The sequence below is a fragment of the Leguminivora glycinivorella genome, chromosome 23 (genome assembly GCF_023078275.1).
Source record: "Leguminivora glycinivorella isolate SPB_JAAS2020 chromosome 23, LegGlyc_1.1, whole genome shotgun sequence".
Classification (NCBI taxonomy): Eukaryota; Metazoa; Arthropoda; class Insecta; order Lepidoptera; family Tortricidae; genus Leguminivora; species Leguminivora glycinivorella.
Window position 1 is genome coordinate 13,468,397 of NC_062993.1, and position 72,089 is coordinate 13,540,485.

Below are 72,089 nucleotides of genomic sequence, written 5' to 3' on the forward strand. Positions count from 1 at the left end.
AGCGTCTTAACTCTTACGGTTATTAAATTATTAAAAAAATAAGTTTAAATACTGAACATGTGTGTGGCATCCCTTACCACTTCCTAATGTTATTTGTTTTGACATGTGCCGTCAAACACTTGACAATGACTTTAATGTTATGATTAAGGTCATCTCACACTAATTCATCCATTTATTATGTATGAAAACGAAAAAAAAATCTTAGAAAAAGATACAAAATCGCGCAATTCTTCTGTATTTAAAAAGTTTGTTCTCCCTGCGCTCTTGGCCCGTTTCCAAAATACTCTGTATGCCAAATGAGGGTCAGATTTGACCTTCACCGGCGGATCGATGAGGAATTTTCAGCACCAGCCGGCTGCCGATTGAAGTTTCTGAAACCTGGACTTTTATGGAACATCACTTACTTTTTATGATTGTTCAAGTTTAAACTTCATGAATATACCTATAGTATTTTATACAATCGTGATATAATACAAAGCTTTTCAGTCGAGTACCATGTTTAGGCCACGAAGCTTGCTGAGTGGCCTAATTATATCACTATGAAAAGCTTAATTATATCACTATTTAATTGTATACAATACTTTTTCTACGAGTCATCATCTTCATCATCAATGGACGGAAATATCATCATTCATGCAAGACAAGTTAAAATTAATGTTAATAGAGTCGTTCACCGTTGTATCAACATCGAATTACCTAGCAACCAATTGTTTGTAATAACCGTCTCTGATTGGCCGATAACGCGACAGATAAAAAAAATGTGTTTCAGATGCAGGAAAATTTGCCAGGTATCGCAAATTAGTACCTATAGAAATTGTATGAAGTTCTATTTTTGAAATTATTACAGTTAACTAAAGTCAACTATAATGAGCTTATTATAATTGAGTTGGAACTGCCATAGAGTATCCAACACTGAAAAGTTAGCACTTATAGTTTAGTCTGTGGTGCCCTAATTGACAGATTACAGTCGACAAGAAGAAAAAATATTTTTCTGGCATGAACGAAGTGACACGAGTGACTTCCTTCCGATATTTAGTTCATCGATAACTTACATTATAATTGGACAGTGTTATGGAATAAGCGATCAAGCGACAGTTAGTTGAAATCGAGAAAATGAGCTAGAAAGATTTGAAATTTGAATCAGTTGTTGTAAGTTCATTTATAAAGCAAAAAAGTTAATTTTGACATTGAACCTATAAAAGTGTTCATAATTTAAATAGAAAAAAAAAATAACACCATACCTATTCTAGTTTCGAAGTTATTAACGTTTTTCCGCTTGATTCTTTATTGAACTAATACTGTGATGAGGTTAATTTATTTCGCCGTAGCGTACTATGAGACATATTTTGTCGCTTGATTCTTTAATGCAAATTGTTAGAGGTAAAGTGAATACTGGAATAAAATAAAATTCCATATATTTGAGTAAATAGTGCTATTATAAATAAATCAACAACAATGTTTTCCTCCACAATGATTAGGACTAATCCGTCTAAGAATTTAGTTTTGTTGTGCAATCAACTTTTTTTAATAAATGTCAAAAAAATCAGCATATATGGCAAAATTGCCATTGTAACTAATAATAATTCATTAGTACTAGCCAGGATTACACACATAAGCTATTATGATATAACAAAACCGCTTGATACTTAGTTCTCATTAAGCGAAATATCCTGCAATTTCAAATATGTAACAACGAATTAAACGACACCATTAGGGCGGTTAAATCGATATTGCGTTTATAAATCATCAAAACTTTAAACCAAAACGAATTAATAACATCCTTATGGCGTTTAACTCGATTTTGCTATTTAGAATATACGCTTATTATAATAAAATTATGTCATTAATTATGTACCTATCAATAAGCTGAAAAAGTGGATACATCTCTTTGTAGTCGACTGTACATATATGTCGGAGAATGACCAAAATGTGGTTTAAGATACGTTTTATGACGCTATATTTGACAAATAGAGCAAACAAGGCTGTCAATCGATCTGCAGGGGAAATAGTTGAGAAGTGCTGGCGTTGTTGGGGATTCATCGGTCTAATCCGGTGGTTTGCTCGAAATAATAGGCGGAATGTATTACTATGACGTGATTTAATGTATAATCGGTTTTGTCCAGTAAATTCTATGATATGGACATGGTATTTCATTGAAAGCTCTCATAAACAACTACGGAAGGTCCTGACAACGATTCTGGTATGATACGCCCACGATCTGACACGGCCTGGGTGGCTAGCCGAATGGCACAATCGCTCACGAAACGCTCACGAAACGAAGCGCTAGTAGATATCTATCTCTATCGCGCTTGCGTATTGGCGCGACAGAGCCAGCGGCGTATCGCTTTCGTTTGGCGTCGGAGAAATGCCATTCGGCTACGGGGCCTGGTATTCGATTCTGTTTTTTAGACAGTAGCGTATCTGACGTTTTGGCAGAACTCAGTCGAATACCAGCCAGGTTGTACAAAGTTGTAAAACCCTTGTTTGCTCTTGTATCTTAAACCACATTTTGGTCATTCTCCGACATATATATATCGTTTTGTATTTAGATAATTTGAAATTAAGTATTTATGATTTTACCCAGAGAGACAAATCATGATATTTAGGTACACAATTATTATACTTAAACAGTGCAGACGCGAAGCGTTTCGTGCGCGAACTGGGCCGTCGACTAAGACAAAAAGGAGATGACCCCCGCTCCGAGTCGTTCCTGGTGCAAAAGCTTTCCATTGTAATCCGACGCGGGAATGCATTAAGCGTTATGGGCACTTTTGCATCGGGAACGGCTGGGAGCGGCTATTAGGTTAAAATTGTTTATATACTTATTTTTAATTTTAGTTTGTACGTACGTTTATTTTTAGTGTAATTTTAGTGTAATTTTTGTTTGTATTTTGTAATATTATGTTGTACTTTTGGTTCATAATTTAAGATGAAATACCTAATAAAATAATAAATAATACTTAAAACATTCATGTGTTTATATACAACATGAAACACAACCCCAAAAGTCAGCGCTCTATAATATTTTCCAAGGCCGAATAAATTTGCAGGGTGATGAAATTTACGACTTTTTCGGCACTAGAGCATAAATTAGGGTGATTACAGCCATGGCCGTCAGACTGAAATTTTGGGGAGATTTATTAGTTATTACGAAGGTTTTTTACAAGCGTCTGTTTTTTATCAGTATCCTGGTTTCTTCTATAAACTTTTTTTTTTATGATTTGGTTTCCTTGAATCCTTTAATAGGGATACTTAACGAGTAGGAATAAATTAAATGATTTATACTACACCAACGGTAAAGGCTGTCTTTGTTATTGGAAAACAGATAGCAAAATTGCATTGCCACATGAGTGCAAAGTAATTTCATACAAATTCTTAAGGAGTGGAATGCCCTGCCTGAGTCTGTGTTTCCACATGAGTACAATCCAGGTCTCTTTAAAGCAAGAGTGAATATGTATCTCATAGGTAAGCGTGCTCCACCGTAAACCGCATCATCACTTACCATCAAGTGTGATCATGGTCAAACTAAAAATTCATACTAAGAAAAAATAATCTTTTCTTCTAGTATAATTTACCTATAAATAATGATTTTGAATAATTAGCTCATCGGAGCCTGGGATCTGATTTTAAAACTAATTCCAAGACTTGACGTTAGGACTAGTTTTATTTATGAAAGCGACTGCCATCTGACATTCCAACCCGAAGGGTTACTAGGCTTAAGGATTAGTTTTTTTTTAAATTATAAATGGGCTTACTCTTGGCCACAGACTAGCCAAAGGCAAAGACGTGGCCTACGATGGAGTGAGCTCGCCCAGAAGATGCCTGTTCACTCTTGATTTGAAGGTTGCCGGGTTATATGGGTCCTTTATTCTTCATTATATTCCTGAACGATCTTATTTTCTATATAAGCAACGTTGTTCCCAATACCAAGCTAGTTGTATTTTCCGACGACACAAATGCCGTTATATCGGCCAACAACATGGTGCAACTAAACAGTAATGTTAGCGCAGCCTTACGAGCCTTTAGTAAGTGGTTTGGGGTAAACCAACTAAAGCTAAATACAAGCAAAACCAATGTTATGCTCCTATCGGCGACTGCAAATAAGGCTGATGTATTGGATGTTAGTATTAACGGAATAAAAATAGAACAGACAGATAGTGTCAAATTCTTAGGCATCCAGATAGACTCCCAACTAAACTGGAAGCATGAGATAGAGGCACTGCGAAACTCTATAAGCTCTGCTTGCTATGCCCTCCGCAGTCTACGCGATGAAGTCCAGTCTAAACACCTTAAAATGGTCTATCATAGTTTAGTCGAATCCAAATTGCGTTACAGCATAAAACTCTGGGGAAATAGCTACAAATATAACGTGGATGAAATGTTTAAGATGCAGAAAAGGGCAATTAGAACCATAGTGCGCATTCCTCAATATCAATCATGTAGGGAACACTTTTTGCGATTAAAGGTTTTGACAGTGCCTTGTTTGTATATACTCGTTCTTCTAACGGACTTTATTAAACATATACTACATTATGAAAGCCAGAATGAGCAGAATGCTAGATTGTTAACTAGAAGGAAGGATGTGTCGAATAGGATAGTGCCAAGACTAAACATCGTGAAACATGCAGCATGTTATCAGAGCGTTCTCTTGTTTAATAGACTGCCAGTGGAATATAAAACTATTACCAATAATCACGTTTTCAATGCAAGACTGAAAGAGTTTCTTATAAAAAAGTGTTACTATTCTGTGATAGACTTCATTAATGATAAAGATGAGTAACTAAATTTCCTAATATTCAATAAATCATTGTTTGTTATTTATTTAAATGATCTCAATAATTGTATAAATATAATAATGTTATGACATAGTTAAAACCAAATTTTGATGCATAGTAGCTTGTTTAATGTAATTTAGTAGTAAGTAATATAATTATATTTATTGTAAAATAGTGTATTGTTAATTAAGGATTGTATTATAGACATTCGAATACAATGTATATTGTTACTGAATAAAAATGAAAATGAAAATGAAAAAAATATATGAGCTCGGAAATATAGCCGCCGGAAAGGAATTCCACTCCTTGGCAGTGCGCATAAGAAAAGAAGAAGCAAAGCGCTTCGTGCGAATTCGCGGAATATCTACCAAGTAAGGATGGAAACCGGTAGTTTGGTTTAAGATGTTTCCCGTGCTGGGTGTCGTAGAAGGCGACTGTGGGATATGGGTTAAATTGTGGCGTAGGCGAGAGGCTGGCAACCTGTCACTGCAATGTCACAGTTTCGTTTTCTTTCAACCCCTTATTTGCCAAGAGTGGTACTGAAGCTTTAGTAGTTTCATGTGCTCTGCTTACCCCTTTATGGGATACAGGCGTGATTTTATGTATGTGTAAGTTCAGAACAAGTCATTGGTACGAGCCGAACCCGCGACCTCCACATTAAAAGTCGCTCGCTCTTACCGCTACTACCTAGACCATCAGCACTTTTTTGACAGATTAATAGGAATAAATATAGAGGATTAAGAAATAGTAAATCTGATAATAACAATAAATTGAGATGTACATAAGGTACAAGGTACTGTTAAGTAAATAAAAATTAAAATTTTGAAAACACCCCCAACCGCGACATAGGTATGTAGTAGACTGATTTTCATGAAACATGGCTAAGAACACTCCCGACTAACTCAGCTTTCAGACAAGACAATTAAATCTAAATCGGTTCATCCGTTCGGGAGCTACGATGCCATAGGCAGATATACACACAGACATACAGACAAACAGACAGACAGACAGATACGTCAAACTTATAACACCCCGTCGTTTTTGCGTCGGGGGTTAAAAATACAAAATAGAAAAATTCCTTCTTTTCACTGTTTTTTTGGAAAAAGTACCAATCTGTTTACTACGTTTAAAGCTTAAACATTTTTTACCTACTTTTATAAACCTGACAAGGTGCTTCTTACCCCGATTACCTTAGGGAACATCACGTAATATCGCTGTCATAACATTTTGCGTTGCGAATTTTCACCAAAATAAGTATAATCTTATCAGAGAGCATATAAAAACTGGCTATTTTCTTATCTTCTTCTTTTTTTATTTTTTTACGTGGCATCTCTGTCCCGGAGGTCAGAGTCTACATGTATTTAATACAAGGGGGCCCTGTAATAAAAGCAAATAATTAAACTGTAGGCTTACTACATAAATTAACCGACTTTTGTTCAGAGACTTTTAAAAGATATGAAGTCATCAGCGACGAATTGATGTGATTTTTTAAGTGGAGATAGTTGAAGGTATGGAGAGTGACATAAGCTACCCTTTGTCTCTTTCTAACGTGAGCGAAGCCGCGGGCAAAAGCTAGTACAAAATAAATATTGCTTTCAATGTTCACCATTATTGTCAGTTGTCATTGACGTTGTCCATCATGCTTTAGACTTAACAAAATTTGCAAAAAATACCCCGTAGTACGAGTATAAACTTTCAAGGGTGATAAAAATCAAAATACAAATTCTTTTCAAAAATCGCTTCAGAACAAAATGTTGGAGTACGTAGGTCTGTCGTAGGGAAATGGCCAGATCAAATATCTGAGGGATATATTATGATCAAATCACGCACGATGTCAAAATGGCGAATCCATTTTCTTAAAATTAAATAAAATAAAAATAAAAAATAAAAATAAAATCATTTCTCTAGAAAATTTCAGTGATTTGACTAAATCCCTGACCTTTTTAGTGAAATCATAAATTTTTTTTATTTATTTTAATATTGTTTAGGGGTTTCATAAAATTCATAAACCACGACAGTAAGTTGACGAAACGAACTTACAAAGTCAACTAGTTTTATGCTCTTCACTTTATTCTGTCTTTTCTTGTCTAAAATACCATTATTCTCAGGAAAATTACTAATTTTCTTATCACAAGCAATTGACGCTTTATTAGGTAATTTTTCACTTTATCGCTTTAAGTTTCTTTGAGAGTAATGCCGTCTACTTTAGGGGAGAATAAGTTATTATTTCAATAAGTTATCTTACACTTTATAAAATTAAGTCCGTCGTTGCGTCTGTCTGAATTTCTGTATGTTTGTTTATATGGAAATCAAAGGACTCTATTCGGATTTCCTTGCAGTTTTCACCTATGAATTTGCTTGAGGGTGCTTTTATTAATTTGGCAAGAGTATTTATTTAATCGTATGGCTATAAACTGGTCGCTTACTAACAAACTATTATCAACTTAAGGACTACAATTTTATATCTAGCTTCTTCACCCAACGGGCTGCGTTCACATCAGGGCTGAGCAAGTCCAGGGAGTGGCCAGTGTATTTCCTCTTTGGGCAGTCATGAATTATGTGATGTATTGTCTGGGCAGAGGCTCCGCAGTCACATGTCGGAGAGTTTCTCCAGCCACACTTAAACATGTAGTCTCCGCAAAGCCCATGTTCCGTTCTAAGCCTGTTCAACTGGCACCATTCCTGCCTGGGGGCCGAGAACCCAACTGGCTTCTGCGTGGGATCATAGGTTGCAACGTCTGCTCTAGGTGGATTTGCCTTCCATTCGTCCTTCCATCTTGCTTTAACATCGAAATCATTTTCCATAAGTAGTCGTGCTGTCTGGTAGGGCGGATGTCGGGATTTCAGACGGTGGCGTGGCGGGAACAGGAACTCATTGTAAATTGGCAGGTTTGGGTTTCTAGTTATTTTACATGCTTCATTAAGTAATGCTTGTTGCCTTCTAAGATGCGGAGGAGGTATATGGCTTAAAGTGGGCAGCCACTGCAAAGGGGTCGACTGTATCGTGCCGGATATGCAGCGCATAGTTTTATGCAATTGGACATCGATTTTATGTATATGGGCACTATTTAGCCACACCGGAGCGCAATATTCTCCTGCTGAATATACTAGACTAAGTCCAGTTGTACGTAGTACATCCGCGCCAGCTCCCCAAGACGTGCCAGTAAGTTTGTGTAAGATGTTGTTTCGGGTTACCAGTTTTTTATTCAACTTACTCAGGTGACAACGGTATGTCAGCGAGCGGTCGAGTGTGACACCAAGGTACTTAGGTTGTGGGTTGTATGCTAACACTCTCCCTTCGAAAGCAACCTTAGGGCAATATGTGGCCATTTGGTTATTTAGGTGGAAAGTGGCCACTTCTGTCTTGCTGGCGTTAGGAACTAATCTCCACGTTTTAAGGTAGTTATTAACGATCTCCAAGTCCCGTGTAAGTTGCTCTTCAGAAACCTTAAACATTTTATGCTGATATGTAAGAGCAATATCGTCAGCATACATAAACCTTCTGGAGGCCGTGTTTGGGAAGTCGTGCGTATAAAGGTTGAAAAGCAGCGGTGACATCGTTGAGCCTTGTGGGAGGCCATTTTGTAGCTTTCTGACGCGGCTATGCTTGTCCCCTAGGTGGACGACGAACTCTCGGTTGCTAAGCATATTATTTATTAAGCTCGTAATCCGCTGGCAGGGTACAACCTTCATTAGTTTAAGGAGCAACCCGTGTCGCCAGACGGTGTCGTAGGCTGCGGAGAGGTCAACGAAGACGGCCACTGTTTTCAATTCATTTTGAAACCCAGCTTCAATATGCGATGTCAGCGACAGTACCTGGTCCACACAATTACGTCCGCCTCTGAACCCTGCTTGCTCCACCGGGACAGAGATTATGGATTTAGTAGATATATCCATCCCATACAAAAAAATGCGACCGCCTAAATGCACGGCAAATGTAGATGGCGTTACTACAAATTTCTTGTTGCCTTGAGATCACTGTTAGATGGCGTTAAGTGTCACTTTCGAGACATAAATCTTTAAAATAATATAATTAATTTTAGGACTCGTAACGCCATGCATGTACCATATTGAAAGTTAGTTAATATTTCGCCACCCTTTCTATCGCTTAAATAGCTCAGTTATAGTAGCGTAAGACGATGGACGCGGCCCTGACGTCGTGGGTTCGATCCTCGGCAGTGAAAATCTTTTTTTTCTTTTTTTTTCTTTTATACCCTTTTCAACCCTCTCTTTTTAAATATTGATTTTTTTTAGTATTAGATTCACAACCCATTTCATTGAAATTTTGTTAGACACATGTAATGCAATAAGTTTAAAAATTGTCTTTCAGTATTAGTATTGATTGAAGGTAACCTAAGGTTCAACATCGTACCCATCGTACCTACTAACAGCAATACTCTGTCTTAGCTAACCATCGCTAGACGTTTAAGCCCTTGTAATAAGGATTACAAATGTACAGTGACAGTTGTCCAGTTGCATGTACCACATTGAAAATTAGTCTAGATATATTAATATCGACAATTACAAACCGTCAACACAGATGTTGCTTTATAATATAATTAATAAATACAGATTTTTTTTGAGTGTAGGTGGATGGATATTGTCGAATTTGGTTTCGCTCAAGAACCTTTGCGTTACAGACGTTACAGACTAAGGTGTAAATTATTTACGCATTTTGTTATGAAAAACGATATATTATACGGCTTAAACAAAACGGGGAATATAAATACATAACAAAAATTGCCTTGTGTTGCTTAATTCCGTGATTCAATATATGTATTTACAAAAGCTTTGCCGCCATCGACGTCTTAATCAGCTTTGACATAAGACTGAAAATCACCTAAACATTAGTCTTTTTACAATGAATGAATGACAAGTCTAGCTAGGAGGTTTTCCACGAACACCAGAGTTTGCGCTATGTGGCTATATATGTTTTTTCTATATTCCTGGATAGGAGTAAAAGAGAAAGATGTCCGCAATGTGTTAACCCAGGTGACAGCAATAAGCCCTCAGTACTAGTACTGTCATTGGCTGTCATGGCCAACATACTGCGTTTCGATACTGGTAAAATATCGAAGTATCATTCATTATGTTCTTTTTGTATCTAGGTTATTAATTATATACGAATATCAAAATATCAAAATGATGATAATTGATGAATATCAAGATGATTTTTAGTTTAAAGCAAGAAGATAAAAATATTTTCAGAATTATGTACCAACTCTTTTTATATAACAAAACGCATCCATCAGTCCAGCGCCGTATAGCCATCATCTTCTATTTCTGAATTGATTTTTAATAATAATTTACTAAGGTCTAAATCAGTTTACGACCAAACTAGAGTTATGCGACGTTGCAGTCTGCAGTCTGGCAACGTTGCATTTTTAAGTAACAAAACATTTAATGTTCATTCAATTTGTCGCGAAAAGTCTTCATGACTTACTACTCATATTATACCTATAAGTTACCTAATTTCGTCACTCTGATTAAGTAGAAGTTTGGTGTGGCGGTCAAAAATACTGCTTTTTAGCTGCGATAACTTAAGCATCAGAGGTTCGAATCTCGCCGGAGACCTGGCTTTTTTGTGAATCTTTTTGTATTTTTTTTTAATACTTTGTGTTTGATTTATTTTTATTCATTATATTTGATGGGAAAATAAGTACTAATATTTCATATCTCAGGTTTGACATGTTTTTATACCCCGAACTACCAATATTCAATGTTTTATCAATCTGGACCAACACTTAGTATGGTAATGAAGAAACTTTTCAAAGAATTTGGTGAATAAAATTGGCCTATTAATATATTGTTTTATTTATTTATTAATATACAATATCTAAAAAATCCGTAAATCATTTTGACAACTTGTATCTCATTCTGATCATAGTGCCGTCTGACTCTGTCGTGCTGATATTATGTAGTTGTTTGTGGTAAAACATTGTATACTACTAAAAATGAAATAATCAGAAAGTAATACTTCCGTCTTAGTGCGTTTTCACATTATCCGATCCGATATCAGATGTAGGACCGATATCGATATCCCATATATTTAAGCCGCCATCTTTGATTTTCGCCTTTAAAATTCTTCCTTCATCCGATATCGCGGATAGGATAATGTGAAAACGCACTTAGAGTTGTAATATTTTACGTAGCATATTTTGCTTTGCCTGGAATGTACGTTCAAGATCATTCAGAATTATCGTTAAAACTTATGCAAAAAAAAATCAAAAACCATAAAATAAAAATAAAACCCAAAAAAACTGTTATCTTCACTTGTGTCTCTCCGCCGGGATTCGAACCCGTGATCTCTGGCTTGAAAAGAAAACCAACTTCAACCGAGACCATAACGTGTCTTGACAATTGGCCCGAAATTCGCCATCATCTAGCTTTCACTAATGTGTCAGGCGTTTCGATGTTCCTGCTGAAAAGTAAATACTTAGGTTAGTAAGTTGCACCTGTCAAATGATTGAAGAGAAAAACGTGAGACGGATGTATGGGATGACAAGTCTGTACTGTATTGGCAAGGCTGTCAAATCCATATTGCAGTAAACATTTTCGAGATAAATTTAATATGGGCCTAGTAAAATTTGTTATGGTGAATTGTAATAACACCAAGAAAAATAGCGACTAAATTCTAGCTATTTCCAAGACCGTGGTGGAAACGAAACCACCGTTTAAGTGGATAATTGCCGTAAGAAGAAAAGTCTCATCTAACCTCTGAAGTTTTATTTAAAGTGCATAATTATTTGATACAAGTATTGAGTTGAATTTACGGTGAATTTGTAGTGCAAACTTTATTGGAGGTAGAAAAGCCGATGTGGAAGCCAATCCCAGTTACGAGTATGTTCCAAAATCATTTGAGTTGTTTCCTCATGTCTGCTCCTGTGTACAAATCGAAACGGATTGACAAAAATGCGTAAATATCGAAGTTTCAATGAGATGAAGGAGCACGAAAACAAAAAAGCAGAAACAGGCCATCCACCAAAGGCTTATCACACTTTAAATAAATTTCCTGAGAACTTATTTCATCGCATTGATGATTACATATTTGATGTGATATGGTAAACCTCTAATATTTTCAAGTAAATGAAACAAGTTTTTGTAATGTATATTATAATTAAAAGATATTATAGCTAGTTTTTTTATTTTACAATAAACCCTGTACCCTGTCCCTGAATGACATAATACCTACAGTTAGCCTATGAAAATGACATATCAACAATTTCAAAAGCCAATGATTTATTTATACTTTATTGCACATAAGTACAAATGGTGGAATAATGTCTTCAATCTCTAGAAAATGCCCAGCTAGAACCAATTTCTTGCCTTTATTCATTGTCTCAGGTTGGAAAATGATTTCGTGAGTGATGGCACGAAACCCCGTTTTAGTCACCAGTTTGTTAATTTCTCACTGAAAACAACAATTTTAATGTTATTGGTGATAATGTTATAACCACAATCGTCCAAAATTGTCTAATATAGTAAAATAACACAAGATTCCATTAATTTTTTCACAATGTTTACTTACTTCTCATTGTTCCAATTTTTCGGCTTCGGTTATTATTCATTCAATATTCGACCATATGTGTATGTGCTAAACGTCTATTTTGTCAAATTGTTCAGGTAAATTTGAAACCTTAACCGCTTAGATACCAGTGATTTTTTGTTTTTTTGATAGATGGCGCTAAAAATTTGCTCTATTATTATTATGTTTACAGATAAACATAGGTTTAATTTGTTTCTAATGTTTTTTGAAACAGTTTTTATTACTATATGTCAAGAAAATTAGATCTTAACATGTAAATTTAAAAATTAGCCATGTTTCAAAATTTATTAAATTTAGATCAATGCCAAATGGCACTATGAGTGACATCTATCATTTTCGCTGGAATCAATAGAGTTTCGTTTTGACGGTCGCATTTTGTTGTACGGGGTGAACTAGTCTGTATATATGTGGTTTGTGACCGGGACCACTTTATCAATTAGTGGGCTTATCCTATTTATGAGCAGCTTTTCCAGTAATTTATACACGCAACTGAGTAGGGCAATGGGTCTGTAGCTTTTTTCATCGCTAGCAGGTTTTTCGGGTTTGAGGATAGCAATTACTTTAGCGAAATTAAATGTCGGGGGTAATTTATTCCTGGCTAGGATATCCGAAAAGAAAGCCGCTAACCATTTCACGCATTTAGGGCCGAGGTTCTTCAGGAATTCATTATAGATACCGTCCTGGCCTGCCGCTTTACCAAGAGCAAGCTGTTTGATAGCAGCACCCGTCTCTTCTAGAGAAAAACGCCTAGAAAGACCTTCGTCCACTGGTAGGGATTCTTTGAGCTCCTTGGCTAGCTTCTTGATATTTTTTGTGGCGGCATAGTCTCCCCTGACGCGTGATGTATCTACAATGCGATTCGCTATACAGTCTGTCAGCTTTTGAGAGGCATTGTTTGTTTTGGATCCAGTTTTACCTGTAAGCTTATTTAGGACTCTCCACGCTTTCCTGCTTGATATTTTGAAATCTAATTTATCAACTGTGGCTATCCATTTGTTCTTACGCTCACCATCCAGTGACTGCAATAAGTCGAGCCCCACCTCCTGGTCTCCTGACTCTTTATACTGTTGGTAGAGTTTTTCACTTTCCTTGGTCCAACCGGGTATGTATGTTTTCCTGAAGCCCCTGGGGATGTACTTTTTAGCAGTAGCTACGATCAAGCCAACAAATCTTTGGTAGTTTTCGGCTTTTGGCGCAATCCATCTGATACAGTTGTCCATGTTTGTTGCAAACCTATCCCACTGCGCCTTTTGGAAATTCCACCGTGGCAGAGGCATGGATCGCACTATCGGAATTTGATTGCCGACCTCTATCAGTATTGGGCGGTGTTGGCTATTTGGGAAATTACCAAGTATTTTCCTTGTGGTAGGAAGAGGTGCGCCAGTACTGTCTCGAGAGACGAAGGTTAGGTCGGGGTTGTAATCTTTTCTCCATCTGGCTGATCTAAACGACCCTTTGTCTTTTGCGTCGAAAACTAGCTGGAAGTTATTGTCCTCCGCCCATTGGTTGAGTACGGTGCCATTTGTATCATTTGAGTCGTAGCGCCATGATGTATGGTGGCTGTTTAGATCCCCTGCGTAAACACAAGGGTGCGGGAAGATCGGTAGGCAATCTCCCCATGTGTTTGAGGGGGGCTTGTAGATATTTGCTATGGTCAATTCTTGAGTTTTAATAACAGATATATAGTAATTTGGATTTGGGATTTGAGGTAGAACTACAATGTTTGATATTCCTTGTTTTACATATGTTGCTATACCATGTTTTGTATGGTTATGGGCGTCGACTATATTGTACCCCGGGATTTTTCCTCTTATCCCTAAATTTTGCTCATCTCTAGTGTGCGTCTCTTGGAGTAATAAGATGTCAACATTCTGTTCCGTCAAAATTTTGTGCATGACTTCGCACTTTGCCAGGCTGATTCCTTCAATATTTAGCTGGCATATACGTAGGCTAGGCCCAATGGTAAGCGAAAAGCTATCACACTCATTTGCATCCATAGTAGTATATATTCACTTTCGAATTAGTAGCGACTCGGTTTCGTGCTGTGAGGTTGATCAATGACAACAGGTACAGCAGCCGAAAGGTTTAGTACTCGTTTAGCGCCACCCAGGGGATACGTGCAGGGTAATAGTGGCAATTCCTGCGGACGCGAGTAACATCATCCCCCATTGGCAAGAGTTTTTGTGTAGTACACACTGTGTAGGTACACTCGTAGAAATATCACATCCATTTTTGATTTTACTAATCAATCGGCGATGACCCTACTATTAAGGCAAAATTGCAGACCCTAGAACATCGCCGTCGAGTCGCTTGTCTGTCGATATTCTACCGGATACATTCTGGGGAGTGCGCTCAAGAACTGCACGACCTAATTCCTCCTTCTCCTTTCCATCTTCGGACGTCCAGGCGAGGGGAACGAATGCACCCGTATGTGGTTAGTGTTCCATTTATCCGCACAAAGCGATTTGCCTCATCCTTTGTAATGCGGACTGCAAAGGAGTGGAATGCGCTCCCAGCATCGGTGTTCCCAGAGAAATACGACCTCGGTCTCTTTAAACGTAGAGTGAATAGGCTATTACTGAATCGGTGAGCTCCATCTTAGACTCTGTCTTCACTTCCCATCAGGTGTGACTAGGGTCAATCGCCGATCAGTCCATAATAAAAAAAAAAGTCTTAAAAAATCACGGGAGCTAAAGAGCGTTTTTCAATAACGTTGCCCAGTCCGTTTGAGATATAACAACACATTATTATGATGAAATTAGGTATGTATCTTTTATAATCCTACCAAAAAAATTTGCTATGATCCAACCTCTTTTCTAAAGTCAAATATAATAAAAGTACTGTGGCCTATTTGACTTTAGATATTCGAAAGCGGTTAATAAATATTTATAATTATTTTAAGGATATTAACTTAAATGATTATTATGCTTTACTCCTAGTGCGAATCCAGGGCGGGTCGCTAGTTACTTCAATAAATTTAAAGTCTAATTCTGAAATTCTCGGCACTTAGGTGGCGGAGTAATTTGTCTTCGTTTCATTATCTTGTTCGTCCCTTGTCATATCATTAACTAAATGCTTCATTTGGAAATCTTTGCGAAAGTTTCTTGTAATATTTTATGAGTAATAAGGGTCCTATAGTATAGACCTGAGGTACACCAATTTTATTTTCAATATTTTACGGAAACAAACCATTGTTTAAGAATTATTTGGAAAACCAAGAGGGTTTTGATGTCAAAAGAAAAAGAAATTTTATACTCTTACTTAATAGGTATGTATGTCTATTTGCTGTGCTATGCTATGTTTTCTCGGTTCTTCTGTACGGAGTAGAAGCATGGACACTGACTAAGAAAATGTGCAAGCGTTTGAAGAGTCCTGAGAATATCATGGACGGATAGAGTGACTAACGAACGAGTTTTGCAGTTAGTAGATAAAGAGGTCGAGATTTTAAAATCAGTTAAAAAACGCAAACTACAGTATTTTGGTCATATCATGCGAAACGAGAAGTATGAACTCCTTCAACTTATAATCGAGGGAAAGATCCAAGGGAAACGATCATCCAGACGACGACGTAACTCCTGGCTCAAAAATCTACGAACATGGTTTAATCAAAGCACTCGCTCATTATTCCGCGCGGCTGCATCTAAAGTCCGTATAGCCCTTATGATAGCCAACCTCCGGTAGGAGATGGCACTGGAAGAAGAAGAAGAATGTCTATTTCCTTAACGTTTTTAATATCCATACTAATATTATAAATGGGAAAGTGTGTGTGTGTCTGTTTGTTTGTCCGTCTTTCACGGCAAGACGGAGCGACGAATTGACGTGATTTTTTAGGTAGAGATAGTTGGAGGGATGGAGAGTGACATAGGCTACTCTTTGTCTCTCTAATGCGAGCGAAGCCGCGGGCAAAAGCTAGTATAGTAATACGAGCTAAATGATCGCTTCAATAGTCTGCTATGTAACTATACCTAATATGTAGGTACGGAGACCTAAATGAACTCGGACCCAACCTCAGATTATGAGCTTAGGTCGAATCAGTGGGCGGTGAGTCCAATTCAGTTATCTAGAATGAATTATGAGTATAATCTACTATAAATTAGCCTAGATTATGTCATTTAAACAATATATGTACTATATAGAGGCAATGTACTGGCCACCTTAATAGAGAGTGTTTATTTGGTAACTTGCAAACATTTCTTGGGTATATAAAAAGTCATACTAAACAACTCCATAAAGAATAAAAATAGTCTGTTTCATACATTTTGGCTATCTGACTATAACGTTCCATAGATGATTTTTTATTATTATTTTGAATTTGGTAATAAGTTACTCAATGAGCTTTTTAAACCAAATCCTAATTCACTTCCATATTCTATTATTTAATGGCGTACAACTTCCGTGAATTAACGATTCTTGTCAAATGTAACAATTTCATTGAGATATTTTATTATAATGAAATTGTAAATTTAATTTCAGATTATATTTAATCCGTCTTTGATTGTTATTGCAGTTCGTGAAAGGAGAAATTTCAAATATACCTACATAAAATATGCAAATTCTTGTAAAGGTATTCAAAATGTATCCTTAATACAATTAACAAGAGCTACAGAGAATAATGAGCAATAGAACTCGACGATTTATATTTTATGATAGCCTCTTTTCCATAAGTAAATTTTCCCTTCTTATGTTTTGGTGATAAAGTATTTGTTTTGACCATTTCCAATTAACAAAATTAATGCCTACAGATAATAAAAGGTTATAAGATAAATAAGGTCTTTTCTGACTTCCGGTTTGAATGCCATCTTAGCTGTCTCGTGTCTTGAATAATTTATTTTTCTTTTGCTCATTAATGTTGTTTAAAATGTAATATCGATAGCTTATTATGCAGTAAACTAATGTTGTAGTGAGAAGCTGACGAAGAATTAATCTCGAAACGCGTTTAGCCACTTTTTTGTCGTCAACGGCCGGTAGTCCACGTGCTCAAATCTAGCTATCAATTTACAAATGCTGACTCAACTGGTACACTGTCGTACTTACCGTACCAAAATCACTAATTAATATTGGCTCATATAACCTTAACACTGGCGAAATAATCCCAATAATGGACCATTTAATTTTAAAAAACTAACTAAGGTCTCAGGTTCAGGTAAGGTCAGGTAAGGTCTAAGGTTGTCTGGTAGAGATCGCTTTTTAGCGATAAGACCGCCTGTTGTTGCTTAATTTCTTGTTTGATCTTATTTGTTGTATGTAATTACTTAATGTGCACAATAAAGAATATTATTATTATTATTTGTATGTCTTACCATATCTCGGGACCATGGGGTCCCGGACTTTTGGGAGGCATGTGTGGGGCCGAAGCCAACAGCACAGAGGCCCTTTTAGACACTTTAATCTAAAGGCTAGGGATACACCTGGCGGATACCATCCCCGAGCGCACAATATGATACATCCGGAGATGGTCCCCGCCAGGTGTAAAGACTATTACAGTGCAGCACTTTTGTGTTGCGATGGGAACTAAGGTCATAGGCTATTGTTGTGCAAGTTGGATGGACTGGATAGTGGTCTATGGGGGAGACTATCGGACACCTGCCATGACAACTAGTCTCAAGATTGTAAAAGACAGGCGGTGACTCGCCAACTCATTGAGTGGGCCCTGCAAAACGGCCGCACGCATGGTGCGACAACAGAGCAACACTTGAAGAGTGGCTGAAAGGTTGTCGAGAGGTGAGACTGCGGTAGCCAGATCCCGGTGATCCGTTCAGCAGGCCGCCGGCGTTATGACATTTTACACTTCCAACCTGGAGCATAGGTCCCGCTCTTGCGAATCCACTCTGGCCGGCCGGTTAAGGCAAGCGCAGAGGCGAGGGCTAGATGAAAGTGCCCTCTGGAATAGGGGTCCGCGGTGTCGCCACTCACCGTCAGCTCGCCACAAGCTGCCCCCGCGGGCTTATTATTATTATTATTATTAAGGTCTTTTCTGTATCAAGGCGTTTATGATTGAAGTATAAAAATATTCCGATATATGTGGTGGTGGTGTATCTTCATTCGACACCCCTGCTGGGGTGTGAGTGGTCCCTTCCGCGCTGGGCGCTGTGGGGGCTGTAGTGGGACGCTTCTCTTCTTCGTGAGGCGTTCTCCGTCGTCTTTTGGAGGATGACTGGGCTTCTGGTGATTGCTAGCCCTACCGCTACCGGCCGTTATCCAACCCCGCGACCTCTAGCCACGGTGATACCGTTTGAGCGGGGCCAAGTTTCGGGGCCGCAGTGAAGGCGACCGGCAGCTCGGGCTAGCGTGGGCGATTCAATATGTATCAATCAACTATTCTACGTAAAATTAAAGAAAACTATTTTTGGAGAGTGTATTTTAATAGACCAGGTACATTAACTACTCTGTTGATTTAATGTGAGGTTTTCTTAGAAATAGGTATAGAGGCTGGACCAAAGTTTAAATTTCGTCCTTTTGTCGACAGATGGCGCTCTTCGCAGCGAGGTAGAACTGCGCGGGCGCGGCACCGAGCCAGCGTTCCTCCACGAGCTTCACTCGACGCTGGCTCCGCCCGCCGCGCCCGACCACCACTGGCACCTCACGCTCCTGCTCATCATCAAGGCCCTCATCTTCACCACGATCATCCTCGGCGCCCTCTTCGGCAACGCCCTCGTCATCATATCAGTCCATCGGCATCGAAAACTTCGCGTCCTCACCAACTATTACGTTGTCAGCTTGGCTGTCGCTGATATGCTCGTCGCCTTATGCGCGATGACGTTTAACGCCAGCGCTGAGCTCACCGGTGTTTGGCTGTTCGGACCTTTAGTCTGTGATATGTTCAATTCCTTTGACGTTTACTTCTCAACCGCTTCCATACTACATCTATGCTGCATATCAGTAGATCGCTATTACGCTATAGTCAGACCTTTAGAGTACCCAGTCACAATGACACACAGAACTGTATGTTTTATGCTTGCTAATGTCTGGGTCTGGCCAGCTTTGATAAGCTTCGTCCCAATATTCATGGGCTGGTACACGACGGAGCAAGATCGTCAGTATAGAAGAGCAAATCCTGACGTGTGCATATTTAAAGCTAACATGATTTACGCTATGGTATCCTCAAGTATTTCCTTCTGGATACCAAGTTTAGTAATGATATCGATGTACTGTAGGATCTTCAGAGAAGCGATAAGACAAAGAGAGGCGCTGACGCGGACTTCATCGAATATACTTCTGAATTCAGTCCATTTGCGGCATACGTCACACGCGGCGCATCATTCGCACTACTTACATCCAGACAGACGTCCATCAGACATAAGTCCCAACTACAGTACATTTACTGAATGCCCGGAAGAAACAGAGTTCGGAGAAGCAGTGATGACTGTTGGTGATGTGTGTACGAGTAAAGAAGCTAGTCCGAGGAAGTCTGTGAACGTGAGCTGTGACACTGCCAGCTCGGGGTACTGTTCTGGAGGGTCTAACAAGAGGTCGTCGAGTGGACAACCTCCTACGGGGTGGAGGCCTAGCTGTTCTTCGGCTGTTGCTTCGAAGGAACTTGCGAAAGCTGCGACGGAGCTCAATGCACAAGGTAATTTTACTTTTTTTTTAATTTCATTCACCACTACCTGCTTTAGGGTGATCTGAGTTCTTAAGGTAAAGTTAGAAAATAAGAGAAAAAGAGTACCTAATCGCGGATCAGATATCACAGGATGTTACTGTAAATATATTTAGTAAGTTTAATTTTTTCAAATGTTAGGTGAGTATGCATTTTTTTTTAATTTAAGGGGCATTATAATCCTATGAGGATTCCATATAATATTTAGGTCGAATTTGAAAACAACCAGTGCCAATTTATAAATGTTTAGAAACGTTATCAAATTTATATTAAGTATCTAAAGACTTATATAATCATGTTTGTTATTTCGTAACAAGTAAGATGCAAAAGTGATGCATGAAACAGGAAGGTATTTCAATTATAATTTTAATAACCACAAAATTCAAATTTTGAAAAAAACCTCGACCGTGACATAGTGGACCAATTTTCATGAAACATGGCTAAGAACACTCCCGAATAACTCAAAGAAAACATAAATCTAAATCGATTCATCTGTTCGGGTGCGACAGGTAAGATTAATACATTCCACCAAACTTCAAGAAGTATGTATTTTTTCTGCCACAAACGAGCAAATAAATGCCTGATGGTAAGAAATTACAAACATCTGATACACCAAAAGGGTTTCGTACCGGCCTTAAGAGAAAATTCTTTGTAACTCTGATATAAAAAATAAATCGCAAAACATAAACTAAGTTAAACTCTCTTAAACGGGAAACTTTGCAAATTTACCTCAACCCTTAAGTTGAAGTTGTTAATGTCAATTACGTTGAGATACTGAGACAGTTTCTTTACAGTCTACAGACAACATAATGGAACGCTCATTTTGAAATTAGAACACTATGGTTTGTCTATAAATGCCCTAAACTTTATGTCTTCTTACCTTAGCAATAGAACACAAACAGTAGTTGTTAACAAAACTCGCTCTAGCGGGACTGTTGTCCAATTAGGAGTGCCACAAGGCTCAATTTTAGGTCCATTCCTGTTTTTGGTTTATATAAATGATTTGCCATGTATAGTAAAAAACTTTTGTGAAATAGTACTTTTTGCTGATGATACATCACTGCTTTTTAATGTTGACCGAAAATCTACGGATTACAATGTAATTAATATCACGTTAGCTGATGTACTGCAGTGGTTTACTGTCAACAATTTACTTCTTAATTCTAAGAAAACCAAGTGTATTCGATTCTCTCTGCCGAATGTTAAACCAATCGATACAAAAATACTTTTGAATGATGAATGCTTAGAGATGGTAGATACAACACTGTTCCTTGGCTTAACATTGGACAAAAATCTACAATGGAGTCCTCATATAAGGAAACTAGCAAGCAAATTAAGTTCAGCCGCATACGCCGTTAGGAGAATCAGGCAACTGACTAATGTTGAGACAGCTCGCCTAGTGTATCATAGTTATTTTCACAGTGTAATGTCATACGGTATTCTGGTTTGGGGCAAAGCAGCTGACATACAGACTATCTTTGTATTACAAAAGAGAGCCATTCGTTCTATTTACAACTTAGGAACACGTGAATCAGTAAGAGAACTCTTCAAAGAAATTAATATCTTAACTGTAGCTTCCCAATACATTTATGATAGTATAATTTATGTTGTTAAGAATTTAGACTGTTTCACTAAGAATTCTGATATCCATAATTATAACACTAGAAACAAAAATAAGCTTGCCATAAAGAAGTTTCGTGTCCGTAAAGTCACAGTAAAGTACAGAAGTCATTTGTTGGGCAATGCATTCATTTTTATAATAAGTTACCTGACACTGCTTTGAGATTACCCCTCCCAGCTCTTAAGAAGCTCTACTCCTACTCGACATGACGAAGGCATATGATAGGGTCTCTCACAGCATTTTGCTGAGGAAACTTGAGGAAATAGGCATACGAGGTGATGCCTACGGCTGGCTAAAATCATATCTCTGCGACAGAAAGCAATACGTACAAATACAGCACTTTGATGAACAAAATAACGAACTTACTTCAGCGAGATCTAGCATGAAAGTAACAAACTGCTCTATCCCTCAAGGTAGCGTGATAGGATGTTTACTTTTTATTATATATATTAATAATCTGCCAAAGTTAACAAACGATTTTAATATACTCTATGCTGATGATGTGTCTTTCCTTTTTGATTGCAAAAACTTAAGCGATGCACATAAAATTATAGAATCTTATAACAACACGACTTCATGGCTCGCAAATCATAATCTAGAAATCAATAACCTAAAAACAAAAATTATACAATTTCATCCGTACCAGAAAGAACCCTTAGACTTATCTACAGTAACTAATACATTAAGTGTACAGGAAGTAACGAATTTCAACCTTCTGGGTATCACTATCGATACTTCGTTTAGTTGGCAGGAGCATATTTCAATAATAAAGTCAAAACTATCTCAATTCATATTTGCCCTGAATCTGCTGAAATCGAACACACACTCTGATTGCGCCAAGTCTGCATATTACGCGTATGCGTACTCATGGCTAAAGTATGGAATTGTTCTATGGGGACACAGCTCAAAAGCGCAAAGTCTATTCGTAAGCCAAAAGAAGTGCCTCCGAATAATTGTAAACGCTCGCGGCCGAGCTGAATGTAAAGAACATTTTGTTAAGGAAAACATGCTCACCCTTCCCTGTCTCTACATTCTGGAAACTGCCGTTTTTGTTAGGAAACATATTACTTTGTACGACCATGTTAAAAGTGCCCGAAGACAAGACAAACTATTGTTACCAGCAAAACCAAACTTAGAAATGTTTCGAGATAGCCCCCACTATAGATCTGTGATAATTTACAATCAATTACCAAAAACCATAACAAGTGAACAAAAAATACAACCATTTATAAACAAACTTAGATCATTGTTAATACGAAAGGCATATTATACAATCGAGGAATTTTTATCAGATAGAACACTAGAATAAATAAATAAACAATCAATGTAATTTAACTCTTTATTTTTTATAAATATCTTTTTTTTTTATCATATTTAATTTAACTTAATTTAATTATTTAATAGTTGAGATTTTATGATGACGAAGATAATTATTGACTGACATGTTCTTATTTTTATTATCACATATTTTGCTTCTTTTTATTATTTTATTGTGTATTGAATAATGTAGTTCTGTTTATAACTTGTAAATAGCTACAATTAGTTTTTAAGGTAATTGCAACGCCCTAACAGGGTATCATGTACCGACTTATTGTATCTTTACCACCTGTATATGTAATGAACATGAATGCAATAAATGATATGAATATGAATATGAATATGAAGAACTACTTAAAAAAATCATTGATGTTAAAGGCTTATTACAGAGTCGAGGACTATTTGACAGACAAAGATGCATGGCCCGAACCAGAAACTACAAAAAACGAATAGCAATTAAAATAATTGTATTATGTATAGAGGACACAGTTCAGATAAGAAAGCACATCAAATATTTTATGTTGTGTAGGTAAATTACATATTTAATGATATTGAGATTCATATTATCTTTTTCTTCTGTGACAATTTGATATGTTTTCTCTGAAGAAGAACGACGTATTATTAAGCAATAATATAATTTATTGAAATTAATTTCCATAGAGTACCTAGTCTGTTCATATTCTTTGATGAATACTTTTGCATGTTAAATTGTATCTTGTTATTTAATGCATGTTAGTTATAAGATGTAATGTTTTGAAAAGAAGTTGCCCGCCGAGTTTCTTGCCGGTCCCATAGTGGATACCCCCCCTCCCAACTGAGGGGGGACTGAAATCTTCTCGAGGCTGAGGCGTAGGGTTAGAGCCGGCGTAGCTTTATTTGACGTTCATATGCGCATTGTAATATGCCTACTTGAAAAATAAATATTTCATTTTCATTTTCATTTTCATTTTCATTAGGCTGGTTGCACATTCACTTAACACTTTCGCTACCAAGAACCCGACTGTCGGGCACACCGCTCGTAGAAGCGTAGCCGATTACATGGGGAAACCCGTATGTAGCGAAAATGTCGTAGCGCCGCGTAGAGCCCGGTTTCGAAAGTGTTAATAAATAAATAAATATTTAGTTATTAAAAGATTGACTGAGCGTGAGCACGGTAAGCTCAAGAAGGCTTCTGTTGTGCTGATACAAATACTTATATACATAGAAAACACCCATCATGACTCAGGAACAAATATCTGTGCTCATCGCACAAATAAATGCCCTTACCGGGATTCGAATCCGGGACCGCGTCTTAGCAGGCAGGGTGACTAAGTGCTAGGCCGGACCAGTCGCCAAAATACTATACATTCAAATACAATAGAAAACCCCATCGCAACCTCTTGCATAAATATTGGAATCTTTGGCTATCTCGTGTGTCAATATTGGCACGTGCGGTTAAACAAATATTCCCCCTTGTAAAACAAAAAACTAATAATGAATATTTATTTAATAATCATTTCCTCGTTGTTTTGTTCAATGTGCACCCAGCCTTACTCATATATTTGTACTTAGAGTTGCACACTTGTACATTAACAATTTTCTTTAGTAAAAAGTTATAAACTTTCTTATGATTACTGAGACTAAATGTGCTTCTTAAGTGACCGGCCACACCAGAGCGTCGCGTGTCTCGGGGCGCGCAACGGGCGTCCGCGCCACGCCGCTTCAGTGTAATTCAAAAAACGCCTCCTCAGTACATTTTGTATAGGAAAGACGTAAGACGCGCCCCAGGTGGCGTGGCGGCGGCGGGGCGCGCGCCGCGCCGCTTGGCGGCGCGCCTTACGTCCTTCCTATACAAAATGTACTGAGGAGACGCTTTTTGAATTACACTCAGGTGGCGTGGCGCGGACGCCCTTTGCGCGCCCCGAGACACGCGACGCATAAGTGGGAACGCTGCCTAATGCTCAAAACTTTACATATCTCAAGTAACTCGTCTAAACTCGTTGGGATGAGTTGAGGAAGTCAAATGTATGTCATTTTACTTTACGCGACTTTCTTCAACTTGGGACGTTAAGATTCATGAGATAACTTAATTACGTAGACTCTGAGTTTATACTTTTGATGCGCTGACTTTTTGCTTAATTTATTACCTACATTTTTATAGGTACTATTTATACTTTGTTTTTATAAGAAATATTTTATTTTCTGCGATGGCTCAGCGACCCGAAGTGGATCTTGGCCTCCGACACTAGGTTCCGCCATTTGCTTTTATCCTGTGCGACCTGGGTGGCTAGCCGAATGGCACAATCGCTCACGAAACGCTCACGAAACGAAGCGCTAGTAGATATCTATCTCTATCGCGCTTGCGTATTGGCGCGACAGAGCCAGCGGCGTATCGCTTTCGTTTGGCGTCGGAGAAATGCCATTCGGCTACGGGGCCTGATGCCACTCCGTCACTATAATGCCGTGTCTTGCGTGGGCGACGGTCGCGCGACAGTCGCCGTCGTTTCTCATCGCATCGTCTACTTCCATATCGATAAGGTTTGATTTCGTATGCGTCGCGTCGCCGTCGCGCGACCATCGCGCGACCGTCGCCCACGCAAGCCACGGCGTAAGAAATGATGAATCATAATTATCTATAAGTAATACAGTTGTAGTGCGAAAAGATTTGCCTTCGTATTGTTACGGAAACGTACGAACGTGTCATGCTATTTCAGTCAGTCTCAGTACAAGATGTACTGACATTGACTGAACTAGCATGACAAATACGAACGTTTCCGGAAAAATACGAAGGAAGCCCTTTTCGCACTACATTTCGCACCAGACGACCGGTCTGGCTCAGTCGGTAGTGACCCTGCCTGCTAAGCCGCGGTCCTGGGTTCGAATCCCGGTGAGGGCATTTATTTGTGTGATGAGCACAGATATTTGTTCCTGAGTCATGGATGTTTTCTATGTATATAAGTATGTATTTATCTATTTAAGTATGTATATCGTCGCTTAGCATCCATTAGTACAAGCTTTGCTTAGTTTGGGGCTAAGTTGATCTGTGTAAGGTGTCCCCAATATTTATTTATTTATTTATTTGTATGTACCTTGAAACGAGCAATTCTTGTATATTTATTTATATATACCGGCGATCTCGGAAACCGCTGTAACGATTTCGCTGAAATTTGTTATACGGTGGGGATTTTCGGGGGTGGAAAGGGAAAAATTGATCTAACTTACTCTTAGGCCCCAGGAAACTCAAATTTTCGAGTTTTCGAACTAGGAGCGAAGCTCGGTCGCCCATGTTCTAAGTAATAAACGTAATACATAAAATTTAAATTTCGAAGTAAAATCTGGAGAAGACTGTGGTTTGTAACCAAAAACAATCATAGAGAGCCGTCTAGTAAATATAACATATATTTTCAAAAAACTGTACATTGTGTAACCACAATTTTCATTATATTTAATACATTTTGTGAACAGTAAGAACCTTTAATAACAAAACCACGACACGGGTAAGCAGTTGTAAACATTTTGAGGTATGATAAAAAATAAATAAGTACTTCTTTTTTAAGAACGTTATTCATTCTACACGTTAACACAAGGTATTGTTATATAAATCTTCAGTTATTTTTTTTTATTACATTTGAATTTTGATATAAAATACAAATATTGTGTTTAATATTATTTTATCAATTTAAGGAATGTTTTCCTCTTGGTTTTGTATATTTGTAACATAACTTGTCTTGTTTACCTACAACCAATTTACAAAAAAAAAAAAACGGCGGGAAATTTGGCGGAAAACCCAGTGTGTGAGCACCATTACATAAAAGTAAAAGTGATAAACACGCCAGTGACCAATAGATAATACTTTTTAACCTCCGACGCAAAAACAACGGGGTCTTATAAGTTTGACATATCCTGTCTGTCTGTCTGTCTGTCTGTCTGTCTGTCTGTCTGACTGTTTGTCTGTTTGTCTGTCTGTCTGTGTGTGTCTGTCTGTGGCATCGTAACTCCCGAACGGATGAACCGATTTAGATTTAGTTTTTTTTTTGTCTGAAAGCTGAGTTAGTCGGGAGTGTGTTCTTAGCCATGTTTAATGAAAATCGGTCCACTATGTCGCGGTCGGGGTTTTTTTCAAAATCTTAATTTTGTGGTTATCTGTGGCATGCATTGAAATAAAAACCGGCCATTTTAGACAACTTTTATTTTTACCCTTAAGTAGTTAAAATTGTAAGTAGATAAATAGATTAAAGTTATTGTGCAGAATAACAATGAAAACTAAAACCGCATTGCGTAAACTGCTTAAACAAACAAAAACCCATGCGGTTTTACGGTTTTCGCGACCCGACCGTATTTGTCTTATCCCACAAAAGGTCCCCTATATTTTAAATTTAAATTCGCCCGAAACTTTTAGTTTCGTACATTTAAATGGAATTTTGTTTGGGTCGAATAAATTTTCGTTTATGAACGTCCTTAATTGGGTAAGTAACTGGGGTGTGATTAAAATGCTAAGGGATCCTGTTTTGTAAAACAAATCACGTAACAAAGGGTCCCCAAGGTACTCGTTCAGGGATAAAATTGGATGCCAATATACCTTTGGACCGCTCGTTTGATGAAGTAAGAGTTTTATATAAATGGGCTTACTCTTGGCCACAGACTAGGTAAAGGCAAAGACACCTACGAAAGAAGCGTACGATGGAGTGAGCTCGCCCAGAAGATGCCTGTTCACCCAAGATTTGAAGGTGACGTATGTGGCATACAAGCCTACTTAGCAGCCTTTTTTGATACTCACTTTTTCGTTCGAAGCTACTTAGTATAATATTGCTTAGTTTTACTTCCAGAATTGTTTTATACGGGCGCTTTGCTCCATTCATACTATACAAAAACATTTAATTATTTGTCGTTTACCACGAAATGGCTACTATCTGCCGGCGTACCCGAATGGCAATCGTCGACGCTATACGCCGGCAGAAATGCAGTCTGGATCTATCGCACCAATACGCCAGAGATAGATTTAAATAGATATCTACGAAACTGATATTGTCGTGAGCTTTTGTGCAAATTTGGCTACGTACCCTGATCCAGTATCGGAAGTAGAAATTATGTCAAAGGAAAAAATCACAAATGCAGCCTTTAATATACAGTATGTAAACCAACGAAAACCATTTACTGAAGCCTGTTAATATTTAAGTTACACAGAGCAACTTTTACTATGGGACCAACACCCAAAACGCGAAATAAAAATTTACTCTCCCATAGGAAATACTTACTATAAAATAAAACTACCTATGAAACTGTCAGAAGATATTTTCGTGATTTCGGGGTTGATCCCATAGTAAAAGTTTCTCAGTATCACCTGGACATTTACGGGTTACAGTAAATGGTTTTCGTTAGTTTACATACTGTATAAGGTATTGGTCCTTCATCCGATATAATAGCGGACATCGGATAATGTAAAACGCACTAACACTGCTCTCTCACCACTGTTGACCTCTATTAATTTTATTTTTGTATAAAAAAATACCAGCTTGTGAAATACTCTATGAGTTGAAAATCAAAGCTTCGATTTCCTCAACCAATAGGACGTATTTGGGCATATTTTTATTTTGTCGGTTCCACTTTTTTTTCTTTCTGGAATTTTTTGCACTTTTTCTATTCAGAGCTCTTTTAATTCTACAAGGAGACAAAAAATGTCCCAAATATCCGTACATTTGTTTGCCTTGCTCTGTGTTTCGGTCAAACAAGTTGTATGAAAAATTGTAACTCAGTGGAAAAAATAATGTTGGTACCTAAGATATTTTTTTCCTGCGAAATCGAAAGAGCTCATGATTCTGAGTAGAAAAAGTGCAAATATTGCCACATTTGAAAAGAAAAGTAGAACAGAAAAGAAAATAAAAATATGCACATTTAACATTATGCCGTAATGTTCGCACCACAAACCAAAAAAGACTTTTGACAATAAAAAACAAATAAGTATGAAATGGGAAGAAAGAAATACGAATACGAAGTTACATTAATATTCTAAAAGCGTTCTTTCCCCAGCTCTCTTATTGATTCAAAAAAATATTCGATTTTTCCAAGAATTGTACCGAAAATAACAATCTAATTATGTTAAGAAAACTTAGTCAAACAGAACGAAGTATAATTTAATACATTTTATTACTGAAATTGACGGATTATATTAGATTGTCTTGATTCGCTTAAAACTTTTTAATTTGTTGAAGATAAGGTTAGAACTGTGTAAAGTTTGGAGACAATTCAATACTCTTTAAAAATTGCAATTATTCTTATTTAATTTAGAAATAAAAAAATGTAATACCTACGCACGAATAGATATAAATTTATATGTATCTTTGCATAGATAATAAATATTTCACAGCGTAACTCTATATTATTACTGAAAGCAGTAGGCGTCTCTATAATTGAATAAATCTATTACAGTACATGTTTTATAAAAAAAAAAAAAGTTTTCCTCTACAAAGGTTAATGGAATTGATAATTAGAGAAGAATTTTCCTTTTCACTTAAATGTGTACTTTATAAATTTATTACGGTACCATGACTTCAGAATACATAACTTGATAAAAAAAGTTTAACAGAAAATGTATGTCACTGCGTCGAAATATCGGGAGCTCGACTAAAATCAAAACAGTGGTCACGGTCTATCCCGGTCAATTTAAAATATTCAAAACTCAATGTAAACCTACATTGGTATAACTATTTGCGATTTTATCTTCCGTTTTTTTTTAATCCTTAAGATCAGATGACGCCGCAAAAGAAACGAACTTTAACAAAACACTAAAGTCACTATAAATCTTTAACACAACCGAAACTGAACCTAAACACAGTTTCATTAAACTTGGCAGAATAACGAGGGGCCCGTCAGTAAACTGCCAAACTGATGGTATCTGAATAATGGATTAGTCGGTCTGTCTGCAGCAGCTGTTATAACTCGATACTTTCTTAGAAATGTTGCCGACCCATGGCTTGATGACGTTCTAAAAATAAGGAAGTAATGGATTAGGAAATGATTGTCATTTAATTAACTTTTTAACAAAAAAATAAAACCGCCTTCAAAAAAAGCGTGTTACAAAATACGGAGAAACTAAAAAGCCAAAAATAATAAACCTTCGAATTCAGATTTCTTATCGGATTGCAATAATCTAAACATCCAAATTATAAACAAATCAATTATTTTTGTAGTCGGTACCAGACCTGTTCGTCGCCTTGCTATTTCCTGTTTGCCCGACCCAACCATACGCAGGCTGGCCCCGACTCCAAAAATAATTGATTTGTTTATAATTTGGATGTTTAGATTATTGCAATCCGATAAGAAATCTGAATTCGAAGGTTTATTATTTTTGGCTTTTTAGTTTCTCCGTATTTTGTAACACGCTTTTTTTGAAGGCGGTTTTATTTTTTTGTTAAAAAGTTAATTTATTTGTTGATTTTTAGTGGTTCCTAGTGATATTATATGTATCAGTCTGAATATATGTACAGTAGTGAAAGAATTATCCTTTAACTCCTAACCATTGAGGAGTTGACCTTCCATCATCAGCTCGGCCACTTAAAATTATTACCATCAGGCGTAAATACTGGTGTACCTTTGAAAAATACACTAAAAACATTACATGTGCCTATAACATTTGAAGAGTTCCCTCGATTTCTCCAAGATCCCATCATCAGACCCCGACTTGGTGCCAATGGGACCATCTCGGGGTTATACCCGTTCGATCAAAAAAAATTTTGAAAATCGGTCCACGATTCTCGGAGATATCGAGTAACATACATACAAAAAAAAAAAAAAAAAAAAAAAAAATTCAGTCGAATTGAGAACCTCCTCCTTTTTTGAAGTCGGTTAAAAATAAGTTACTATTTTGAGAACAAATTGACAAATATGTTGGTGACCCCTGACTTGATCAGATGGAAATCAGATGCGCGGCACTTTTTTTCTAGAAATGTCAAACCTCTGATTTTATGACGTTCTATATAGTACATTACCAAGGATCGGACAAACGCCCGTCATTTCGAAAATGTAACTCTGTTCCGTACAGTAGAGACTTCCTTATTTTATGATGTTAACATTTTTTTATTTTATAAGATTTTTTAAATAACACTGTGACACAAAATATCTATTTAGACGGTCCCAACCCTTTCTGATGACCATGATTGTGACCAACAAACGATTATGAATATTTTATATCGAATTTTTATCTATTGAGTAAAACTAATTTATCAATATTTACCTACTTCATATAGGATATCATCAAATCAGATAAATACATACTCATACTTCATTTCGATGACATTGTTTACTACTGGCCATTTAGATTAAATACGTAATATTTCGATCATATTTGTCAGGCTTTGACGTTGTCTCTTTAGAAACACATTTTCTTTAACCAAATCGATTTCTTTAATTATTAATTATGCCTCCAAGACGTCCGGCAAGTGAAGAATGTATACGATCATGGATTTCTTCCTATATATCCAGATTTATTATTCGACGGATTCCAATTGCGTTGCCGTATTTGTCACTGGATATAAATTATATGGTTCAATAAATTTATAAAACACTTACAATTTTTTTATTAACATAAGGAAGTCTCTGCTGTACGGAACAGGGTTACATTTTCGAAATGACGGGCGTTTGTCCGATCCTTGTACATTACGATACAAGTTCGGTAAAGGTTAAATTTGAAACAAATGACGATAAAATTAAAACACGACAAAAGGAAGAGTAGAATTTACGACACGAGTTCCAAATTACTTCTCCGCGCGTGTAACTTTCGACATAGACACATAAAGTACTACCTACTAAAACAAAAGATCTTTACTCACTATCATAATAGGTATAACTCATCGGTAATAGTTTTTAATAATTGCATGTATTTTTTTTAACCGACTTCAAAAAAGGAGGAGGTTCTCAATTCGACTGAATGTTTTTTTTTTTTTTTTTTGTATGTATGTTACTCGATATCTCCGAGAATCGTGGACCGATTTTCAAAATTTTTTTTTTTGATCGAACGGGTATAACCCCGAGATGGTCCCATTGGCACCAAGTCGGGGTCTGATGATGGGATCTTGGAGAAATCGAGGGAACTCTTCAAATGTTATAGGCACATGTATTGTTTTTAGTGTATTTTTCAAAGGTACACCAGTATTTACGCCTGATGGTAATAATTTTATGTGGCTGAGCTGATGATGGAAGGTCAACTCCTCAATAGTTAGGAGTTAAAGGATAATTCTTTCACTACTGTACATATATTCGGACTGATACATATAATATCACTAGGAACCACTAAAAATCAACAAATAAATTAACTTTTTAACAAAAAATAAAACCGCCTTCAAAAAAAGCGTGTTACAAAACACGGAGAAACTAAAAAGCCAAAAATAATAAACCTTCGAATTCAGATTTCTTATCGGATTGCAATAATCTAAACATCCAAATTATAAACAAATCAATTCTTTTTGGAGTCGGGGCCAGCCTGCGTAAGTGCGTAGGGTTGGGTGGGGCAAACAGGAAATAGCAAGGCGACGAACTGGTCTGGTGCCGACTACAAAAATAATTGATTTGTTTATAATTTGGATGTTTAGATTATTGCAATCCGATAAGAAATCTGAATTCGAAGGTTTATTATTTTTGGCTTTTTATTTTCTCCGTGTTTTGTAACACGCTTTTTTTAAGGCGGTTTTATTTTGTTGTAACTGTATGTATATATATGGCAATAAACTTTTCTTATTCTATTAGTGCGGAAAAAAAAACATCATTATGTAAAGTATGTAGGTAAATATTTCTTATTAGAATAATTTGGTAAAATTTTCTTCTTCATCTGCGTATCACTTTTGACAGAGTGGTCGTGTAATGTTGTGTCCTGAGAGATACGTTTTGCAATTTTCCACCATTCTTCTCTGACGGCTGCCATAAAAAAATTGTTATTTGTTTTACAAGGGGGCAAAGTTGTTGTTTAACCGCACGTGCCAATATTTATATCCGAGCAAGCGAAAGATTCCAATATTGAACCGCGAGCGTAGCGAGTGGTTCATAAAGTGGAGTCTTGAGCGTTGCGAGGGTTTCAAGGCACGAAGGTTAAACAAACTTTGCCGCCGAGTGAAACACAACATTTTTCACTACACCAATACGAACAAAATACCGACTATAAAACATCAAACTAAATCAAATCTATCAATTTCTTCAATATTTATGATTCAAAATCATCGTTTATAGGTAAATTCTACCAGCCAGCTTAAGACATGAAGTTAAAATTTGTATGAAATTACTTTGCACTCTTGTGGAATAAAATGCAATTTTGCTATCTGTTTTCGAATAGCAAAGTAAGCCTTACCCGTTCGTTGGTGTAGTGAAAAAAAATTTGGTCTCCCTGAAATGATCTGATTGTTCAGATAGGTAAATACTAAAAAATGTTTTTGAAAGGTTCAGGGCGGCACTTTTGTCTAAAAACGTAGGCGACCTCCGATTTGAAAACGTTTTAAGACGCTACGGAAGTGAAAATGCTGAAATGGAAAGGAGTCCCCCTTTCAAATTGGGAATTTCAGTTTTACTAGTGTTATCAACTAGATTTATCGAAAAAAAATGTCCATTAAGAACAACTCAGTTAAAAGATATTGCGAAAAAATCTTTAAAATCGAGGTTTCGCTCTCGACTGTTTCCTCCTTCAAAACTTATATAAACGGCACGAAATTTGAGAATCTGAATAACAATGAAATAATCTGTGTCGGACCATTTAGATTTTTTGGCTAATTGTTACCGATCTTGAGTATCACACCTTTATTTGAGCCATATTGAAAAAGGCCGTTTTTAGAAATTTTGGATTGGCTCTAGCGTCTTTTAAAATAAAAATAGCAACAAAATTAAAACGGTCCGACACAGATAAAAATAATAATAATCTGTGTTGAACAAATCATTGCTCTATCTTCAAAAACCAGGGAGGAAATAGTCGAGAGCGTTTGTATGGAGAATTGACCTGTATCGTATCGTTTTAAAAATAAGAATGTTGGGAGCCACCCTGACTTGATTAGGTGGATTACCCAAAATTATTTTTGGTTGGTTGGGCAGTACGGCACTTTGGTGTATTGGATGTTTTATTTATAATTTTAATATCTGGGCAACCGAGCTTCGCTCGGTTCTGTTTCGTATCCTTGACATGTGTCGCCATCTAGTTCAAAAATAAATAGTACCTACATCGAGCGAAAGAATTCTCAGCCTTAACAACACAACTACTCCACACGAGATGGCGCGCATTTCGCCACAAAAACTCAAATAGTGTATTTTCTATTCGTTTTAGCCTTGACCTGTGTCGCCATCTAGTGTTTGCAATAAATAGTACTTACATCGACCGAAAGAATTCTGTCTTAACAGTACAACTACTGCACACGAGATGGCGCGCGAAGAAAAACGCATGAAAACTCGAAAATTCGCGTTTTCCGGGACCTAAGGATAAGTTAGACCGATTTTTCACCCCCAAAAACCCCCACATAACAAATTTCTGCGAAATCGTTAGAGCGGTTTCTGATATCGTCAGTGTAAATAAATATATATATAAATAAATAAATAAATAAATAAATAAATATACAAGAATTGCTCGTTTAAAAGTATAAGATATTGTGTTGTCGGTTGGCATTGTTTAAGTAAAAAAATATTGAGGACGATTTAACTTCATCTTCATTTACCTACTTATTACGTATTTGTAAGAATGATTAATTTTATATTTTTATCATGCAGAAACGTCTGCGAGCGATCCATGCTAATATTATAAATGGGAAAGTGTGTGTGTCTGTTTGTTTGTCCGTCTTTCACGGCAAAACGGAGCGACGGTTTGACGTGATTTTTAAAGTGGAGATAGTTGAAGGGATGGAGAGTGACATACACTACTTTTTGTCTCGTTCTAACGCAAGCGAAGCCGCGGGAAAAAGCTAGTATTACATATTTCGTGGCTAATATTCATGGAGCTATGTATAATTGTAGGTATATCACACAGAGAACCTCCTATAGAGTGGCAATCTTGTATATTTTGTTCGCGATACGAGTCACCAGTGTTTGGGGTGCGAGGAGCGGGCGGGGAATGTGTTAAGCGCGCTGTGATTGGCCGTTTCAAGGACGGCGGGCAGTCGCGCCAGGTGAAAAGGGACAGAAGTATGACTGTCCCTCTACTGACGCGTAAGTGGCCAATGTAAGTTGACCTATGCCGGCTCTGAATAAATTATAAATATGACTTATTTGTGGAATGTAATGCCGTCTGTTTTTAAATTTGAGCTTCTTGTTACCTTTCCACACCATTTCACACTACAGGTGGACATCTTTAAGGCATCAAAATACCCTTTTCCAATTTTTTAGTGCGAAAAACCCGCGCTGCTTTCGGGTCTGTTACTTGGTCGATACTGATCGGGCACGGCGAGCGCCCGCGCTTATATCAGTGCAAATACTAGGAAGGCTGGCGACAGCGAGTCGTCTTGTAATGGATGTCTATAGGGGTTGGTCTGTGGTATATCATCAAGATTATTTATTTTTAATTAAGTACTAGTTTATGCCCGCGGCTTCGCTTGCGATAAATTAGAAAATTGCTGAACGCTCCATACAAACTTCCACCCCCCATTTTAGGGAAGTGGGGGATTCGAAAGAGACAAAAAGTAGCCTATGTTACTCTCCATCCCTTCACCTATGTCCACTTAAAAAATCACGTCAATTCGTCGTTTCGTTTTGCCGTGAAAGACTGACAAACAAACAGACAGACACTTTCCGTAGAGACATGTAACTACGTATAGACGGATAAAGTCTGAGAAAAAAACGTACCTCAAAGCCCTAGAGAAAAAGGTACGGTGGCCTAGATGGCGTTACACCCTTGGCGAACGCTCGGCTAGATGGCACTAATATTAATATTTGACATTTTAACACATATATCAAGCTAACAATATGGGCCAAATTGTCAAAGCTGAGGTTCAAAAGTTTTAAGCTTGTGTCGAGAGATGGCAGTCTATGCACTGTGGTTACACATTTTACTCTGACAGTAACTCTAGTAGTAGTAGTGCTAAATCATCTGGATGATATACAATGAAATCATCGAGATGAGAGCATCGAGTATTATAGATAATACTCGATGCTCTTTGGATGTTTCATTGTATATCATCCAGATGATTTTATTTTAGTGCCTATTTTCATTCGCTAAATTATATTGTGTCCTGTTATTTTTACCTATATCTTTAGAATATCTGCACGCCTGGCATACCAGTGTGATAATTTATGTACTATTGCGTCGGTGCGTCCCTAACACTCAAAGAAAGTGCCAAAAAGAACCGGCCAAGAGCGTGTCGGGCCACGTTCAGTGTAGGGTTCCGTAGTTTTCCGTATTTTTCTCAAAAACTACTGAACCTATCAAGTTCGAAACAATTTTCCTAGAAAGTCTTTATAAAGTTCTACTTTTGTGATTTTTTTCATATTTTTTAAGTATGGTTCAAAAGTTAGAGGGACACACACACACACTTTTTTTTCCTTTAGAAGCGATTATTTCCGAAAATATTAATATTAGCAAAAAACGATTTTAGTAAACCCCGTATTCATTTTTAAATACCTATCCAACACTGTTGGGGTTGAAATGAAAATAAAAACAGTCCCCACTTTACATGTAGGGGGACCCTAACAAAACATTTTTTTACACATTTTATTTTACCACTTTGTCGGCGTGATTGATATACATATTGGTACCAAATTTCAGCTTTCTAGTGCTAACAGCCACTGAGATTATCCGCAGATGGACGGATGGACGGACGGACGGACGGACGGACGGACGGACGGACGGACGGACGGACGGACGGACGGACGGACGGACGGACGGACGGACGGACGGACGGACGGAAGGACGGACGGACAGACAGACATGGCGAAACTATAAGGGTTCCTAGTACTACGGAACCCTAAAAAGATCACGCGACCATGCTTACCCGCCCGATACACAAATATTTATATCTGAAATATCTTCAAATTTGACTTAATTCTAGTGTAATAAGTTACAAAATGTAATTACATTTTCTCATTTGTAACACATAAAATTCTCGAGAGATTTTTTTCGTGAATTGCTTAAGTTTATTGTAATCCCTCGTCGACTTAGCAATTACTTTAATAAAAACTAATTTATTATCGCTTTCATTCAAATTGTTCGTAAAATACATTTCAGTAAACGTGATTTCATTTTGGTAAAAAATCTGTTACCAAAGTTTTTTGTAAAGGCACTTTCATTTTTTCCCACTTTTTAAGTTGTAATCATTTTAAGATGTTTCGAACTTAAGTTTTTTTTTTATAGATTTTTTTGATGAATACACAATCGAATTATAATTATACTAGCTTTTACCCGCGGCTTCGCCCGCGTAATAAAAGTATTCATTAAGATTTTCATTTGGATCCGTAGGGACCGTAGGTTTCTGTGTAGGTATATTTATCTGCGATTATTTCGATTGCACATAATACTTTTGCTTGCAATGATTATAGAAATATTACACATCGACCACAGCGTAGGTAATTCTATATACGCTGGGGAAACCTTTATAAACATCCCACATAGCCCGTATTTCGACACTATGATTGGTGGGTAAAAAGTACTTTTTTCTATTATCCCTTACAATTTTTTACATTTTGCTTATACTTATCGCAAACGTAATCTTCAAGCAAGCAAACAACGATCGTCTTAGAGCACATTGATTGTAAAAGACCGCCGACCGATTATCCGTATCCCTCTAACGATACCCATATTATCCGTATCCGTATCCGTATCCATATCCGTATCCGTATCCGTATCCGTATCCGTATCCGTATCGCTATCGCTAACGCTATCGCTATCGCTATCGCTATCGCTATCGCTATCCCTATCGCTATCGCTATCCCTATCGCTATCCCTATCGCTATCCCTATCGCTATCCCTTATCAAGATGTTTAATGATATAACACTTTAAGTTCTCGCGCTTTGTACACATATTTAAAGTCACATACAGGTCGAACGCGATTAATTAACATTATTTTCACCTTTTTTCCCAACGTTTCGGCCAGGTTGCACTGGCCGTGTTCGCGGAAGACTGACGTCCCAGCAAAATGTCACCGGAGATGTAAACAACACAAAACTACCCGATATTAATTTATATAAATGTTCGGGGTAGACAAATAAATATAATCTACCCGCTTTTAGTTAATGTTTATTTCCCACCATGTTTATTTTAAAGGTAAAAATAATGTTAATTAATCGCGTTCGACCTGTATGTGACTTTAAATATATGTTTTATGATTTCTTTTCAAGTGCTAAAATATAAAGTTTCATGGTTTTATCATGTAAAATTAAGAAATCCCATACAAACTTTCAACCTCTTTTTCAACCCCTTCATCCCTTTTTTTCGAAATAAAAAGTAGCCTATGTTCTGTCTCAGGGTCTAAAGATTGTCTGTTCCAAATTTCATCAAAATCGGTTGCGTGGTTTAAGCGGGAAAGCGTAACAGACAGACAGACAGACAGACAGACAGACAGACAGACAGACAGACAGAGTTACTTTCGCATTTATAATATTACTAGCTTTTACCCGCGGCTTCGCCCGCGTAATAAAAGTATTCATTAAGATTTTCATTTGGATCCGTAGGGACCGTAGGTTTCTCTGTAGGTATATTTATCTGCGATTATTTCGATTGCACATAATACTTGTAGATTGTAGAAATATTACACATCGACCACAGCGTAGGTAATTCTATATACGCTGGGGAAACCTTTATAAACATCCCACATAGCCCGTATTTCGACACTATGATCGGTGGGTAAAAAGTACTTTTTTCTATTATCCCTTACAATTTTTTACATTTTGCTTATACTTATCTCAAACGTAATCTTCAAGCAAGCAAACAACGATCGTCCTAGAGCACATTGATTGTAAGAGACCGCCGACCGATTATCCGTATCCCGCTAACGATACCCATATTATCCGTATCCGTATCCGTATCGCTATCGCTATCCCTATCGCTATCCCTATCGCTTTCCCTATCGCTATCCCTATCGCTATCCCTATCGCTATCCCTATCGCTATCCCTATCCCTTATCAAGATGTTTAATGATATAACACTTTAAGTTCTCGCGCTTTGTACACATATTTAAAGTCACATACAGGTCGAACGCGATTAATTAACATTATTTTTACCTTTTTTCCCAACGTTTCGGCCAGGTTGCACTGGCCGTGGTCGCGGAAGACTGACGTCCCAGCAAAATGTCACCGGAGATGTAAACAACACAAAACTACCCGATATTAATTTATATAAATGTTCGGGGTAGACAAATAAATATAATCTACCCGCTTTTAGTTAATGTTTATTTCCCACCATGTTTATTTTAAAGGTAAAAATAATGTTAATTAATCGCGTTCGACCTGTATGTGACTTTAAATATATGTTTAATGATTTCTTATCAAGTGCTAAAATATGGTTTTATCATTTAAAATTAAGAAATCCCATACAAACTTTATACCTCTTTTTCAACCCCTTCATCCCTTTTTTTCGAAATAAAAAGTAGCCTATGTTCTGTCTCAGGGTCTAAAGATTGTCTGTTCCAAATTTCATCAAAATCGGTTGCGTGGTTTAAGCGGGAAAGCGTAACAGACAGACAGACAGACAGACAGACAGACAGACAGACAGACAGACAGAGTTACTTTCGCATTTATAATATTAGTAAGTAAGTAAGTAAAGTAAGTAATAAGTAATAGTAAGTAATAAAGTAAGTAATAAGTTTGGATAGTATATATATAGTATATAGTATAAGTATATAGTATAGTATATATATATATATAGTATAGTATAATAGTATATAGTATATAGTATATATAGTATAATAGTATATAGTATATAGTATATAGTATTATAGTATGGATAGTATGGATAGTATGGATGGATATGGATGGATAGTATGGATTTTTTAATAACAATGAAAAATAGGGAACAAACCACTCAATCTAAACGATGTAGGGAACGAATAAAATTCCCTACATCGATAGATGGCAGCACCATCTCTCTCGCTATATCGTAATCTTGCAAAAGGATTCATATAGGAGGTGCAACCACAAATTGCTCGTCATTAGAGGTGGTCAAAGGCGCCTAGCCTTCAGAGATAACATACACTAGAGGAATTTCGACGGGTACCTCGGCGGTCGAGGTGGTGTAATGGCGTCAGCCGCGATAGCTGGAGACCCGGGTTAGTTTCCCGGCTTCGCCACCAGTGGGCTTGATCGTTTATTTCTGTAGTGTATGGTATCTATTTCAGTTTATAATTTACACTCAATCTAAAATTAATATGATGCAACAAATAAAAATAAAAACATCTAAAATTTGTTCATATTTAACTCGTAGACCAAGGTTTTTTAGAGAACTACTTAAGGAGCTTCAAAATCATATCAAAATATTAAATTAGGTATATCTCTAATAAAAGCTAGTCATTAAAGCATTCTGAAGACCTAGTTTTGGTATAAATGCACATGAGATCTCAAAAATGTGCATTTTTTCAAATAAAACACAGAAAAATAAACACAGAAATCATTATATTCGTCTTCGAGATCCCCGAAATAAGGTATTTAAGTGCGTGTCTGGTCGTTTGCCTCCTTTTTCATAAAAAAAGTACTCTCATTAACGACCCCATAATTAAATTTTCAAGAATTTCTCATTAAAAGATAAAGAATGTACTAGATAATAGATTTAGGAAGATCAATTAAAATTTAAGCCTCCGTTCCTTTCCATTTTCCCCGGGTTTTCCTCTTCCCCTAACTTTGGCTAAGAAGATTACCAAAAGAACATTCATCATTGTCACAAGTCACCGGAGGCAGATTTGAGTTGTTTTATATTAATTCGTGACATGGCGAGCAGCTGCTGCTCGCGGTTTGTTTACGTTTTGGTACCTCGTTGAAATTAGGGTTTTGGCATACCTCACCTTTTTTTTTTATAGACCACGTCGGTGGCACGGTCCGCCTGACGGAAAGCGGTCACCGTAACCTATGGACGCCTGCAACTCAAGGGGTGTCACATGCGCGTTGCCGACCCATTAGAAACTTGAACACTCCTTTTTTGAAGAACCACATACTCATCAATCATCTAATCTGAGATGATTTTAAACAAAATGTTATATACAAAAAGTTTTTGTATCAACAATTATAACGGCTAGCTCAAAATGGTTTGGTATTAATTACTATACTATTAAGGTCAGTGTCGGGAAGACCGTCTACCTGAAAGGACCGTCTACAGAATATAACTTTTGTAATTATACTCTGTCAAACAAGTCTGTCAGTAAATAAGAACTAAGAAAACTATAGGTGTCCTTTTCTCTAGCACGCTAAAGAAAAGGATGCATAATTGCATATAGTTTTCTTTGTTCTTATTTACTGACAGACTTGTTTGACAGAGTTTAAATCGTTTTTCATCCTTAATCCATTATTCAGACATATTCGTTAACCATTTTTCCAAGATTTTTATTTCCATTCCGCTACTAATAGGATAACTTTGTGTGGAGGTAACATACTACCTTTCTATTAAGATTATCTGCTTTATTTTATCCACACTAGATTTTTATCAAAGTAAATCTAGTGTGGCAAACAGTACGCAATCAAATGGCGCGGCTGCATCATTATAAATAAAAAATAAAAATAAAAAAGCCGTTTATTTCTCACCAGAATAATTAACATTATAACGAATGAATGAAAGTTTATTCACAATAACACTAATTAGTAACTAAGTAAGGTAAGTTCAGGAGTCTTTTTCCTGAGTGAGAACCCCTTTTTATAGGGTATAGGCCTCCTCCAAGGATCTCCAGAGCTCTCTGTCTGAAGCTGTCGTTATCCAGTTGGGGCCGGCGGCGGCTGCATCATTAGCAGACCTTAAATGTCGCAAAGTATGTCTCTGCAGTAGCTACAAATTTGCAGCGCAGCGTTTGGGGTCAAAACCCTGGGGCCGTGGGGGCTAGTGCGCATCGCCTCTATAAGCTGTCAAAGCGCCTCATAAAGGCGTCTGGTGAACAGAGGGCTGGTCAATACTTCGCTTAGCTTAGCGGATCAGCATTGCCGTCCACCGGGGTAATGTGGCCAGCCCTGGGTACCTTACCTAACGACGAGGACCTAGGTTATTTTGTTTTATTTGTAGGTTTCTGATGTAAGTGTATTTTTTATCATGTGTTTTACGATGTACAAATTAAAAAAAAAAACTGTACAAAAGTACCCTTCTTTAATTTTATTTAAAAAGTCGCTTACTGACGCGACGCGGGTACCACAAGTGATTAATGTATAACATTGCCACTCGAAAAAACAAAAATTAATTACACTCCAGTGCTCCTTTTATTAAAGTCTCTTGTATAAAGTACTAAAGTCTTATTAAACCCATTAGTTAGTTTGAAAGTCTTCCACATTTATTTTAAGTTACTTTTTTTACTTACACGACGCAAAACGACGGGGTGTTTTACGTGTCTGTCTGTCTGTCTGTGTGTGTGTCTGTCTGTGGCATTGTAGCTCCCGAAGGAATGAACCGATTTGGATTTAGTTTTTTTTTGTTTGAAATCTGAGTTGGTAGGGAGTGTTCTTAGCCATGTTTCGTCGGTCGGTCAAATCGGTCCACTATGTCGCTATGTCGGTTTTTTCAAAAAATTTATTCATACTAAATTACTGTCACCGCATACATCAGAATATCAGCGCTCTCTTGCTTATAATAGTCATATATTTTTGGTCAGGCTTTACATTGTCTTTATTAAAGGAAGAGAAAAGAAAAACACGTATATCGTATAATCGTAGTAAGCCTATGTGGTTCAGTTGATCACAGATCACAGGTCACAAGTTCAAGTTCGGTCAGAGATATTTTTTTCCGATTTTTCTATAATTAAAAAAATGTTTTTATGAACTTCCTCAAAAACCTTCAAAATCCACCTACGCAGTAACAAATTGATACATAGGTAAAAAGGTTACATAAACATCATAACAGCCCTTTATCGCCGACTGCTGAGCATAGGCCTCTCTTCTAGTATGACACTTCTCCCGGTCCTCGGCTAGTCTCATCCAGTTGTGACCCGAGATATCGACCCAACGAGCCAACGGATTCCAGTAGTTACATAATATTTTTCACCACACCAACTGATAAAGGCGTTCTTTGCTATTCGAAAACTGATAGCAAAATTGCATTTTATCCACAAGAGTGCAAAGTAATTTCATACAAATTTTAACTTGATGTCTAAAGCTGGGTGTTAGAATTCACGTAGAAATCATGATTTTGAATCATAAATGTTAAATAAATTGAAGTACTTTATTTATTTTGATGTTTTACAGTTTATATTTTCATAGTGTTGGTGTGGTGAAAAATTTTGTGCTTCACTCGGTGGCAAAGTTTGTTTAACCTTCGTGCCTTGATACCCTCGCAACGCTCAAGATTTCCACTTTTTGAACCACTCGCTACGCTCGCGGTTCAATATTGGAATCTTTCGCTTGCTCGGGTATCAATATTGACCCGTGCGGTTAAACAACAACTTTGCCCCCTTGTAAAACAAATAACTATTGTTACCTTATTGTGTCCTTATAATTATTTTAATTTAATTATAAATTTTGTAACTATACTTATAGAACCTGCTAATATAATTACCAAAAGTTCTTACGGGCCCAGTAATAAGGCTTAATTTGGCTTAACAAGATTTACAGCAGTTTGCTACAATGTACAGTTTTCGAGTTAGGGACTTTGCAACTGGGCGACATTTAAAGTAGGGATTTGTTACTTTGTGCAAAAATCAGTACCTATTTTAACCCTTAAATGCATGGTGATGTATATCTTCTTCTTTCTCCTACCCTTATCCCACGTTATGTGGGGTCGGTACAACACGTCTTCCTCTTCCATTCTCCTCTATCTTTCGTCATCTCAACACTCACATCTTTCTTCCTCATATCCTCTTTCACACAATCCATCCAGCGTTGTTTGGGTTTACCCCTCCCTCTCCATCCATCAACCTTCATCTCCAACATTCTTTTGCCTATATGACATTCATCCCTCCTCATTACATGACCGAACCACGCCAACCTGCCACTCCTCATCTTTTCCGTTATAGGCGCAACTTTCAAACTTCCCCTAATATACTCATTCCTGATCCGATCCATTCTGGCCACTCCACACATCCATCTGTACCTATCCAAATTCACATTTATTGCTTAATTATTATTCATTATTTATTATTTTTTAATATACAATTAAATAATATAATGATTTACTATTTATTATTGAAGGATTAAGATGAAATGGCGGAAAAGTGTGAAAAAACAGGACGAAGGCGATTTTTAGTGTGTGATTTAGGCTGATTTTTTCGGAGTTAGTAATAAAAACTATGTTTAAAAATTTTATCATAAAGGTTTCACAAATAGTGAACCTTTTTAATAGTAGTATTTTTTTAAATAAAACTTACCAATTACGATATATTTATATAAATAAGATTTGGCCTATTTAACTTCTAACACTGATTTAGTATAAAAAACTATCTTAAATATTTTTTTTATTATTATTCCCAGAGTCAGAAAACCATTGTCTATCACATATATTAATATCTCGTTAAAAGAAAAATGTATGCATTTAAGGGTTAAGGTATTATCGAGGTTTTACTATCAGCGAATTATTTTTATAAATGGAGTGGTACGATCTTTATTACAATTGAATATTTTAATTCTAATTCAAAGCTTTTTTTAAGGAATAATGTATAATAATTATATGTCTATAATTAAAATCACTTAGGTACCTAAGTAGGTACTTGTCTTCACAACAGCAAACTAAAATTAGTTCTCTTCCTACAAACTTCTAAGCAGCTTGTCAGATAAAAATTTACAAATTAAAAATGATATCTCGAGGGTTTACTGGTGAAACCCGATAAATCGAGATAATTAAATTTGTCCTTGAAATAACAACATTGTGGAAATTGCACATAGTTCGAATTTCAAAAAAAACCAGTTCGCTCAACTTATCGGGTTTCTGTTTTTTATTAAAAGTTTTTCATTTATAATAATTATAGAATACATGCTAATAAAGTTAAGCATTTCAGTATTTTTCTGAAATTGTCATCCCTACACCCCGAATTTGACTGTTTTCAAATTGTTCATTTATTTTAAAAATACGAGTATTTAAATGATGTTTCTTATTTGAATGCTGTGCTATTCAAAACAAATTTACAAAAACACAACAAAAACTTTGATATCTTCGGAACCTTTTTCCGACAAAAAAAGAAAAAGTGTCTTATAACAGATTTAACAAATTTAATAGTAATTTAGTCCTGTTTTCATTTGCAGTCACGTAAAGCCTTGACTTGGAAGGATTTTGGCTCGAATCTTTTAGTCGCTTTTGTTTTGTATTCACAGAGCATTTTACCAGAGATTATGGATTTAGTAGATATATCCATCCCATACAAAAAAATGCGACCGCCTAAATGCACGGCAAATGTAGATGGCGTTACTACAAATTTCTTGTTGCCTTGAGATCACTGTTAGATGGCGTTAAGTGTCACTTTCGAGACATAAATCTTTAAAATAATATAATTAATTTTAGGACTCGTAACGCCATGCATGTACCATATTGAAAGTTAGTTAATATTTCGCCACCCTTTCTATCGCTTAAATAGCTCAGTTATAGTAGCGTAAGACGATGGACGCGGCCCTGACGTCGTGGGTTCGATCCTCGGCAGTGAAAATCTTTTTTTTTCTTTTTTTTTTCTTTTATACCCTTTTCAACCCTCTCTTTTTAAATATTGATTTTTTTTAGTATTAGATTCACAACCCATTTCATTGAAATTTTGTTAGACACATGTAATGCAATAAGTTTAAAAATTGTCTTTCAGTATTAGTATTGATTGAAGGTAACCTAAGGTTCAACATCGTACCCATCGTACCTACTAACAGCAATACTCTGTCTTAGCTAACCATCGCTAGACGTTTAAGCCCTTGTAATAAGGATTACAAATGTACAGTGACAGTTGTCCAGTTGCATGTACCACATTGAAAATTAGTCTAGATATATTAATATCGACAATTACAAACCGTCAACACAGATGTTGCTTTATAATATAATTAATAAATACAGATTTTTTTGAGTGTAGGTGGATGGATATTGTCGAATTTGGTTTCGCTCAAGAACCTTTGCGTTACAGACGTTACAGACTAAGGTGTAAATTATTTACGCATTTTGTTATGAAAAACGATATATTATACGGCTTAAACAAAACGGGGAATATAAATACATAACAAAAATTGCCTTGTGTTGCTTAATTCCGTGATTCAATATATGTATTTACAAAAGCTTTGCCGCCATCGACGTCTTAATCAGCTTTGACATAAGACTGAAAATCACCTAAACATTAGTCTTTTTACAATGAATGAATGACAAGTCTAGCTAGGAGGTTTTCCACGAACACCAGAGTTTGCGCTATGTGGCTATATATGTTTTTTCTATATTCCTGGATAGGAGTAAAAGAGAAAGATGTCCGCAATGTGTTAACCCAGGTGACAGCAATAAGCCCTCAGTACTAGTACTGTCATTGGCTGTCATGGCCAACATACTGCGTTTCGATACTGGTAAAATATCGAAGTATCATTCATTATGTTCTTTTTGTATCTAGGTTATTAATTATATACGAATATCAAAATATCAAAATGATGATAATTGATGAATATCAAGATGATTTTTAGTTTAAAGCAAGAAGATAAAAATATTTTCAGAATTATGTACCAACTCTTTTTATATAACAAAACGCATCCATCAGTCCAGCGCCGTATAGCCATCATCTTCTATTTCTGAATTGATTTTTAATAATAATTTACTAAGGTCTAAATCAGTTTACGACCAAACTAGAGTTATGCGACGTTGCAGTCTGCAGTCTGGCAACGTTGCATTTTTAAGTAACAAAACATTTAATGTTCATTCAATTTGTCGCGAAAAGTCTTCATGACTTACTACTCATATTATACCTATAAGTTACCTAATTTCGTCACTCTGATTAAGTAGAAGTTTGGTGTGGCGGTCAAAAATACTGCTTTTTAGCTGCGATAACTTAAGCATCAGAGGTTCGAATCTCGCCGGAGACCTGGCTTTTTTGTGAATCTTTTTGTATTTTTTTTTAATACTTTGTGTTTGATTTATTTTTATTCATTATATTTGATGGGAAAATAAGTACTAATATTTCATATCTCAGGTTTGACATGTTTTTATACCCCGAACTACCAATATTCAATGTTTTATCAATCTGGACCAACACTTAGTATGGTAATGAAGAAACTTTTCAAAGAATTTGGTGAATAAAATTGGCCTATTAATATATTGTTTTATTTATTTATTAATATACAATATCTAAAAAATCCGTAAATCATTTTGACAACTTGTATCTCATTCTGATCATAGTGCCGTCTGACTCTGTCGTGCTGATATTATGTAGTTGTTTGTGGTAAAACATTGTATACTACTAAAAATGAAATAATCAGAAAGTAATACTTCCGTCTTAGTGCGTTTTCACATTATCCGATCCGATATCAGATGTAGGACCGATATCGATATCCCATATATTTAAGCCGCCATCTTTGATTTTCGCCTTTAAAATTCTTCCTTCATCCGATATCGCGGATAGGATAATGTGAAAACGCACTTAGAGTTGTAATATTTTACGTAGCATATTTTGCTTTGCCTGGAATGTACGTTCAAGATCATTCAGAATTATCGTTAAAACTTATGCAAAAAAAAATCAAAAACCATAAAATAAAAATAAAACCCAAAAAAACTGTTATCTTCACTTGTGTCTCTCCGCCGGGATTCGAACCCGTGATCTCTGGCTTGAAAAGAAAACCAACTTCAACCGAGACCATAACGTGTCTTGACAATTGGCCCGAAATTCGCCATCATCTAGCTTTCACTAATGTGTCAGGCGTTTCGATGTTCCTGCTGAAAAGTAAATACTTAGGTTAGTAAGTTGCACCTGTCAAATGATTGAAGAGAAAAACGTGAGACGGATGTATGGGATGACAAGTCTGTACTGTATTGGCAAGGCTGTCAAATCCATATTGCAGTAAACATTTTCGAGATAAATTTAATATGGGCCTAGTAAAATTTGTTATGGTGAATTGTAATAACACCAAGAAAAATAGCGACTAAATTCTAGCTATTTCCAAGACCGTGGTGGAAACGAAACCACCGTTTAAGTGGATAATTGCCGTAAGAAGAAAAGTCTCATCTAACCTCTGAAGTTTTATTTAAAGTGCATAATTATTTGATACAAGTATTGAGTTGAATTTACGGTGAATTTGTAGTGCAAACTTTATTGGAGGTAGAAAAGCCGATGTGGAAGCCAATCCCAGTTACGAGTATGTTCCAAAATCATTTGAGTTGTTTCCTCATGTCTGCTCCTGTGTACAAATCGAAACGGATTGACAAAAATGCGTAAATATCGAAGTTTCAATGAGATGAAGGAGCACGAAAACAAAAAAGCAGAAACAGGCCATCCACCAAAGGCTTATCACACTTTAAATAAATTTCCTGAGAACTTATTTCATCGCATTGATGATTACATATTTGATGTGATATGGTAAACCTCTAATATTTTCAAGTAAATGAAACAAGTTTTTGTAATGTATATTATAATTAAAAGATATTATAGCTAGTTTTTTTTATTTTACAATAAACCCTGTACCCTGTCCCTGAATGACATAATACCTACAGTTAGCCTATGAAAATGACATATCAACAATTTCAAAAGCCAATGATTTATTTATACTTTATTGCACATAAGTACAAATGGTGGAATAATGTCTTCAATCTCTAGAAAATGCCCAGCTAGAACCAATTTCTTGCCTTTATTCATTGTCTCAGGTTGGAAAATGATTTCGTGAGTGATGGCACGAAACCCCGTTTTAGTCACCAGTTTGTTAATTTCTCACTGAAAACAACAATTTTAATGTTATTGGTGATAATGTTATAACCACAATCGTCCAAAATTGTCTAATATAGTAAAATAACACAAGATTCCATTAATTTTTTCACAATGTTTACTTACTTCTCATTGTTCCAATTTTTCGGCTTCGGTTATTATTCATTCAATATTCGACCATATGTGTATGTGCTAAACGTCTATTTTGTCAAATTGTTCAGGTAAATTTGAAACCTTAACCGCTTAGATACCAGTGATTTTTTGTTTTTTTGATAGATGGCGCTAAAAATTTGCTCTATTATTATTATGTTTACAGATAAACATAGGTTTAATTTGTTTCTAATGTTTTTTGAAACAGTTTTTATTACTATATGTCAAGAAAATTAGATCTTAACATGTAAATTTAAAAATTAGCCATGTTTCAAAATTTATTAAATTTAGATCAATGCCAAATGGCACTATGAGTGACATCTATCATTTTCGCTGGAATCAATAGAGTTTCGTTTTGACGGTCGCATTTTGTTGTACGGGGTGAACTAGTCTGTATATATGTGGTTTGTGATTTTACATACGGATTTAACCAACTTTTTATAAGTGTGAGTAACAAGTATGAGTATGTTGTGTTCCTGCCAGTCACTGTGTAACTGAAAAACGAGAAAAAACTAGAAAATTCAACGTGGGTGTGGTATGTTAAAATCGACAAAATGATTATACCTTTAACATGGCAAAAGGCACATCCCATAAGGACAGGCTTTATGTACCTACCTATGACTTGTAACGAAGTAGGTATTTAAAAAAAACTTTCCCTACATTTCCCCCGTACTTTTTTTGTGCTTTTGGTACCAATGTGACGCATAGACAGTAATTATTACTCCATATGAATTTTAGTTATTTAATATCTTTCTTCCTAAAGAACTGGCCGGAAGTAACGGAGAATCGGGAATTATGAGGAGAGGCCTTTGCCCAGCAGTGGGACACTCCAATAGGCTAAGAAAAAAAAATATATTTCTCATATGATACTGATCTTTCGGTATGTTGCCGTTGTCGCATTAAAAAAGCCTTACCTAGTGTTATTTTCTAAGTAGGTACTATCAGCTGCAAAAGTGCATGGAGAAATTATTTATTTATTTATTTATTTAATCAAAAAGTAACACAGCATTACAGTTTACACTAAGGCACTGTGAAACTACAAAATACAAAACAAGACATAAGCGATAAATATTACAAAAAAGAATACAAATTAAACATTAGATTTGGGCGACGACGTAACAGCGTGGCTCCGTTGCGTCGTCTGACTCGGTGTAGGATTCGGCAGGTTGCCCCGGAACCGCCGAAATACCACACCCTTCGCCCAGAAGTCTGCGCACGCGATGGTGTCCTGCAGCGTGCACGGCACGCGCACAACAAATGAAGTGAAGTGCACGTAGTGGCGCGACTGCAGCTGTTGCACCCTCAGCGTGTAGCCAGTCTTCCGGCGAACATACTCCACCACCTCATCAGCCCCGGCGGAGTAATGCAAGCGCGACACGTAGAGCGCTTTACTCGGTGTAGCAACTCGCAGACCAGAAGTAATCGGCTCCGCGGTACCACACAGAGTCTTACGAGGCGCCCTACGCGCCTTGCTCTTCCTTTGCACCAGTGTGAACCCCTCCTTATCCACATCGGCGCATTATGAATGAATTCATTGATAAATTCGCCATGAACTTTTGCAGCTGATAGTACATTGCTATCTGGAATTTCCTTTACTTTTATTACAGATAATGTGGATTCCATTAAAAGTAGTCTATGTACGGCTCCTACTTTAAGCAGTTTAAAGATTTCGATGTTGATTTTGCCGAAGCGGTGCCTTGTTTCTGAATTGTTATTTTAGGAGAAAATCTGGTGAGGCCTGCTTCAGACACGGACTTACTGTTTCTTGCCATATTGTTGAAATGAAATGAAATGAAATGAAATGATTTATTGTCAGACCACAGGTAAAAAATATAAAAGATGTCAAAAATAATAATAATCGTATCTTTTCCGCAGTCTACCATTTCTGGTGTACAATATTTTGGGGCATGCAAAGCATGCAATAAAAACTATTTACAATATTTGTGATTTACACAGTCACAAAAAGCTAAGCAAACAATATGAAAAATAGGTACCTACTTCAGAATATGTCAAAGTTATATGTCAATGTTATATTCTATCTCGAACGATGTCAATATTATTGCAAGGAATGGAAATTTCTTGGAAATGTCCGTGCAAGAGTAGATTATTAAGAGCTTATCATCTCGTAATATATCTTTTGGAAATAGTAATTTAATATAAGAATAAGTACTTAATCAAAATTTTTGTAAAATAATCTTGTGTGATTTTTTTTTTCGGTCATGTTTTTATCACAAAAATTGTGACGGAGTGGATTTTTTTGTACTGAAAAAAAATTGTTATAGATTTTTGTGTGATAATCACAAATTATGTGACAGAGTGGTCCAACAAGACATCTAAAATAATGTTGATGTACCCGTCAATTTCTTTGACATAACTCGTTTGCCGCCGCAATACTGGCACTTATAATTCTAAATATAATACAAAATTCATTAGATGTATTTTTGAACAGGTTTATACCTTTTTTTGTACACAGGGGCAACGCTACGAGCGGCGGGCAAGTCTTGGCGAGCAGAGCATAAAGCCGCGAGAACGTTGGGCATCATAGTCGGTGCGTTCCTTCTGTGCTGGCTGCCGTTTTTTCTTTGGTAAGTCTCTCTGTCTCTCTCTCTCTCTCTCTCTCTCTCTCTCTCTCTCTCTCTCTCTCTCACACACACACACACACACACACACACATACATACGCACACGAGTGATGTCGCCACGGAAGGCAAGTCTTGGCGCGCGGAGCACAAAGATGCGCGAACGTTGGGCATCATAGTCAGTACTCAGTGCCTTTTGTCTGTGCTGTCTGCCGTTTTTTCTTTGGTGAGTCTTATTTTATTTTACTAAGTCTTTATCTATTTGTCTCTCTCTCTCTCTCTCTCTCTCTCTCTCTATTTCATAATTTTATAAGCATATAGTCCACTGATAACTATAGGCGATCGCAGCCTATACACCTTTTTGCATGTTAAATTGCGTTATACCTAGTGTTAACTGTTCATTCTGGAAGTCTCGCAAGATGTATAGCATTTTACGCATGAACTACCCTTGCTAGCAATTTCTAATTCATTCGTTCTTTCTTGATACCCAAAACCCAAAAACCCAAACCCAAAAACAAACGGGCCACTCGTTTTTGCCCAGAATGTGCTAATTTTTTCTGAAGTGTTTCCCTTGTGCTAGGATATGGGGTTCTTCAAGAAGCAGGTATTTAGGGTTTTCAAAGGTCTACAACGCATAAATGGCTCCCCTTATGTAGCCAATGTCCATGGGCGGCGATGATTGTCCATCAGGCGATTCGTGTGCTAGTATTAAAAAAAGTAGTAACAGGTCTGATTAAATCCGTTGGCCGTTGAACCCACCTCAGTCAAATTAATATTATCATCAAGTCTGCCGGACTAATATTTCAGATTTCTGTAAAGCCTTAAAATCTACAACTTTAAGCTGAAATATCAATAAGTAGAAATATATAGCTTATTCTATTTGTCTAAAGACGCAAATAAAATTGTCAGGACGTCGTCGTAATTCTAAAAGCTTAACAAATTGTGCCTAAAACGTTTACATTACGAAATAACGCGTTAACACCTCGCCTCTTTAGATAAAACAAAACGTTTTCACTCACCCGAAACACACCTGCTACAATACAGTCAGCGACAAAGTTTATCTGCCACTTGAATAATGTGTAATAAACAAAATAATTATACATATTATACAATCACACCGTCCTGTATCCCATAAAGGTACCTTTGCTTACCAAAGCACATGAAACAGCTCAAGTTTTAGTTTCACTCTTGGCGAATAAGGGATTGAAATGATTATTAATTTGTGGATAACGTTGTTGACTGTGCATAAAACAATACTTATTATGTAATTCCATTTATAAAATGTATTTGTATAGTTGTTTGTTATCCCTTGAAAATTATAAAATAAAATAAAAATAAAATAAAATAAAATTGAAAGAAAACTGTGTCCCACGGTAAATTTATGAACGATGGGAACCCAGACATATAAATGATTATAGAAACAGAAATATTTAATAATATATAATGTAGGCACAAAAAATACATCCTGCTAATCATACAAATTAATGAACTGAACTAACCGCGAATTACACCCGGAAGCAGAGTTACAGACGCATTTGCCTGATGGACGGTCTTCCCAGCATTTTGTTCGTAGTAAACAAATTTTATTTGTGTCAAAAGCAAAAATTGTATGGTATTTTTTTTTTCTGATGAATTCGACTGTACATTCTGTGCAATGGTGTGTTATAAGGACGCGTATTATGTTTCGCACTTGAGTTATTCACGCATAAATTATTTCTGAACGGTATTTTACTTCACAGTGACTTCACTTGAAAAAAACCTGTTGATGGTTTTGTACCTATTCCACAGATAGAATGGGAGAAAAATGTTTAATTGTTTATATATCTCAAAATAACTATTTATCTCAAACTATTTCTTATTGACAAAAAAGTGATAATCTCAAAATAAAGCACAAGATGTACTTAATCCGCCCAAGCATCGACACATATTTTTCCTATATTATTATTAAATAAAATTAAATTAATTTTGAATTTTTCTAAATTCTATTTTTTCAAGTAAGTAAGTAGGTGAGTGTCTAAGGCGCTGTTTACTATCTCCATACGATGAATTTCATTTACTGCGACGTTTATGCTATGAAATAAATTCTCAACGTCAAAACCTCATGAGTCACGATAGAGGCTCAGGAGGGTGATTTTTGAATCTCGCATACGGGATTTTGTCACTAGAATACCGGTTGAAAACGGTGACTTGCTTATTATTTTCAGTGATAATTTTCTGAATTCGAACGCGTGAGACTCAAAAATCGGCCCGCAGATCTATCATTGTCTCCGAAACTTCTGTTTTTCATTTCAATACCTCATTATTCTCATTGATCTCCAGGTACGTTACAACCAACGTCTGCGGCGAACCTTGCGAGACGCCCGACGTGGTCGTCGGCGTACTCTTCTGGATCGGCTACTTCAACTCTGCACTCAACCCTCTTATCTACGCGTATTTCAACAGAGATTTCCGCGACGCCTTCAAGAATACGCTCATGTGCGCGTTGCCATGCTGCTTCAGTTGCTGGAAGGATACGAGTAACGCGCATTTTGTGTGATAAGAGTTTTAATTTTAGTTTATATTTAAGTATCAGTTTATGGGTTTCTTCAATTTCGTGAACCAGGTCATTTAAGCGTCCTTCAATAATAGAGATTTCTTCAAAAATACACTCATGTGTTTCATCTGCTGGAAGAATACAAGTACCTAATGCACATTTTTTATGATAAAACTTTTAATTTTAGTTGATGTTTGAGTATTAGTTTATAATGTTACTTCAACTTCGTCAACTGGTTCATTTACGTGTATTCAAATAGAGACTTCTATGCCTTCTAAAATATCCTCATGTGTTTCATCTGCTGGAAGAATACTAGTTATGCACATTTTGTGTTATAAGACTTTTAATTTTAGTTAATATTTGAGTATTAGTTTATATGTTACTTCAACTTCGTCAACCGGTTCATTTACGCGTATTTCAATAGAGACTACTACGCATTCAAAATACTCTCATGTGCTACGTTACCATGTTGTTTGAGCTGATATCAAGACACTTGTAATGCACATTTGGTGGGATAAGACTTACTTTTAGTTGATATTTAAGTATCAGTTTATAGGTTTCTTCAAGCCCCCAAAATTAATACGCTCATGTATTGTGTTACCATACCTGTTTTAGCTCAGAAAACACACTAGTTCCACGCATTTTATGTGATGACACTTTTACTTGACATACTATTAAAGTTATTTTCATTACGCTTTTAAATATTGACATTGTAATTTTTGCTTACGCCTATGTTACCCAAAATGCAAATTAATGAAGTAACGCATACGTTAGCACTATTTTGTGCATTTAAAACTATTGTAGGTATTCAGAACCTAAACTTTTGGAATTGATTCCTGATACTTTAACATGTAGCTGTAATACATTATATACATATACATTTGTAATCCTTCCAATGTCTTAAAATGCTAATCTATTCAAATTACAAGCCATCCACTATCAACTTGAGCATACATAATTAGTCTCAAAAGTCCCAAAGTCATCTGCATAATTGGACTGCCAATTGGACATCGCATTCGACCCGAGGGATATAAGTTCTTCATCTGATTCGGTAAGTTTACATGTCCATGTATCATTGAAGGGGAAACTCAGTTACAAACTACTTTAATCGCTTTTGCAGGATAGATACTCATGCTTGGGTAAAGGGTAGACATAGGAAACTGCTCAAGGTTTAGTGCGCTTAGCACGTAAAGGGTTGAAAGACGAAATTTTGATATTGCAGTGGCAGGTTGGTAGGGCATTGCCAGCACACTTCTTAGATTTTGATGCTTCAAATTCACTGTTTGTGTTTAAAGTATTTTAAGCGGGTTAGACAGGTTTTAATTAAGTCGAAGTAAGGCTCCACAATCGGCACGTTTCGATCCATTTTCGAGGATCATTTTCATGAGTATGTCTCGCGTATTTTCAAAAACGTAAGTAACCCGCTTAAAAAAATGGTTGAGTCTCACTGGAGTTTTATAGTTAAAGTTTACTTTTCGTATTTTTAAATTAAAGGAAAAATAATTTACTTTTCGTTTCAAAATATTGAACTACTGATATCTTACCTACTCTTGCTTGATGTCAACGACATATAAATATTTGTTATTCAATCTACTTATCTGCTGCTGTATTCTGTAACATTGGTAGACTTTTTTTTAAGAAAAGCATCATTTGTACTTAAATAATAGTTTTGGTATACATTTTGATTGTTTTTGTGCTGAATCAAGTTAAAATTTGTAATTTTAATATACGTTTTGAGACAATTGTAGATATTTTCCTAATTAAGTATAGTCTTCAGGAATTGCAACGAAAATCTTGCGATTTTGTATATTAAGAGTCGCGGTAAAGTATACTCTAGTAGCTGTAAGAAAATGTGCATACATGTAGTTTTAGCGTGACAAAATATTGTTACAATCATTGTGATTCAATACACTGTTAGTTGAAAGTGCAGTCTAATTTAGACCTAGTTGATTCTTGTTAAAACGGCCAAGCCGAAAATCTATCTTAAGGTTTTATTTTTAATAAACATTAGTAAATGATTAATTTTTTCTCCTAAATAAAAAGCACAAGTGATTTCTATGCATATGACATATATAAAATTTCAGATAGATATTTTATGCCAATTATTTAAACTATAGTACCTTTAATGAAAAAAACTTGAAGTATTTATTTATATTCAAAATTAATTCGTTACAAACGATATCTATTTCGAAATCTACGGCCAAGATTTAAAATTCTGTAAAATAAAATTTACTATAAAGCTAAATTGGCTCTAACTTTCAAATAAATTATATAAAATTATTCTAAAATTCAAATCCATAAATTGCTTTTAGTATTTAGTATCTTATTCTAAGTTTTGTAGAAAAATATTTATTTGTGATTGTATAGATACCTTAAATAGAATTGAAGATGGCCCATTGCTTGACACTATTCCAGTCCTTAAATATAGAGTATATCCTTAAATATGGAGTAGAATTGAATTGAATTTATTTGTTAAACAAAAAAAGTACATAAAAATACGTTAAAATTACTTTTAAATTCATCATCATCATTCTGGATAGAAGCGATACTAGGGTGTCATTTAATGGGCATGTCAAGAATTGGGACATTTACCTTAATCGTAGTTTAAAAAGGTTGTAAAATAGTTGCTCAATGATCGAGCCAAGTCCGAACAAAGGCAATAAAGTATTGCATGTTTTGATGTCGTTCACGGTTTTGTACTCGGGTGATATGTGTTTTGCTTTTAGCTTAATAAGTAGCCGGTTAAAAGAGACTTATAAAAAGTATGAAAAGGTAAACTATACTACTTTTTTCACTGTGGGTTAAAATGATTTTCACTATCTTAAAATGTGACGGAGTGGACTTTTGAAGACGTAATATAAGTTTCGATTTTTCTTGTGAATACATAGGTATACAAATTGCTAATTTATGCAATAATACTAGATGGTATTGACATGTGAGAGTAATGTAAAAAAATCGTGACAGAGTGGAGCAAAATTTCAATTTGATTCTGATATGTGATAAAAAAATCATTGTTAATAACTAGTCATCCTGAAATCATTCCGATTTTTTATTATTTACAATGCTTGTCTCACGCTGTAAACTGGACGATATATAATGAAAACATAATTAAGTAGCATTAAAAAATGTAATTACTTAAATAGGTACTATGTATTTGAAAATTGTCTTTAAAATATGACTGTAGCACTGTAAAATCCACGGAGGGATTTTCTAATCAAACAGAGGCAAGCCATCCTTTTGCGATTCAATTCTTCTCTTTCACGTTTATACATATTCTATAGGTTTTGCTACTGCTTTGCAAAATTCAAATGTCTTTTCCCAAATGAAATACAAATAACAAGGATTTTGCATAAAAAATGGCAGTCACGGAACGATACAGATGTAATCGGAATTAAGTGCAAATAGACACGCCACATGACGTGAGTTCCAAGTATCTGAAACGGTTTGATAACAGAAAATTGGTGTGGGTTCATAGAATAAAGGGTTAAATGTTCAGGGTGACCGCCGATAAAGTATTTACTACCTAATAAATTAAACCTATCAAAATTTGCCGTTATCAATCAAAAGTGAACCTGCTTTGTCGGTTGTCTTTGATTGTGCTCCCACATTTGGCTGTTCAGTTATAAATGTTATATAACATAGTGTGTCAGGAATAGCGTAATATTAATAATATCACGTTGTCTCTGTCACACAATGCATTGTGTGACAGGGACATAAGGTAAAGTCTACAACTCATATTTCAACACGTTCGATTCAGCGTGATTTTATGTTATGCGGTTGTACTTTATAGTTTAAAGCAGAGCTATGTCATATTAAAATCATCATCATCATATCAGTCTTTCTCGTGCACTGCTGAGCGTAAACCTATCTTCCAAGATAATAGTATTAATGCTCGTGAAGTAAGCACGAGAACAGTAAACTCTTTCAACCATAAGTCATTGACAATAAATGTGATTAGGCGTACTTTTACCTTACGTCACTTATACCGGTCCTGAGCTCCTCTTCTTACTCCTACTCTTATCCCACGTTATGTAGGTTCGGAACAACATTTCTTCCACTTCCATTCTCCTCTATCTTTCGTCATATCAACACTCACATCTTTCTTTCACAGAATCCATCCATCGTTGTTTGAGTTTACCCCTCCCTCTACATCCATTATCATTCATCTCCAATATTCTTTTGCCTATATGACATTCATCCCTCATTTCGCCACGCCTCTACCACGCCAACCTGCCACTCCTCATCTTTCCGGTCCTGAGCATGATAATAATAATATACCAAAAGACTTGGCTGGATGCACTACCAAGCCCCTTAATTCGTATTCAATTCTGTCCATGTGGTTTTGCCATACGTCCAATTCTATACCCGTTACGTCATCTAGGTTTTGCGGTGATCTGTCACGATATGATATTCCAATTTAATTCCTAGTTTTAGTTAAAAAGATAGTCTTTGTTAAAGGAAATTAATATCGTTATTCGACGACTGGTCTAGTCTAATGTGTATTGATCCTACTTGCGAAGCCGCGATTCTGGGTTCGAATATCGGTAAGGGCATTTATGTGTGTGATTAGCACAGATATTTGTTCCTGAGTAATATGAATATTATGTAACACAAGTCATCTTATATTAAAATTATAAGCATGAATTTCGGTTCAAATTACAGATGAAAACTTCCAAATTGCATTTGAAGCATAACCATGTAAAAGGTATACATGAATATCCACAGACAAAATCATTTGTTTTAATAAACGTCTTCATTTTAAAGCATCATCCCTAATTCTGAAATTTCCTGCATTTAAATAAAACCCAAATCTCATTTCTGCCGGCCTAGTCGAAGTGGCAATCGTTGACGCTACGTAGCGATCTAAACGCAGTCTGTCTCTGTCGCACCACTACAAAAGAGCAGAGAGCTACCTACGAAACAGTAATTCGAAAATAGAAGAATCAAATAAAGTACTTCACTTGATGCACCTCCTTCATTCGCTAACTAGTCTATCTCAATTCATTTTGACCTTTACTTCAGCAGTTCAGTTATCTTTACCTGCTTTTTCGCATAAAGAGTGATAAGTACGACACGCTTTAAACATCAAATAATATAATTTTATCGGATTAATTGTATGACATTGAATGACATTATTGTCAAATTATTACTGTTAATACAAATATACCTGTTGAGCTACTGAACTGAACTAGTGAACTAAAAGAGTGAAGTACTTCACTGTGTACGAAAGATACCTGTCACTCTTTTCTGTGACACATAAAATTTTGCGCATGTCTGCTACGAAACGCTTACGAAACGTAAGCGATTTTGCCATTGGCTAGGCACCCTGGAATTTACTGAATCTTATTTCCTTGCAATGTACGAAAATGATCCCACATTATGACTGGGCTATATTTGGAAGCTTTTGTTTCATTCTTCGTTCTCTGGGGGTATAATTGAATATTTTATTATACATGTTCCAAAGGATGTCTTCTTGGTTGATTTGTGAATCTTTCTCTGCATTCGTTTCTTGTCTACATTGTAGGCTTCACGGTTGTAATTCAGTGAGTAAAGAATTGTAATATTTTAATTTAACTACAATAATTATATACAATATAAAACTTAATAATAACCAAGAAGCAAAAACTTAAAAATAACTATGTATACAAAACTAAAATATAACTAATTGAACTAACTACTTAAAAGTAAACTTGTAATTAATAAAAATAATAATAACAGTTAAATATTTTAATTTCCTTGACTAAATTGTATAGGTTTCTAACAAACTAGCTTTTGTCCGCGGCTTCGCTCGCGTTAGAAAGAGACGAAAAGAAGCCTATGTCACTATCCATCCCTTCAACTATCTCCACTTAAAAAATCACGTCAATTAGTTGCTCCGTTTTGCCGTGAAAGACGGACAAACAGACACACACACTTTCCCATTTATAATATTAGTATGGATTAGTATGGATTACCGACGTTACAGTATTAACTTTCCAATCGTATGCTCTTTGTTACATATTGTACTTAAACCTTATCTTACAAATTTACCCTCTTTTACTACTCTCTACCTCTGCTTCAGCTTAAAAAAAGATTTCAAAAAATCAGCAATTAGCAATCCATTAATAATCGGGTAAATCCTAAATGGATATTTGAATCGAATTAAATTTCAAAGACCTGTTCAGTTAATAAATAAAACTGAAATATAATCGACAATTGAGCAAAATTTTCAAATGTAACCAAATTAAATTCACTCAAAAAACCTCGAAAAACCCGAGTGAATCCATTAATTCTCACGTTGAGTTGGATTTTAAAATGGATTCGTACAGTTAATTGCTATCCGTCTATAATCCTCTTTGTTTCTCTCTTGAAAGCCTGACAAAGACTTCAATTAAATAGGATGAGTTTTCGTTCACTTGGATTAATTATATTGCTCTGAAGGGCTTGTTCGAAGACAGATCTTTAGTTTTTTGCTTTATTAATTCCTTGATGAATACTAGTGATGAATAGATCTAAGAATCCATTAGTCAGTCCTTTGGCCTGATTAGAGTTGTTAATAACAACTTGTTATACGAAGATATCTTCAAATGTATGTTACATAGTTCTGTATTTAATAGGAACAGAGTTTTTTTTTCAAATTGGATATTTTGAATTTAAAAAACAAATAAAGATGCTCTTGTTTTGTTTTTTGAAAGTTGTTCGTCGTCTTTCGTTCCGTATTCCACTCTGTCACGGTTATATTTCTGTGCTTTATTAAATAATAAAGAATCGATGGTTATAATATTAGATATTTATTTCGTTGTAGTTTTTATTTCACAAATCAGGACAAAAACTCCTCCACTCCGTCACATTTTTTTGGTCACAAACAAGACGTGTGCGTAGCCGAATGCAAAAATGCTCACGAAACGCTCACAATAATATATCTTTCGTAGCTATCTATCTCTATATCTCGTGCGTACTGGCGCGACAAAGCCAAACTACATTTCTGCGGCGTTTCGGTGGAGTTTCGCGTCACAGAAATGCCATTCGGCTACGGGGCCTGAAGACATCGCAATAGTTACACATGGCGACAATCAAAATGTACATTTTAAAATTGTGTAATAAAATATCTTTAAAAAAGTTTTATGATTTTTATTTATTTTAACTGGATTTATAAATGAATCGTCTTGGCTATCCACCCCGATCATTTATTGTAGTATAAAAGAGTTACCACTTCGTCACTTTTTATGAGAATATCACAAAATTGCACTAAATTATAAGAGTGTTAGTAAATATAATTAATTACTATTCTATTTTTCCAACTGTTACCTACTCGTGTTATCTTTTTAGATAATTGTAAATAATATAGTTAAAAGTTTGTAAAAGGGGAAAACAAATACGTAATTATTAAGCGTTATGTAATTTAAGCTAATATAAAATATGTGTTGTATTAATTATTTAAGGTATATTATTGATTGAAAAAATATATAATACATACATACATACATACATACAATCACGCCTGTATCCCATAAAGGGGTAGACAGAGCACATGAAACTACTAAAGCTTCAGGGCCACTCTCGGCAAATAAGGGGTAAAAAGAAAACGAAACTGTGGCATTGCAGTGACAGGTTGCCAGCCTCTCGCCTATGCCAAAAATATATAAGCTGTGAATATGTTTCTTTGTCAGGTAACAAAAGATGTGATTTATATCTAAACTGTAACAGTTTGTCTAAATGTTATTTTTATTGACAAAGTCTTTTTTATACTTACTAATTTACATATTTTTTCGCTTAATTATAAGGTTTCTAATCGTCTTACAATCAAATTATGTAATTTCTTTTTTATTACTCCTTTTTCTTTCCTTTCCTTTATTAGCATGGCAGCTAAGTATATTGAGAGGGTCTTAACCTATTCATCCACGGAAGGGCTCTCCTCTTGATTGCCCTTCAAACAATTCATTTCGATTTCTTTCCCCATTCTCAATCAAAGGTTTGCTCCCTGATTTTCTAAGGCTTGAAAGAAAATTATAAGTTCTTTAACACATTTAACACGTAACTGACATAATGATCTGTGATGTCGAGAAAATTTTTTGAAGTATTTTCGTACTTAAATTGATTTTTTATGACTAGAAGTGTGTTGGTATATGATTGAGAATTTTAGATGTAAATATTGAAATTAGCTGGCAATCTTACTGAAATCGTCAAATTCAGGCGCCATAATTTTAAGACAGTTTTTTTTTTTTTAATAAAAATAGACGTTTAGTTTATTACAAATAAAAAATACACAGAATTGTAGGAATTGCCTCATAGAATTTTAATTTAGTAAACAAAATATTATAACGTTTTAATATTTTTCTTACAAGAGCTGAAACCACGAAGAATTTATTTTAGTTTTTCTTAGTTTTATTTTCATTATCATATTTTTTATTTATAATATTTCTTGCCATAACTTACATAATTTTATAGGAAAACTCTATTGCAAAACGGTACCTATATTTTTGTATAAAATTACTGTTTTGTGTGTATTCTGTGATAGCATAATTGTAATAAAATAGATGTTAGAAGCACATGCCAACAAATCATGTAATTAAGTTGTTTTAGGTGTAAATTTATCAATAATATAAGTGATTATTATAATAATTATATATTTGTTAAGCTGTAAGATAAAAAAAACGTAGCTGCAAATGTAAATATTGTGAAAATATGCTAAGTAAAAAACAGCAATAATTTATAAATGGCCATAAGTGTATTAGAGTTAGTATTAAAATAAAATAAAAATATCAAATAATCGATATCATGTTGCAATAGAGCATGCTCGTTAAATGTTAGATTTGCGTTTAAAATTAAACTCTAAATAAAAAATAGAGCTATTTTTAAGTCTCATATTTATTTGTTTACATACCTATAATTCGTCGTTTTTTTTTTAATACGTTTTCTATGGAATGGCCCAAAGTTAATGCTTCTAAATAAAAATGAATGTGATCTCGACATATTATAAATTTTTAATAAGTTAAACAAGGCTTTTATTTCTAACGCATACTTACTGTTACTGAAACGCTTTAGAATTTCTTTTTCTTTTGATAAATAAATGCAGTGATTTGTTAATTAGTTTGAAGGCGGTAATAACATGTTTTGTTTTAATGTTAAATTAATAAACAGATTAATACCACTTTTTGTAATACTAATAGTAATTAAATTGTACAAAAGTAATAATAAACGTTAAAAATGTATGATTTGTCTTTTAACTAGTAAGTATCCTGTTTTTCTTTTTTAACCCCTGACGCAAAAATGACTAGGTGTAATAAGTTTCACGTGTCTGTCTGTCTGTGTACATGTCTGTCGCTCCGATCTCGTTCAATCGCTCCCACGAACTAGTCCGCTCTTTTAGGTCTTTTGCTCATTTAGTTCAGCCAGACCAGACCACTACGGTCGGAAAGATCAGAACGAATTGGGACTGAATAGTGTCAAAATGATAAGAATAGTCCACAGGATAATAACAATTCCGGGTCGAAAGGTTGTAAGTAACCGAAATTTAATATGAAAACTTGACGTTTTTATCTTGCTCTGTAGCTCTCGTTCCCGGTCGGCGCAGTCATACATTTGTTCTCGTTCCGAACCGCTCGCGCTCGCCGATGCTATACTGAACTAAATGAGCAAAGACCGATTCACAGAGCACGGAAAGATTCAGTTCCTTTCGGTCATTGATGGGATTTTATTCCTAACAGTTCATAGTTCGTGAACGACACAAGTCTAGGAGAGATACGTAGCGCAAGCGATTTGGCTAGGTATCTGTATAACAAAACCATCTGTTAACTAATCACTAGGATGGGTGTCCCATCAAAACTTAGTTACCTACATAATGAACAGTTCATAATACATAAGTGTTACACCCTCAATCACATTAATATTTAAGTATCCTTAGACAAACAAGGTTCTATCTAACTACGAGACGTATAAGGAGATACGACCATGTAGCTCTAAGAGGGCTCAAGTTCTGAGCCTAGTTTAGGAGTCAGGGGCAGATTAAGTTACACTAATTAATGTTGAGCTGGGATAAATAATTGGTCGTACAGACTGTGTTTTGGTTGAGGCCTGCGTTCGTAGCTGAATACACAAATGCTCACGAAACTCTCGTAGATATCTATCTTTATCGCTTATGCGCGACAGAGCCAGACTACCTTTCGCAGAGTTTCGTTTTCGTTTCGTGTTTCGTAGAAATACCATTCGGCTACGGGACCTGTGGAATATAATCGGAAGGAAGATCGGAAATTCCGGGCGAATGAGGAGGTACACTGACATTTTTTCCCGCTAGGCGTGTCAATGTCATTCGTATGTGTGAGAAAGAGAAAACTTATCATCTCGCTCTCACGTATGGACTAATAGGGTGGCGCCATCTGTATCGAATACGCATGTCGCAAATTCTTGAACCCAGTCACTTGTAGATGGACGCTACTATTTAATTGCGCAATACGCGCACATTTCCATGTCTGTCATCACGCACGCACATAATGACAATTGTATGCTCAATGAGGTAGCAATAGCAACTGCGATACGTGCGCCCGCGGCGCTGGTCCGCTCTCAAATTCAGGTAGGTAATTGTTGATGCGGAGTGCGGACCCTAGTCCATACAGATCATAATTGCCTATTGCTCGCCTTATTTCCTGACAGATAGGACGTTCAAACCTTATCAAGAAAAGAGCCTATTGCTGTTGGCATTTACGTCCTTTACGGCAGATTTTACAAAATTTCCAAAAATAGGCCCGACAAAAACATTTTTGGTTAATTAAAGATGTCTTGTTAAAAAAAAACATGGGAATCGGATGACAATTGGTACTCATTAAGAAGAATATTCCGGACATAGAAAAGTAAATCGAGTTAAAATGTTGACTTATGGGGTAAGTATTTCACCACAGTGACATTGACACTCATATAATTCTGAACCGATTTCTGGGTTGGTAAGTAACATTGCGTCACCATTTCCTTCTTGAACAGGCAAACGGCTGTGTCACTGTCGGCCGACCATTGTCATTATTTTGAAATATGCCACTAGGCTTTCGCTGCGGTCAATGATTATATATTTCACATAATATTAATGATAGTTCAGAAGTATCCTTCCCGCTTCATTAATTCCAAAGCCATCATAAATATCCAATTATCCTTCATCCATTGTCCCTCAAGTGCTTACGAAGAGCAACGAAAACACACTCAATTACTTTTCTCTGCCGACTAACAATACACATACACATTACACACACATATACACAGTGAGCCGTACAACAATCATAATAAGGGCACAATGAGCAAGTGCCATCTAGGTCAGACTTTTGGAGCGGAAATGACATCTGCCGAAAGCCATCTTTGGTGTTATTACAAAGGGCTGGCAATGACCAACAAAAGTGACCTTGGGGTTTGTAAAAAATGACGTCGACTCAATTGAAGCGATGGTTGGTGGCGTAGAGGTTAGAATTTGTTTTTCAAAAAAAATCGCATGTTACCAGATTTAGACGTGTTTGGGCTCATTCTTCTCAGAACCACTAGCTGATTCGATCGCGACGATAAAAAATGTGTCCCAAATTTTCCATACAAAATTCGACTTTCCAATACGTCACGCTCGTAGTAAGTTCATACTGAAATCGTGACGTAAAGGAAAAAAATTAGGACACATTTTTTTATCGCCGGGATCGAATCAGCTCGTAATTCTGAGAAGAATGAGGACAATTAACACGTCCACATCTGGTGAAATTAGATGTTCGGGATTTTTTTTAAAAGCACCCTAGAGCGTTTCACTTTCAATCTAGAGGTCGCGGAACCAAACCCCGACACGTGCGAATGAATTTTTCGGAATCTATAATCCGAAATTTCCTTTAGTGTCAGTTGCTTTCGTAAATCTAGTGTTTAGGTCGTCCTGGGATTTTTCGGAGCGGACCGTAACTTAACTTGGGAACCAAATTAAATTGTGTTTTTTAGTCGTCAGTACAAAGTAGTCACTAATATTTTTTTTTATATTTTTAGGTAATTTTAGGTCAACTCTGGTGAGAATCACGAGCACTTTATATCTCAATAGGAGACAAGAAGTGTCCCCGAATACAGTTTTATTACTTCCCTACAAACCGTATGAAAAATGGCAACACAATAAAAAAATAATCATATAATTATTATGGGACATTTTTTACCTACTAAGATTGAAAAAGCCAGTACGATCACATTTAAAAAACCGGCCAAGAGCGTGTCGGGCCACGCTCAGTGTAGGGTTCCGTAGTTTTCCGTATTTTTCTCAAAAACTACCGAACCTATCAAGTTCAAAACAATTTTCCTAGAAAGTCTTTATAAAGTTCTACTTTTGTGAGATAATATTATGTGTTTACCGAACTCCGAATTCGAATATTAATCTCTTTTTTGACAAAATAGATATGCTACTTCATAAAATAACAGATAACCAGGACAAAAAAATTGTAATGTGTGGTGATTTTAATATCGACATTTTAAAGCAAAATAATAACTCATTTCAATTTGAGTATTTACTTTTAAGTCACAATCTGCACTTAGAAATAAGAGAGCCTACCAGATTATGTAGTCAAACATGTCTAGATAACTTTGGCCATAATATTAAAAGATGTAAGGGAGAAGTTGTAGAGCTCGGACTATCTGACCACACAGCACAGATACTAAAATGTCCTGTAAAAAAAACCTGTACTATAACAAAATGGAAATTAAGACAACGCGACTACAGTAAAGATAATTTAATACGTTTTAGTAAATGCCTCGAGAGACTATCCTTTTCTGAAACAATGAACAGCAGTGACCCTAATTCAGCCTATAACGCATTTATTCATGTATTTTCATGTTTGTATAAACTATGTTTTCCTTACAAAATAGTTAAGATTAGTGTATACCGGAAACCTAAGTGGATTACGCGCGGCATCAAAGTTTGCAGCAGAAAGAAGCGGGCGCTGTTATGGGAGTATAGACGCAATCCTACAACGATAAATAGAGCCGCGTTGAAATCATATAGTTATAGATTAAGGAAAATTATAAATCTTACACAGCGTTCTCTAAACAACGATTATATTGGACAAGCTACAAACAAATGTAAGGCAACGTGGCAAGTCATTAATAAAACGAAACAAAATTTCCCAAAAGAGCCTATAAGTAGAGTCATCAAAGACGGTATGGTAATTACTGAACCAAGAAAGATTGTCAATGCATTTAATGATTTTTTTGTCGATCAAACACAGTGTAATAGCCAAAATACAGCATATCAGAACATAAATGTTAATTGTCCCCATTCCGTATATGTCAGACTAACTACTGCTGATAGTGTAATGAAAATTATATCGACATTGAAGAATACTAATAGTGTAGGTTACGATGAAATTAGTACCAAAGTAGTTAAATATGTGTCACATATTATTTCATACCCATTAAGTCACATACTAAATCTTAGCATTTCTCAAGGAGTCTATCCTGATGCACTTAAGATGACAATTGTAAAGCCACTATACAAAAAGGGTGATAAGACGAGCTTATCGAATTATAGACCTATTGCCCTTGCCACAGTCTTCTCAAAAATCTTTGAAAAAGTTATTCACGAAGCTATATACGGATTTCTCGAAAAACATAACCTATTTGCGTCAGAGCAAAAAGGCTTTCGCAAGCAAAAAACTATTAATATGGCCATATTTCATTTATTGCAGCCCATTATGACAAAAATGGATAAGGGCGAGCATGTATGTGCTATATATATGGACATGACAAAGGCATTTGACTACGTTGATCACTCAATACTTCTCAAGAAGCTCAGTGCCTATGGTATTCGTGGCAATGTACTGAATCTCATGAAATCGTATTTAAGTGGTAGAGAGCAGTACACGGAGCTGTCGCAAATTTGTCTCAAGTCACAAATGCAAGTCTGTTACAGGTCTGACAAGCGAGATTTGGTGTGTGGGGTCCCGCAGGGAGGTCCGCTTTTATTCTTGCTGTATATTAATGACCTTCCTCGTCACATTAACTATCCAATGGTTCTTTACGCTGACGACAGCACAGTAGTAATTGATCTCAAAGAGGATAAGGACTATGAATATGAAATTAATCACACTTTATGTAATATCATTGAATGGCTTAAGAACAATAATTTAATGATAAATTTAAGCAAAACAAAAATAATGCATTTTCATCAAAGAAAAGTTTTAAGACCTTTTGATTGTAATTATGAAGGAACGATTATAGAGTCTGTAAACAACACAAATTTTTTGGGAGTACGGATTGACAATCACTTGAATTGGGCAGCACATACGGAGACAGTTTGTAAAAAATTAAATAAATATGCTTTCGCTCTATACAAACTCTCGAAGCAAGTTAGCACGGAAGCTGTGCTTATGGCTTATCACAGTTTCGTTGGCTCTACCTTACGATATGGGCTCATTTACTGGGGTAACTCGGTCAACAGAGAAGCCGTCTTTATAGCGCAGAAGAAATGTGTGAAAGCAATTCGAGGGCTTCACTTAACAGATAGCTGTGTGCCACATTTTAAAGAATTAAATATTTTGACTTTTCCGTGCCTATACATTTTTGAAATTATGATGTTTATTAAAACAAACCCAACACTATTCAGGACGGTTTCCGAGGTATTTACTAGAGATTCCAGGTACCCTCAGAATCTATTTCCTGTTTTCGCAAAAACTGCCTTAATGCGCAAAAGTGTATTCTGCTTAGCTAGTAAGATTTATAACAAATTCCCTGTTAGTTTTAGAATGTTACCCTTAAATGAATTTAAACGTAAACTATTGACATTTTTAATTGATAATTGTTTTTATTCTATTTCTGAATTTTTGCTGCATAATTTTTAATGCCCACGGCCTGATATGAATTTCAATATTAATTATATTATAACTAATTATTACTCAATTTCCCAATTTATGTTGAATATAGTTACGTAAAATCAATTTCGCATGTTAGTATGTAAGGACATAATGAAGTTTTTGTACGCCATCAGGCAGAGTATAGTGCTACATATATGATATTGTTTACCACCACTGTAATCAGTTTGACATATACTTACAAATAAAACACTTTGGACTTTGGACTTTGTGATTTTTTTCATATTTTTCAAACATATGGTTCAAAAGTTAGAGGGGGGGGGGACGCACTTTTTTTTCCTTTAGGAGCGATTATTTCCGAAAATATTAATATTATCAAAAAACGATCTTAGTAAACCCTTATTCATTTTTAAATACCTATCCAATATATCACACGTTGGGGTTAGAATGAAAAAAAATATCAGCCCCCACTTTACATGTAGGGGGGGGTACCCTAATAAATCATTTTTTTTTTCATTTTTTATTTTTGCACTTTGTTGGCGTGATTGATATACATATTGGTACCAAATTTCAGCTTTCTAGTGCTTACGGTTACTAAGATTATCCGCGGACGGACGGACGGACGGACGGACAGACAGACATGGCGAAACTATAAGGGTTCCTAGTTGACTACGGAACCCTAAAAAGTTGTCAAAGAAAGAAACGCTCAGTTACTGACATCAGTGACATGCATGTAAAATATATCTTCTGTTTTGAGTCCAACACTTTTCGCCCACGAGGAATGATCTGTTTTCGGACATAAAGGATTATGCGACTGTTATGCAAAATGGCTTAATTCCCTTCAACCGGTCAAAGTTGGTAATTAGCACCATTGTTCTCTTGCTGTAGCTTTGTTTTGAGCGTTTGGATTACAATACGTTTTGGAGCCGAGTTTTTTATGGTGAGATCAGAGAGAGACAACAAACAGGCAGAAGTATCGAAGTAGTCAACGTATCTATAGACATTTGAGACCTTTGTCGTTGTTTTTTTTAGGGTTCCGTAGTCAACTAGGAATCCTTAATTTATAGTTTCGCCATGTCTGTCTGTCCGTCCGTCCGTCCGTCCGTCCTTCCGTCCGTCCGTCCGTCCGTCCGTCCGTCCGTCCATCCGTCCGTCCGTCCGTCCGTCCGTCCGTCCGTCCGTCCGTCCGTCCGTCCGTCCGTCCGTCCGCGGATAATCTCAGTAACCGAAAGCACTATAAAGCTGAAATTTGGTACCAATATGTATATCAATCACGCCAACAAAGTGCAAAAATAAAAAATGAAAAAAAAATGATTTATTAGGGTACCCCCCCTACATGTAAAGTGGGGGCTGATATTTTTTTTTCATTCTAACCCCAACGTGTGATATAATGTTGGATAGGTATTTAAAAATGAATAAGGGTTTACTAAGATCGTTTTTTGATAATATTAATATTTTCGGAAATAATCGCTCCTAAAGGAAAAAAAAGTGCGTCCCCCCCCTCTAACTTTTGAACCATATGTTTGAAAAATATGAAAAAAATCACAAAAGTAGAACTTTATAAAGACATCCTAGAAAAATTGTTTTGAACTTGATAGGTTCAGTAGTTTTTGAGAAAAATACGAACAACTACGGAACCCTACACTGAGCGTGGCCCGACACGCTCTTGGCCGGTTTTTTTTTAAGCTGAAACTGTTCGTAGTACCAGGGTGATTTTCAAAAAAAATCCCGAATATCGAATCTGAACGTGTTTGGGCTCATTATTCTCAGAATCACGAGCTGATTCGATCCTGACGATAAAAAAATGTGTCCTCATTTTTTTTTCCTTTACGTTACCATTTTATCATGAACTTACTACGAGCGTAACGTAATGGAAACTCGAATTTAGTATAGAAAATTTGGGACACATGTTTTTATCGTCGGGATCAAATTAGCTCGTGATTCTGAGAAGAATGAGCTCAAACACGTTCAGATCTGGTGAAATTTAATATTCGGTTTTTTTTTTTTAAACACCCACCAAAGGCCTTCGGGTCTCGCTATTGATACGACAACCTATTTGTACGGCTATGTGCTTGAAACTTTATGAGTTTTTTTTTTATCCGTAGATACCTAACACATACATTAGGTACATCTTGATACGTGTACACCATCAAATAACTTTTTTAGGAAGGTCGCCTGACGGTAAGCGATCATAGCCTCCCACCCGAAACACATGTTGGAGGTGCGTTGCCGTCCTTTAAGATGGGTGTACTCTCTTTTCCTGAAGGTTTGAAGGTCGTATCGGTCCGGAAATACTCGTAGCGTAGGTCTAAAATGTCAAAAACTTACGGTGTATGATCTAATACATAATACCCCCAACAGCATTCTGAGTCTGCTAATATGCATAGTCTGGATTGTCCTATAGCAAGACACGGGGATAGTCTCCATGTTCCCACATTTCCCTAATTTAATTTAATTGTATCGTTCTTTTGTTTTGTTCCTTAGTTTAAATTTTTGACATTTTAATTGAAACTTGACTGCTCATTCCGGCAATTTTGCATTTTAATTATAAATGAAATCATTGTTATTATTTATTTATTTTTAATTGTCGTATTACATTCTTATTTTTATTATTTTACTCATTTATTAATTTTAATCTCAGCCAAATTGTTTACTTTATTTTAATGCTAAGTGAATTTAAATTTTAATGTCTAGTCATAAATGTGTGTATAATTAATATCCAAATATTTCGTTACTAGTAATTTTTATTTGTAAATGTGTGTAATTTATACTGTAACTATGGACTAAAGTTGTCTGGAATAAATGATTTAATAATTATGACTGTGTGACCCTTTAAATAAATACTTCATTACCTATTCGACGACGTAGATTGGTCTTTCCTCATTTCCCTAACCTTTTAACTTTAAAACAACTCAAATAATATAATATCAAGTTATCAGGAGTAAAAGCTAATTGCTACTTTTGGGAGCCGAAGTTGCCTCACTTGTGATAAACTTCTCATAACGTTACCAAGTTTCAGTAAAGGTTCTCCTTATCTTTGCGAAAGAGTTACTTTTCATAGTAGATAGATAAAAACTTGTATTTAATAAAGCCTGTTCAAAATGTTCTTGAGTATTTATCAGAAATCTACAAAAATCCTTAAATTACGCTAAAAAAATTTGTATCGAAAATGTTCGTAAACTAGGTACATTCAACAATAAAACAGATGACATAATCAATGATTAGTACCAAATGTATTAAATGACGGAAAACAATACGATACTTATTTTTATTTTTATTTTTAAACAATTTTTAATAAA

General features: G+C 35.9%; 1 protein-coding gene across 1 annotated transcript; it reads left to right on the top strand.

The window, feature by feature from the left end:
- The first annotated feature begins 19,038 nt into the window (after positions 1–19,038).
- On the top strand, positions 19,039–54,016 carry LOC125238341 (octopamine receptor beta-3R-like). Its single transcript, XM_048145641.1, has 3 exons — positions 19,039–19,891; positions 51,376–51,487; positions 53,800–54,016. The coding sequence occupies exons 1-3, from the start codon at positions 19,054–19,056 to the stop codon at positions 54,014–54,016; spliced, it is 1,167 nt and encodes a 388-aa protein (XP_048001598.1). The 5' UTR covers positions 19,039–19,053.
- The last annotated feature ends 18,073 nt before the right edge of the window (positions 54,017–72,089 follow it).

Excerpts from the sequence above, each read along its gene's own strand:
- LOC125238341 (XM_048145641.1), top strand. The coding sequence starts at position 19,054 with ATGCTCGTCGCCTTATGCGCGATGACGTTTAACGCCAGCGCTGAGCTC. Across the intron at positions 19,892-51,375 it reads GACGGAGCTCAATGCACAAG|GGGCAACGCTACGAGCGGCG; the intron begins GTAATTTTACTT and ends TTTTGTACACAG. Across the intron at positions 51,488-53,799 it reads TGGCTGCCGTTTTTTCTTTG|GTACGTTACAACCAACGTCT; the intron begins GTAAGTCTCTCT and ends ATTGATCTCCAG.